At 41.8% G+C, this 72,089-nt stretch overlaps 2 protein-coding genes across 3 annotated transcripts; one reads left to right on the top strand and one right to left on the bottom strand.

The window, feature by feature from the left end:
• Window positions 1-31,073: 31,073 nt before the first annotated feature.
• LOC133141221 (oxalate decarboxylase OxdC-like) lies at window positions 31,074-40,051 on the bottom strand. The gene is made up of 9 exons (XM_061261697.1): window positions 39,893-40,051; window positions 39,404-39,607; window positions 38,359-38,565; window positions 37,759-37,992; window positions 36,380-36,533; window positions 34,859-34,968; window positions 33,348-33,461; window positions 32,865-33,005; window positions 31,074-32,441 (listed from the first exon to the last, which is right to left on the bottom strand). Exons 1-9 carry the CDS (start codon window positions 39,971-39,973, stop codon window positions 32,307-32,309), a joined length of 1,380 nt encoding a protein of 459 aa, XP_061117681.1. The 5' UTR covers window positions 39,974-40,051; the 3' UTR covers window positions 31,074-32,306.
• A 6,847-nt stretch (window positions 40,052-46,898) lies between these two features.
• On the top strand, window positions 46,899-57,552 carry LOC133141049 (vimentin-like). 2 transcript variants are annotated; one of them, XM_061261421.1, is made up of 4 exons: window positions 46,899-47,032; window positions 52,260-52,814; window positions 56,384-57,040; window positions 57,321-57,552. In XM_061261421.1, exons 2-4 carry the CDS (start codon window positions 52,358-52,360, stop codon window positions 57,368-57,370), a joined length of 1,164 nt encoding a protein of 387 aa, XP_061117405.1. In that variant the 5' UTR covers window positions 46,899-47,032; window positions 52,260-52,357; the 3' UTR covers window positions 57,371-57,552. The 2 variants fall into 2 exon arrangements, with proteins under 2 accessions (XP_061117405.1, XP_061117404.1); XM_061261420.1 differs by lacking the exon at window positions 46,899-47,032 and having other exon boundaries at window positions 51,212-52,814.
• The last annotated feature ends 14,537 nt before the right edge of the window (window positions 57,553-72,089 follow it).

The following is a 72,089-nucleotide window of genomic DNA, read 5'->3' as shown; positions in this document are numbered from 1 at the left end:
CGCGCTCTCTCTCCTTGCTGCTTGGCCCTGCCTCCCTCCTAAAGAGCGGAAAGGCCACGTTCAGCTGCCATCCCCCAAATCGCTCCTCTCGGCCGCGGTTCAGCGGGGAGAGAGAAAGGACGGCAGAATGCGCAGAGAGGAGCTCTTCTTCTGAGAGCTCGATCACTGAGCCCCACCGCCTCTCACCTGTTCAACACGGGAGAGAAAGTATCATCGCCCACTTCTCTGGAACGTTTCCAAACACGTGTGAAATGATCCCCACACACAGAGCTTTCAGTTCACAACGCACCCCACACACAGAACTTTCAGTTCACAACCCAGCAGCATTAAGAGCACTTTAATCCCCACACACAGAGCTTTCAGTTCACAACCCAGCAGCATTAAGAGCACTTTAATCCCCACACACAATTCTTATTTTGTCTCTTAAGTAGAAAATGAGCTTGTTTTAAGTTACCCTTTGCTTTAAATTATATTACCCCAAGGCAAATCTTGAAAGGAGTAAAATCTTTTGGGGCAGATTTAAAAACAAATGTACCTTATTTCTGCTCTTCTTCTTAATGGAATGAAGATGACTCACTCTGACTTATTCCACAAACTCCTGGTCAGAACAACTATCATGGTGTAATGTGCACACCCCCACACACAATAAGCAGAAGCATACCTATTTCACATATTTCATCATATTAATCTACGCATCATCTTACAGTATTACGAAAGTAGAGACTACATTTAGTCATCAATATTCCATCTATAGTCCAATATTCCACCTATATTAAATATAGCGGTGCTTTATAGGGGAGTAACGATTGAACTTAAACTTGAATGGCAAACTTGAATAAACGTTTGCCATAAAAATGAACAATTCATCATGATATGAATCCATTCATACGTCACATTTGTGCAGCAGTACTGTGACATTTACATTATGTGGCATTGATGGATCGATGTTTTAGTGCACCCCAGGGCTTTATACAGGGGTTACCTCATTGTGTTCTGTACACCCCAGGGCTTTATACAGGGGTTACCTCACTGTGTTCTGTACACCCCAGGGCTTTAACAGGGGTTACCTCATTGTGTTCTGTACACCCCAGGGCTTCATACAGGGGTTACCTCATTGTGTTCTGTACACCCCAGGGCTTCATACAGGGTGTAGGGACTACAACTTCCACATTCCCACAGGAAAATTCTGCGACGTCCACCACGAATGACGTCTAACTTGGTTCAGCCAATCCCGTAATGGCGGGAGCAATAAACGGTCCCATATAAGAGCAAGACACGTTCTTGGGATCTCTCTTCTGGCTCTTCTGCTTTTTCTGCCTCTTCTGCTTGTTCTCTTCGACGCACCCTTTTTGGCCAGTCACTTCAGCTCATCTGCTCCGAGACTCGGACAGAGGCTGAATGCTGCACAGCGCACTACCAGGCCTACGGACACACCCAGTTACCTCGCGGTAACTACGTGGCCTATAGTGAGTGGAAATTGTTGTACGCGGAACGCTACATCAGTTTACCCCAATAAAGCCCAACAACGAAACAGCAACGAACTTTTACACCTGGAAAAGGACCAGCGGATCAGACGACAACGCGCTGCTAAGACGGGAACACCCCAGCCTGCGCATCTCTCCCGGACACCATTCACAGCACCATCGCCGCTTCTACAAGGACAGCATGTCTTTTGGATCCAGCAATGCGTATGGACTCAGTAAGAAAACAAACATTCAGGCATAGCCAGTGTTTAGTTTAGTCTTAACTGTTTTTGTGAATCTGTGTTTCAATATTTACCATCCAACCATTGTAATGTGTTTGGTTAGCTACATATATATGTACGTGAATTGATTCGCCGTCTTTTGCGCATATATAGAGTAAAACTACGCAAGTAGTCCCTTCTCACAGCTAACTCTAACTCATTACCACACCCAGAACTCTAGCGACACGCGCGCTTGCGCGCGCCACACACACGCACACACACATACCAAACTAAATTTCCTTACTAACTTCCCGTTAGTTTATCTGTTATGTGTTTGTATGTTTGTTTAATAAATATATTTTATTAAACCCCGGTGTCCGTTTTGGAATCGCATAGACATGAGAGCCGAGTTAAAGCAGTCTTTCGAAGAACTTCCAACCTTCAGGTTATCGGTATGTTCAATCATTAATATTGGTTATTTTAATTAATTGAAATTCTATATTTGTGGTTGGATATTTCTGATAACAGTAATTTTATGAGACTGATTACTTTTCGCAGTTATACTGCAACACAACGTTTAACTGGCGCCCCGGTTTCGTAGAGAGTAAAATCCCTGCGTTATTTGGCGGCCCGTGCAAGGACCCTACATAATTTGGAGTCCCGTGCGAGGACCCCTACAAGGGGTTACCTCATTGTGTTCTGTACACCCCAGGGCTTTATACAGGGGTTACCTCATTGTGTTCTGTACACCCCAGGGCTTTATACAGGAGTTACCTCATTGTGTTCTGTACACCCCAGGGCTTTATACAGGGGTTACCTCATTGTATTCTGCATGGCACACTGTGTCTGTTTCTCTCTGACCTTTCTGTCCCTATTCTCTGCTTCTCTTTTCTTCAGGAGGCTTTTCACACAGGGGACGGAGCTGCAGTGGTGCTCACAACACTCTCAAAAATAATGTGTCAAAGTTACTACTTTTGTGTCACAAATGTACAATTTATGGCAATTTATACAACAGGGGACTTAACAGATACTGTGTTTAAAGTAACAAATGTGCAGTTCTTAGATACAGAACACATGGAGGCGGTAAAAATGACACGTTTTGGCTGTTTTTGAAATATAATAACATGTAGATCTTAACTAGATTTTGAACTAATCTTAAAATCAAATGTAAGCACTTGGGCTGTGGGGGTGTTCTTTATTTAACCATGTGCATTTAACTCGGTGGGGAAATGGCAGGATGAATGATGCCCTGGGCTTTAGTTATTAATAGGACTGGCAGCAGCTGTCCCATCCTGTAGTGTCTCACACTCAATGGGAGACGATGAGCAGCTCTGGGCTTGGATGAGAAATCTCTGTGAAAACTACAGTGCAGTTGGACATGCTGTTGGTTGATACCAGGTTCTGAGAACAAGCACTACAATGAGAAGGTTCAACTGAACTGAAGGTTTTTGCGCTGGTAACACAATGCTTCTCTCAGCAAACTATCTCATAGTCCCCTGTTAGCGACTCTGGCATTAAACCTCACTTAAGTCCAGCAAATCCACTGACCTTCACTGAAAGTCCAACAGGGTACAAGAACAGTGTCAGATACGAGATCATAGCGCTCATCTATGCACTGGAACAGTGTCTTAACAGATACGAGATCATAGCGCTCATCTATGCACTGGAACAGTGTCTTAACAGATACGAGATCATAGCGCTCATCTATGCACTGGAACAGTGTCTTAACAGATACGAGATCATAGCGCTCATCTATGCACTGGAACAGTGTCTTAACAGATACAAGATCATAGGGCTCATCTATGCACTGGAACAGTGTCTTAACAGATATGAGATCATAACGCTCATCTATGCACTGGAACAGTGTCTTAACAGATACGAGATCATAGGGCTCATCTATGCACTGGAACAATGTCTTAACAGATGTGTGGGGCCTGACTGTACTTGTCTAGTGGACACAGCTGATGATGTAAGCAGAGCCAGGGTGTCTCGGGTGGAAAGCTTTACGCACTGTCCCTCCAGGACCCCCCCCTCCTGCTGCCCACCATTACGGCTCCCACCGCCCTCCTGCTGCCCACTATTACGGCTCCCACCGGCCTCCTGCTGCCCACCATTACGGCTCCCACCGCCCTCCTGCTGCCCACCATTACGGCTCCCACCGCCCTCCTGCTGCCCACCATTACGGCTCCCACCGCCCTTCTGCTGCCCACCATTACGGCTCCCACCGCCCTCCTGCTGCCCACCATTACGGCTCCCACCGCCCTCCTGCTGCCCACCATTACGGCTCCCACCCCCTCCTGCTGCCCACCATTACGGCTCCCACCGGCCTCCTGCTGCCCACCATTACGGCTCCCACCGGCCTCCTGCTGCCCACCATTACGGCTCCCACCGCCCTCCTGCTGCCCACCATTACGGCTCCCACCGCCCTCCTGCTGCCCACCATTACGGCTCCCACCGCCCTCCTGCTGCCCACTATTACGGCTCCCACCGCCCTCCAGCAGAGAACCAGAGGGAGCCCCGCCCGCCGGCAGTCCACTGCCCCGTGTGGGCCTCAGACCTGGTTAAGCCCACACTGCCCCGTGTGTGGGGGTCAGACCTGGTTAAGCCCACACTGCCCAGTGTGGGCCTCAGACCTGGTTAAGCCCACACTGCCCCGTGTGTGGGGGTCAGACCTGGTTAAGCCCACACTGACCCGTGTGTGGGCCTCAGACCTGGTTAAGCCCACACTGCCCCGTGTGTGGGGGTCAGACCTGGTTAAGCCCACACTGCCCCGTGTGTGGGGGTCAGACCTGGTTAAGCCCACACTGCCCCGTGTGTGGGGGTCAGACCTGGTTAAGCCCACACTGCCCAGTGTGGGCCTCAGACTTGGTTAAGCCCACACTGACAGAGTCAACTCATTATTTGTCTTTCAGTCACCAGAACACACACCAGCGGTTTTTGCCAAAACGGAGCATCACCTGCTTCATGCTTACACTCACAATCACTCAGAGTCCCATCTCAGAGCTTGGCATCTCGCATCAACGCCATTCCCCTCACACTGCAGGATTTGGGGTAATTCCATCTGAAGTGGGGAGGATGCCAAGCCGACGGTGAGGCTCTGTGAACTCTTCACATGACAACATGATCAGGGCTGATCATCAGCTCAGAGCAGCGTGGAGAACAAGACGGGCTCCATTCCCCCTGCACGGCAGGCCCTGCCCACTCTGGGAGCATCAGGCAGCTGAACTCCACGCCTGGGCCCATGAGCCTTCTTCACACGCAGATGAAGCGCTTAGCGTTAGCATTCAGAGCATATCTAGCCATGCAAAAAAAAAAACATTCAATTACACCACAGCGGATCCACAGCTGGGAAACACTGTCGTGCGCCCGGACCCCGTGCCGAGCACAGACCTCACGTTCCCACGAGCAGTACCCCACTTAAGGGTTCCTTTAAGTATCTTCGAACGCCCTGGAGAACTGATAAGTTCTACTGAACTTCCAGCCCAGTCTCGAAGTGAAGTGTGGTGACGCAACGCTGTTATATGATCTCCTGTATTCACTGTATTCCTCTAAAAAACCCTTTCTTTATTGATTCACCCTCACTCAGATATGATTATAGTCAGATATACTTTATTATAATCAAAAGAATAGAATTATACAGCTCACGGGTTAAATATCATCTTTCAGTTTGCTAGTCACATTCATTGCTTTATATTCTTTCAACTGTATACCGGTGCCTTTACGTGATTCACATAAGGTTCATATAACCCCTTTGTTTTTATAATTCACCTTTCCACCAGATGTTAATATCAAGATACACCCTTGAAATATCCATCCTCTTTGGCCTTTACCTTATCCTTATTTCTATCGTGAAAATACTTTTACCAGAAAATAGAATTATATGAAACAGAAAGGAAACTTATAACTTTAAATCACCTAACAATGCTACCTTCTACCTTATAAGTAATATAAAATATAATTACCACCCATGCCCCAAATATAGCCGTCTCGCACCGTCTTGCGTTGCTCTCTCCTCAACAGCCAGTAGATATCTCTTTCTGCCTCTAAGATCCTACCCCTTATATACTCTAACTCTTGTACAGAAATGTACCTGATAAGAAACTGGTACCCTTGCCACTTCTACGGACAAGAGATTTGTACCGGTTGTGTGTCCGTTGTACCGGATGGCACAACACTAACTCTCGCGACCCCTCTAATGGGCCTATTCATCATCACTGTTATCGGTCTCACTGTCGTAAACCCCCTTCAGCTCCCTCCACACTTTGACCTCATACTTATTTATCTCATCCCTTCTTTCTAACCAGGCCTCATGCTCCTCCCCTGTAGGGTTCGGGTATTCCCCGACTGCTCGCTCAGCATGTTGAACCTCCTCCAAGGTCATGCTGGAACACATTCTACACATAGCCTCAGTCAGGCCCATTGCCTTGTGAAAACTATAAAAAAAATATAAAACCCTATATCTGAGTCCTCTGACCTCAGACTCCTCAGTGTACATAAACGGTTGTACATTTGCTCTGAATCACATATTCCTCCTCTTACAGGCGTTTTTACTACCACCCCAATGGCGTGTGCGAGGGGTTAATAACGCATTTCTGCCTAACCCCTCTTCTGTCAATCTCTCATCAGGCGGGCCTAGGGCTGGGTCCTCGACAGTCTCAACCTGTTTTCATTCATTTTCCCTGCTTTACAGGTGTTCCAACAATTTGAATAATCAATTGGCATGTAAACAAGCTGTCTTTTATGCATCACGTCAGGGAGATTAAATACATTTTCAAACGAAAAACGGCACTACCACATCAGCGATCAGCACAACATGTACTAAAGGTCATTGTTGTGAATTTATTGTTGTATTGTTCAAGGAAAATTGCCGAAAACTGTTTCTGACCAGGGGCAGCACGGATGGTGCAGTGGGTAGCACTGCCGCCTCACAGCAAGGAGGTCCTGGGTTCAAATCCCCATTGGCCGGGGCCTCTCTGTGCGGAGTTTGCATGTTCTCCCTGTGTCTGCGTGGGTTTCCTCTGGATACTCCGGTTGCCTCCCACAGTCCAAAGACATGCAGGTTAGGCTGATTGGAGAGTCTAAATTGCCTGTAGGTATGAGTGTGTGAGTGAATGGTGTGTGTGCCCTGCGATGGACTGGCGACCTGTCCAGGGTGTATTCCTGCCTTTTGCCCAATGTATGCTGGGATAGGCTCCAGCCCCCTGCGACCCTGTTCAGGATAAGCAGGTTAGGATAATGAATGAATGAATGAATGAGTTTCTAACCAAGATGCACTTTGAGGGAGTTTTCTGGCCCGTTTTCAGCTTAGCAGCCATTGATGGTTTAATAATAGATTACATTAAAAATACAGGAGACTGAAGCCTCTGGTGATGTGTGCAGGGTTTTTTTATTTATCTTTTTTTCCTTCAAAGTGCTTGTTATTTTATTGATGCGCTAAACTCTCCTATTATGCTTGGGATCAGTTTGACCCCATTCAGTGTTTGACACCTCTTAAAAACCTTTTTTTCATCTTGATACTGTATGATTTTTAGAATTTTCTTTTTTGTGGGGATTAAATGATAAACATGCAATAAAAATGCTATGTTTTCAGAAGTCCTGTATCAACTTTGCATGTGTTATAAGGGTAGATTTTGACTTTGTCGATGTAGAAAATATACAACCATTTTTAACTCAGATGTGGATGATTCAGGTGCCAACCTTTCACTTCCTCCACCTTAGGCACTAAAATGAAATGTTTCTCACCGATTTGTCATATTTATGGATAAAAGGCAAGTCATTTGGGAGACAATAAGATTGTTTTTATATTCAACACAAACAACAAACAACAAACAACATAGTTCCACATAAAGACTACCACTGAGTTAAGATATGGCTGTTTGATTCGACAAGAAAGAAACCATCAAATAAGATCCAAATTATGAAGTCCTGTATCAACTTTGCATTTCAGATGTGGAGGCATTTTCCCATACTGGTGCCAAACTTTCACTTCCTGTACCTCAGGCTCTAAAATGAGATTTTTCATATTCATGGATAAAAGGCCAGTCATTTGGGAGAAAATAAGATTGTTTTTAATAATAATAATTGTTTTTATAATTTTTCATATTTATCATATTCAACACACACACAGCAAACAACATAGTTCCACATATAAAGCACCACTGAGTGAAGAAATGTCTGCTCTATTTGACAAGAAAGAAAGGAGGAAAAAACTGTATCCATCAAATAAGACAAAGGGATTTAAGCCTTATCGATCTCCATTAATCCACTCGCATTTACAAGCTATGTGTAAATTTATATGAACATTTTGATGTATAATAGCCTATATGTATGTTGTGTAAAAATTGGGAGAGAATTTTAGAAATCAAAAGTGAAACTGAACATTCCTCCATTCATTCCTATTCTTCCCTGGAAAACCGTATAAGCTATGAATGATGGAGTTTGATGTCGTTAGCTTGAAGACTGTAGGATAACTAGGCGGATCATACTAACTTTTTGCACCGCAGATGTAACAAAGTTATAAATAACACCACAAGTTAATGACTTTCTCTAAAATATTGTACCAGTCAAGTATATTGTAAAACATACATTCCTATAAGATGATTTTATCAAGGGTATGTTCAGTTGTATGTAAGTGGTTATATAGCGCCCCCTGCTGGCTTTATGTGACAGATGATCTGTGCGTAGACTACCAGACTACTGCTAGTATATGAAACGGTGAATACAATGCTATAGGCTAATCTATGCCAGTTCACGTTATGTATAATAAAATTTTGTACTTTAAAGGACAACATGTTGCATAGACGTTGCATGGAAACCACTGTTTTTCTCTGTCAGATTCGGCGTTGCACAACATAACGTTATTGCATCCATATCGATTGCTTTTTTGGCAATTTAGCGAACACATGCGTCATTTGGTGTTGCAGCAGAAAATGTCTTATATACAATTCATGTAACTTATGGAATATGTTTTACATTATGTAATGTGTAGTGAGCATATTATTTAGGCTACTTAACAGAAACATTAATAAAGAGTTAAATTAATTCATCAGTGACTATGAATTGGGAAATATGCTCTAAATTAGATTGCAGCTTAACAGAGATTTTACCAAAAGGGTATTTTATTCTTTCAAAATAACTGAGTGATTCCAATTGTGTGCTAAATTAATATAAAGAACAATTTTAAACACTAAAAGATTAAATTGTATGTGATGTTGGCATATTTGAATGTAAACTTAACAAAATGCTTAAGAATAAACGCATGTTTAGGGATTAATTTAACATATTAAAATACACCAGAAGCCTCCAAATTGCATCAGAAAAAAGAGGCCAGGGGACATCATCTGAACCCCCCTGGCCGGCTACTTTTTCTCTTTGGCCTACTACTTTCATTTTTGGGGAACACTGCATTGGCCAACATGCGGTCCCTTTCTGGTGCTACACACCACCACTCCTGCTTCAGTGCGTCCTCAGTGAAAGCTACGGGCCGTTGGGCTTCTTACAATGTGAAATCCGTTGGCCGTTGAAATCATTTTCATTACAAAGCAATGATCTTGCTGTATAGAAGCATGGCTGCTTTGCTTTTCACTGGCAGGCTTCCAGAACAGAGACATGCTACCAAACAAAACTGTATTGCTTCTATGATTGTTCATAAAGATTTTAACTGTGACAACAGTGTTCCGACCATTTTAAATGTGAAAGTACCTATATGGACCATGGCACAGAATTGTCCATCTATCTTCATAAACAATGAATAAATTGCAAACTGGTAGGAAATTGTGAAAGGTGTTAGGTTTTGTGTTTTCCGTGTATTGCATTCTGTCTATTTTGTTACCTCTGTGCACACCGTAGCCACCCTGTCAGTTCGTTTCACTTCAATCATTTGTTTCACCTGTTTCACTTCCTGATTGTTTCCGCACCTGATTCCCATTCCCTCTCATTACCTGGGTTATTTAAAGCCATTTGTTTATTCCATTCTTTCCAGCGTTTTCTGATTGATACCCGTTACGACCTGTTTCATCCCCGACCTCCGAGTTTAGCTTATTCCTTCATTCAGTTCATTGAGACAGTGGAACAGATTGATGGTCCTCTCTGCTGAAGATACAGATTTGAGGTTTGTCTTAATGCACTGGACTGTTTTCTCAATGCTCTCTGATCTGCTTTCTGTCTGTGTGTGGTGGTCTGGTACAGGGGATCTGTTTCCTGTCTGTGTCCATAGTCTCGTAAAAAGTGTTATCATCCTCCATATTCCTCCATCAGATCTTCTTTCTGTCTCTGTATGGTGGTCTGGTACAGGGGAGCTGCTTCCTGTCTGTGTATGGTGGTCTGGTACAGGGGATCTGCTTCCTGTCTGTGCATGGTGATCTAGTACAGGGGATCTGTTTCTTGTCTGTGTCCGTCGTCTCTGAAAACGTTTTGTTATCTTCCTCCATCAGATCTTCTTTCTGTCTGTGTATGGTGGTCTGGTACAGGGGATCTGTTTCCTGTCTGTGTCAGTAGTCCTCCTAAGAGGGTCTGAATGGAGTCCAGAGAGAGGCCGAGAAGGAATCGGAGGAAAAGGTCCAGGTGTCCATTCTCACTCCGTAAGGCCTGATCCACTGCAGTCTCATGTAGCTCAGACAGCTGCACTCTGTCACTGTGAGGTTTTGATTCTTCTGCTCTGAGCACATTTCCGTTCTCATGTACACATGAATGAAACACAAACAAGGCAGCCAGTTACTCCTGAATGCTCAGATGCACAAAGCAGTAGACCTTCTCCTGACCCAACCCACGCTCCTCTTTAAAGATCTCTGTGCACACCCCAGAGTACACTGAAGCTTCACTGACATCAATGCCACTGTCTCTCAGGTCCTCTTCATAGAATATCAGATTGCCCTTTTCCAGCTGTAGAAAAGCCAGCGGCCCCAGTTTCAGGATGATTTCTGTGTCTGATGCTGACGTCTTTGGGTTTGTTTCATCAGAGCCACGATACTTCAGATTCTTCACATTAGTCTGAATGAGCAGGAAGTGTGTGTACATTTCAGTCAGAGTTTTGGGCAGATTTCCACTCTCTACTTTACCCAAAATTGTCTCCAGAACAGTAGCAGAAATCCAGCAGAAGACTGGTATGTGACACATGATGTAGAGACTCCTGGATGACTTGATGTGTGAGATGATTCTGCTGGCCTGGTTCTGATCTCTGATTCTCTTTCTGAAGTACTCCTCCTTCTGTGGGTCATTGAACCCTCGTACCTCTGTCACCTGGTGGATGCACTCAGGAGGGATCTGATTGGCTGTTGCAGGTCGGGAGGTGATCCAGAGGAGAGCAGAGGGAAGCAGATTCCCCTGAATGAGGTTGGTCAGCAGCACATCCACTGATGATGACTTTGTTATATCACAGCACATCTGATTGCTTTGGAAATGTAGAGGAAGTCGACACACATCCAGACCATCAAAGATAAACACTTTCAAAGTCAAAACAACTTTGACTTCATCACCTTCAACACTTTGGATCTCTTTCAGTTGTGGAAAGTAGTGTTGCAGAAGTTGCATCAGACTGAATGCTCTTTCCTTCTTCAGATTCAGATCTCGGAAAGGAAGAGTGAAGATGAAATCAACATCCTGATTGGCTTTTCCTTCTGCCCAGTCCAGAATGAACTTCTGCACAGAGACGGTTTTCCCAATGCCAGCGCTGCCCTTTGTAAGCACAGTTCTGATGTGTTTCTCTTGTCCAGGTAAAGGCTTAAAGATGTCATTGCAGAGGATTGATGATTCTCCTTCAGGATTTTTTGGTAGACAGCAGAATTCATGGTTCCATTTATCACAACAAGTCTTCCAGTTCCTGAAGCAGCAAAACAGCCCCAGACCATCACACTACCACCACCATATTTTACTGTTGGTATGATGTTCTTTTTCTGAAATGCAGTGTTACTTTTACGCCAGATGTAATGGGCCGCACAGGTTCAACTTTTGTCTCGTCAGACCACAGTATTCTCCCAAAAGTCTTGGGGATCATCAAGATGATTTCTGGCAAAATTGAGACGAGCCTTAATGTTCTTTTTGCTCAGCAGTGGTTTTCGTCTTGGGACTCTGCCATGCAGGCCATTTTTGCCCAGTCTCTTTCTTATGGTGGAGTCATGAACACTGACCTTAACTGAGGCAAGTGAGGCCTGCAGTTCTTTGGATGTTGTTGTGGGGTCTTTTGTGACCTCTTGTCGTCGCTGCGCTCTTGGGGTAATTTGGTCGGCCAGCCACTCCTGGGAAGGTTCACCACTGTTCCATGTTTTCGCCATTTGTGGATAATGGCTCTCACTGTGGTTCGCTGGAGTCCCAAAGCTTTAGAAATGGCTTTATAACCTTTTCCAAACTGATAGATCTCAATTACTTTCTTTCTCATTTGTTCCTGAATTTCTTTAGATCTCGGCATGATGTCTAGCTTTTGACGATCATTTGGTCTACTTCACTTTGTCAGGCAGGTCCTATTTAAGTGATTTCTTGATTGAGAACAGGTATGGCAGTAATCAGGCCTGGGTGTGGCTAGAGAAATTCAACTCAGGTTTGATAAACCACAGTTAAGTTATGTTTTAACAGGGGGGCAATCACTTTTTCACACAGGGCTATGTAGGTTTGGATTTTTTTTCTCCCTTAATAATAAAAACCTTCATTTAAAAACTGCATTTTATGTTTACTTGTGTAGTCTTTAAATTTGTTTGATCTGAAACATTTAATAAGTCTTAAGCATTCCCTTTTAAATCTTGCATACATTGATTAAATGTTGTTTGTTTAAGATTAATAAGACCAGCCACAGGTTTTAGGTGTATTATAAAGTTACAGTGTGGTTAAGCGGAGAACCATAAGATTCTTCAAGTGGAGTATTGTCTTCTTCTCTCCTGGGTCCTGCGTCAAAGGCGCTGGTTGCCAGCTCTTCACTTATCCGTTTCTGGCCAAGTTATTCTTTGGCAGAGTATGTATCATCAGATAACTATGAGTGCTTTAACTTTGTGAGTGTGAGATAACTATGTGTGCTTTAACTTTGTGAGTGTGAGATAACTGTGTGTGTTTTCATCTGTCATAGGCAAGGGAGCAATTGGCTCCTGAATATGAATCCCTGTCTTCATGTGAGTGTGCAGTCAGTGTGTTTCTTCGCCCCGGTGTTTTGCACACTGTAGAGGGTCGTCACTGTGGAGAGGGCACTAGCACATGCACAGTGAGGCGGGTCAATCTTCCCTCTGGCGCAGTCACCACCCTCACCTTACACAGAATTGTCTTCGTAATCCATCTGGGGGATGTGTTTGCAATAGCCCTCCCAGAAGCGAGGGTCTTTCTCCACCTTGGCAGCTTGTGGGTGAAAGTTCCAGCATTCCCAGCCAGCACCTCCTCTCACACCCCACTCTCAGAGGGGATTTCCAAAAGGACAATCAAGCAGGCCGCCTTTAGCGTTCACCAGGTTCCCATGTTCATCTGGATACTCATTTGGTCCGTTTGAACGAGCGAAGCATCCCACCCCCTTTTTCCCATAGTGAGGGTCAAACAATCCACCTGGTAAAAGTGGATTGAGACTAGAAGCATTTACATTTAGAACAGGAAAAAGCTGTTCCAACAGGAAAAAGCTGATACAATACGTTGATGATGTGTTAGCCTGTTCTCCAGATCAGGAAACATGCGAAGCAGCCACTGTTAGCCTATTAAAATATCTTGTGGAGACAGAGAACAAAGTAAAACCAAACAAAGTCATAATATCTCTGCAGAAGGAAAAACATTAGGTAATGATAGAATACTTCTCGGTCACGACTGCTGTCTGTTCTGGCCCCACGGTGGTGGAATGACCTCCCTGTGGATGTCAGAACGGCAGAGTCTCTGACCACTTTCAAACGCCGACTGAAGACTCATCTCTTCAGGCTGCACCTTTCCGTCCCTACCTCACCACCATGATTAGCCTTATATATGCCAGACTATAATGGCACTTATATATTCATCAAGGGTTCCGAGTGTATCTATATGGTCACGCTCAGAACTGTACTGTCCTCTAGGGTCCTCTTCACACTTGTTCCTGTGTTCAATCTGCACTTCATTGTATGTCGCTCTGGATAAGAGCGTCTGCTAAATGCCTTGTAATTTCATGTAATGTAACGTAATGCAATGTAATACAAGCAATTGCTCAAACCCCTATAACTAAAAAGCAGGTCATGTCTTTTCTAGGAATGACTGGCTACTGTAGGCAGTGGATCCCAGACTATGCTGAACTCACTCAACCCCTACAAAACATGACAAATGGCCATAACCTGACTGCTGACGGACATGTGGCTCGGGCAGAGGAAGCTGAATGCTCCTGAAAATAAAAAGGCACCTGACATGTAAAAACCATTTATGCTGACAGTAACCGCCATGAAACCTAATTGGGGACCCATTACATTACATTACATTACATTAATGGCATTTGGCAGACACTCTTATCCAGAGCAACGTACAACAAAGTGCAAAGTGCATACCCCTAATCTAGGATAAGTGCGCTGAAAGACCCGAGAAGGAAGTACAATTTCAACTGCTACCTGCACAACAAAGATAAGGACCAGGGCCTATTTGATTTTTTAGTTTTTTTTAAATACCAAAACACGCAAATGTATGAACAAACCACTTACCTAGCCAAACTAAACTAAACATCCTGATACACAAGTAAATCTCAGAAAAGACAACAATTACAGGGTTTACAGGGAGGTAGGGCGGGACAGGGAGAGGTGCTGCTTGAAGAGGTGCTTCAGTTTGCGCTTGAAGGTGGGAAGAGCTTCTACTGTTCTGACCTCAACGGGGGACCCCTGGTCTACCTGTTAGCATTTCATGTGGGGTTAGGTGTGTGATTCTGTTAGTTTGCGTTCCCATGGTCATTAGTGCCAGCAGTGCTTCTATCCAGTTGATTTGACCATCTGTGCATAATTTGGCAATTTTTCCTTTTAAGCTGCCATTTGCCCTTTCCACCACTCCTTGTGACTGTGGATATACACACCAAAATCTTTGCCTCACCCCCAACATCTCAGCCCAGTCATGGGGAGTAACGTCTGTAGGTAAAACTAGTCCGGGTTAACGGTTGTGCATCGCTGGATGTTCCTAGCTTGGGTTAAGACAAAGCGTGTACTAGTTTAACAGCACATGTAGTTGGACATGTATAGCGTTACCGGATGCCCCATTGTCAAAGTGGAGGCTCTTTGATAGGCGAATACAGCTGCTGCTAGTCCTTGGTAGCATGGTGGCAACCCTCGCTCCACAGCGTCTAGTTTGATGTTATAGTAAGCCAATGGTTGTTTGCCTATTGGCGTGTCTTGCATCAGAATTGCACAGGCAAAAGCTGATCGCTCTGCAACATAAAGAGGGAATGGTTTATATAGTCTGGGTTTCTGACGGCAGGGGCCGTTTGCAGCTGATGCTTTAGGGCTTGGAAGGCCCTTCTGCCTCCTCGGTCCTTGTTTATTGGGCTGTACTGTTGTTTTGCCCTGTCGCTCTAATCATTGCATCACAGTCGCAAATGCACAATCTACGGTAACCTGCTGTTCCCAAGAAAGAAGGCATCTGCCCGACTGTTTGTGGCTTGGGTGCCTTAGTGACAGCTTTCACATGTGACGGTGCAATACATCTCTTGTCACCACTCAGCTGCCTACCCAGGTACTCAACCGTTTGTTGACAAAATAGTTTATACAATATAATAATACAATAATTTGTCTCTGCTAACCTAACCTTATGACTTCCCGTTGCCAGAGCTGTCAATACAGCGATTGAGTCTGTCTCACGCTGCTCTTTAGTGTCGCTAGAAATTAGCAAATCATCCACATCCTGAATCAGAGTGCTGGATAGGTCTAAATGTTGCACATCCTGTGCCAACACTCTATTGAACTCTGAGGGACTTTCACAATGTCCTTGTGCCAGCCTAGTGTATGTGTATTGCTGACCTTGGTATGTGAATGCAAAGAGATTCAGTGATTGTGGATGTAGTGATATGCTGAAAAAAGCAGAACACAAATCGATCACTGTATACCATCCTGTGTTTGGTGGTATGTTGGAAAGTAATGTATGTGGATCTTGGATTACAGGTCCTTCTGCGTCGACAATGCAATTGTCGGCTCTGAAGTCATGAACCAAACGTAATCATTGGAATGTGCGTTTTTGATTGGAAAAAAATGTCTTTCTAGTTTTTACCAGCACTCCAGCTGGGATTAAGCCATGAACCGGAGGCTTAATCCCAGCTATGGACTGTTGCCTGAGAGGGTACTGCTTTTGGTACGGTAAACTGATCCCTTGTTTTTATGTAATACGCACTGGCTGCGCTGATGGAATATAGTCCGTATCCGTCTTGTGTTTTGACCACACATTTTCTGGCACGTGCTGCAGCAATGTTTCATGTTCTAGTACGAGGGACATTTGTGCTAAAGGACTATCTTCTAGTCAAAATCGTTCTGTTAGTCCGTCATCATACGCCTTTACCGAGATTCTAGTAAACTGTTTATCTGAAGAGACATTAATGTTTTTGTTAGCAGTTGGTGTCCATTCTGGTACTTGTAAAGCTGTGACTGCCAGCCTTCTACCCTCATCGTACATGAGGGTGCAGTGTAACAGTAATCGAGGCTGTATGTAGAGCATTTTCGCACCCTGGGCTCCCAAGTTTTCCACTGATGTTCAAACATCGATTCTCTAGGGGTTAACCGTAGCCCTTTAGCCCAAACCGTGGCCCGAACCGTGGCCCTTTGCCATGGGTCGCAAGAACCCATTTTGTTGAGTTGGGGTGCAATGAATAATCGGCGTAGTCAATTAAAATCAATGACCAAATTAGTTACCAAATTAGTTGGTGCCGTGATCGCATCATGTCAAAACAATACAGAAACTAATCTATAAATCAATACAGAAACGAATCTATGAATCAATACAGCAACTAATCTATAAATTGATACAGCAACTAATCTATAAATCAATACAGCAACTGATCTATAAATCAATACAGCAACTAATCTATAAATCAATACAGCAACTAATCTATAACTCAATCAAGCAACTAATCTATAAATCAATTCAGCGACTGATCTATAAATCAATACAGCAACTGATCTATAAATCGATACAGCAACTAATCTATAAATCGATACAGCAACTAATCTATAAATTGATACAGCAACTAATCTTTAAATCATTACAGCAACTGATCTATGAACCAATACAGCACCTAATCTATAAATCGATACAGCACTGTAATTCACTTGATCTGTTCAATTAATTCTAGAGAGCCTTCAGCTCCTGCCATTAATGTCAACCTCGAGTTCTGTCTCTTGCAATAGGGCCACAAGGCCACCAGATGGCAGAACCACGTTGTGGTTCCAGTATTCCAGCACGACCCACAGATCGATAGTGGTACTTTTGCCATTTCCAATTTCTGGTATGGTGCATGGTTCAGTTTTTTAATCTATTTAGCATGAGAATGGAGGTGTCATTTCACAGAAATACTCTGGGAGATGCACTGAAGATGCTCATGATTTTTGCACACACAGCACACACACACTCATACATACATACACACACACACACACACACTCACATATACAAACGCACACCCAGTACTTCAGTGTGTAGCAGGATGCTGGCTCTGGGGAGGCTAAGGGCAAATGGGCATGTGGACACTGCAAAACTTATACTTAATATAAAATATGAAATAAGTACTACTGTAGCACAGGAGTCATGCAGCAATAAATAACAGCAAGATGTTCAATGTTTTTATAATTCAAGTTTAATCACATACAGATTTTACAGGAACAGCAATCAAACAAAGCAATCATGACACAGTAAATAAGGAGACTCAATCCATTACTGTTCACATTAATGAAAGGCAATAAGTACACTGTAGTGATCATTCTGCATTCTCCCTTTAAGCTGCATTCACCCACACAACTTTGCACACTGGAACTCTTGTGAAAATCAATGAAATCAGCTGTAAAAACTAGTAAAATGCAGTTAACTTGAGAAGTTTGCCACTGGCTTCTTTTATACAAAGATGCAGATACAGGAGACAGAATTATTACTTCAAAAGCCTTTTACCATCTTTCACCAGGATCACACTCTCAATGTTATACTCGTGTTTTAATCATCTAATGTATACAAATAGACCACGACTATATACATTTGTGTTCAAATAAATAGCAGCATGTTACAAAAAGTGAATAAAGTGCAAATATTTGTTTAATAGCTTCAAATGTAGAGGTAGAATTACACATTCAATTCCAAATCAAAGCATATGCAGATTTTTTCAAGTCAGCGTTATTCTTTTGCAGGAAGCAAAAAAAAGGAATATTAATCTGTAAAAAGAAGTGGCATTTTTCTCTTCAAACTGTATAAACGGAAGACATTTTTCAAGATTTAACTTCACTTTAAATTGCTGAACTAATATTTAGTTGCATAACCACTGTTTTTGATAACTGCTGCGCATCTGTGTTGGATCGAGTCAACCAACTTCTGGCAGCTAGAAACCGGTATTTCAGCCCAGGATAACCCAACTACATTCCACAGTTCCTGTGAATTTTTGGGTTTTTCCTTTTAGTTTTTTTCTGAAACCCCACAAGTTTTCAATGGGGTTGAGGTCGAGGGATTGAGCTGGCCACTCCATTACCTCAATCCTTTTTGTCAAGATGTTGCTCGCTTACTTGTGTGTTAGGGGACGTTGAAACACTAATTTCAGGGACATTTCCTCTTTGGCATATGGCAGGATAATCTCTTCATGTATTTTGATGTATTCAAACTGATCCATGATCACTGGTATACGAACCCAACACCGTAGTATGAAAAACATGCCCATACCATGATTTTTGTGCCACCATGCTTCACTGTCTTCACAGTGTACTGACTTCAGTACCCGGGGGTCGTCTGACGTACTGTCGATGACCACAAGACCCGAAAATAACAATTTTACTCTCATCAGTCCACAGAATGTTACGCCATTTCTCTTTGGGCCAATCGATGTGTTCCTTTGCAAATTTTTAACCAAATTTGCGCATGCCCTTTTTTCAACAATGGTGCTTTATGGGGGCTTCTTGCTGATAGCTTAGCTTCGATCAAACATATTCTGACTGTAACAGTACTTACAGGTAATTGTAGATCATCTTTGATCTTTCTGGAGGTGATGAATGGCTGAATCTGAGACGGGTGCGTGGGGGTTGGACCCAAAATGCACGACTCAATAGTAGAAACAATAGTAATATAAAGTCCCGTCAGGGCTTTATTCGGGACGAATCCCAGGAGCGTAGTCAAAACAAGCAAGGTCCATACACGTAGATCCAGCCAATAAAACAATAAATAATCCGAAAACACGGTGCTGAGGGAAGAGGCAAACTTGTAGTCGATAGACGGCAGTACAGGTGGGCGGCAGGCAGGGTCATAGTCGAAGGCGATGCGGAAGTCGGAACTGTAAACAAAGCAGCGAGGCAAAAGGTACAATAGCAGTAGGCGAGGACGTAGTCAAAAACAGGCGATGGTCAACGAAACAGAAATCAATAACGATGGTCGAAAAACAGGCTTGGATCTTAACGTGAAATCAATGGTAAATAATGCTCAAGTGTTGCTTTGACGGACAAGAGGCAGACAAAAGAACAGAAGTGCGACTGGGCTATAAATGCGGGTGCAGACAGTTGTAGACAATTAGTTAGAGAGCAGCAAGGGAATGGAAAACAGGTGCAATGGATGACAAGTTTAACAAGGTAATTAGTAATCGTTAGTAATAAACCTATCCTGCCCTAGCATTAGTAAATTAGTAAATGACTTGCACGAGAAACGTAAGGTAACACGAACACATGATTAGTATGCTAGTATTACCCAATCCTGATCTAGCATTAGTAGATTTTAGTATATAGACAATAGAAACAATTAGGGTGTGAGTGACAGAAAGGGAGAGAGAGAAAGCCAGAATGCAAGGTTTGCAGAAAGACATGTAAAAGTGTATGTTTAAACAACGACCAGTTTATGTAACAATAAACATAAATCAAAACATAACACTAAACAAACTAAGACGATAACCACTCAACATAACAAGGTAAAATAATCGTAACGAAAACATAACTAGACACGACAAGACAATTAATCGTAAAAAGAAATAAACTAAACAACATGACGAACCTAGACTAACATAATACATGATAAGACAATACGTGACTAAGACAAATGATTAAACATAAAAACAAGGCATGACAGACCTGAAACGTGACAGAATCTTTCCCATTCTGACTATCCGATCCGTTTTAACAGTAGCTGTTCGTTTTCTACTGCTTGTTTTGGGTTTCTGTTGCCATTTTAAAGCATTTGAGATCATTTTAGCTGAACATCCTATAATTTGCTGCACTTATTTATATGTTTTCCCCTCTCCAATCAACTTTTTATTCAAATGATGTTGTTCCTCCGAAACAATGTTTGGAACGGCCCCTTTTACTTTGCAATTCAGAAGGAAAGATATTTTGTAACAATGTGTGAAACATTTGCTTCCATTCTTCCTTAATAAAGGGCAATTAATGACACCTGTTTTTTCACAGAATTAATTAATTCTCTAATTAAACTCCACACTGCTATTATTTTGAACACGCCCCTTTCAATGAATGAGTCAATTACTCAGAACAAGTTGTGTGCATGTCATAACACTTGGGTTTGTTGTTTTTCTATTACACTACTACATCTACAAGTAGTGATATTTGCCATGCAGAAATATCACTACTACTAATAACAGTGGTTCATCAGGTTACTGATGTTGTACTGCTATTTTCTTGAACACAACTCTACAATATGATTTTATTTAAAAAATAATATGTATGTGTGTGTCTACTCCAGTTGGCAGAGGGACACTGAGTGCCAGCTGGACAGTGCACACACTCCTACCCTGTACACACACACACTCCTGTACCAGCATCATCATCACACACTCCTGCTCTGCGGTGGGGGTGGGGGGAGGGCAGGTACAATCTGGGGAAGGGGCAGGTACAATCTGGGGAAGGGTACAGAAAAATTTCTGCTGCTTTGAAGGTCCCAATGAGCACAGTGGCCTCCATTATCCGTAAATGGAAGAAGTTCGGGAGAAGGGCCTTAGTCAGGGAGGTGACCAAGAACCCGATGGTCACTCTGTCAGAGCTCCAGTGTTCCTCTGTGGAGAGAGGAGAACCTTCCAGAAGGACAACCATCTCTGCAGCAATCCACCAATCAGGCCTGTATGGTAGAGTAGCCAGATGGAAGCCACTTCTTAGTAAAAGGCACATGGCAGCCTGTCTGGAGTTTGCCAAAAAGGCACCTGAAGGACTCTCAGACCATGAGAAACAAAATGCTCTGGTCTGATGAGACAAAGATTGAACTCTTTGGCGTGAATGCCAGGCATCATGTTTGGAGGAAACCAGGCACCGCTCATCACCTGGCCAATACCATCCCTACAGTGAAGCATGGTGGTGGCAGCATCATGCTGTGGGGATGTTTTTCAGCGGCAGGAACTGGGAGACTGAGGGATTGAGGGAAAGATGAATGCAGCAATGTACAGAGACATCCTGGATGAAAACCTGCTCCAGAGCGCTCTTGACCTCAGACTGGGGCGACGGTTCATCTTTCAACAGGACAACGACCCTAAGCACACAGCCAAGATATCAAAGGAGTGGCTTCAGGACAACTCTGTGAATGTCCTTGGGTGGCCCAGCCAGAGCCCAGACTTGAATCCGATTGAACATCTCTGGAGAGATCTGAAAATAGCTGTGCACCGACGCTCCCCAGGAACATGCAAACTCCACACAGAGAGGCCCAGGCCGACGGGGATTGGAACCCAGGACCTCCTCTAAAATGAACATGGCTCTGCTTTCCTCATCAGCAACAACATCTGGAGTATTAGCAGACACATTGTGAAGTAAATTAGTATTATTGCATTGAAGTTGAAGTGATGTAGATGGGTATGATGGTAAACGATCCTTTACAGTTCCACAATTCTATCGTGCCTTGCTATGTACATTCCCTTGTATGCATGGCAGCCGTTTAGAATGTGGGATAGAGATTCTGTGATGTTGTCTTGACCATGGTGCAAACAGTGAGAGTTTGGGAACCAGATTGAGAGATTAAGTGTTGATGATAGGACCTGTAATCTTGCTTTAAATGTGTAAATGACAATATCCTCATCAACTGCACTATTATTAAAAACAGCGGACGGAAGACATGCTAGTTTCCCCTGTAAATGTAAACTGTTGTCGTTGTTTGAGTTGTTTCATGTCCATCAGGAGCCTCTGAGCATTAGCAGATGTTAACTGATGCACAGGGTCTCTGTACCCAACAGTGGCTCTTACACTTATGAGTTTGCCAGTGATAATATCCTCTTTCTTTTGGGAACGGTTAGAACAGGGCTGCCCAAACCTGTTCCTGGAGATCTACCGTCCTGTAGGTTTTCACTTCAACCCTAATTTGGCACACCTGATACTACTACTAATACCTACTAAGTAGCTCAATGAGATCTGTAGCTGTTGAGTGAGGTGTGCTTTGTTAGGGTTGGATTGAAAACCTACAGGACGGTAGATCTCCAGGAACAGGGTTGGGCAGCCCTGGGTTAGAAGGTCAGTACCTGAGGACCAGAGGCTGATACAAAGTTAGGAAGTCAGAAATGTATGTGGGTGCCGTGCAATTTAGAGCTTTGTAGGTGAAAAGTACCATGAAATCAATTCTAGAGGAAAGAGGGAGCCAGTGTAAGGTGATTAGGACAGGAGTAATAGGTTAGTCTAGCAGCTGAATTCTCCATTGAATTTTTGGGCAACCCAGTGAAGAGGGCATTGCAGTAGTCTAGTCTGCTGGTAATAAAAGTGTGAACTCATTATTAGTGTACATACTGCTTAACAGATTGAGATGTAACTAAGAGCAACAGCTTATTTCAGAGGCTTGCGATCGTAACAGTGGTGCCACTAGCCGAGTGAGCTGACAACATCATTAAGGTATAGCTAAGAGTGGTCCAGACCAATCTTATGAAAGTACGACTTACAGAAGGTATACTTACCTAAGAACGTTTTGGGAAACACACTGAAACATTAAGGTAGAGCTTAAGGTATAATTGACGAACGACATAGCATTAAGAAGGCTTCGGGAAATGCAGCCCTGAATACTTCCACCTCTGGTTCCTGTTTATACACTCACTGTTTATACATTTGACTTTATAACAGGTCTTTATTTAAGCAGTTACTCTTAAAATGAAGATTTTACATAATGGATAATATAAGAAGCTTTTAAAGTACAATACATTGTTAATAGTTACTGTAACCAGGTGGCATTTCGGAATATTAAGATCCAGTACAATGGGTATTAAAAGGTGAATAAGTTGATTTAATATAAAAGGCCTACATTGTCATTTTGTTGCTGTGTTGATTTCATGTAATGTCAAGTGCACAGCGACGAGGTTCAGTTAACTGTTTACCCAGAAGGAGGCGATAGTCACTGTACCTGTTCTAGAGTGTATACTTACTCGTGTGATTTATTAGTTTACCGTGCTCATGGGAAATCTGTCTTTTTCGTTTGATATCTTCATGTGAGAAGTAAGCAGAAGGGTGCATGGTCCAAGGATTGAATAATTATCTGGTAATAAGATTTCCACACATGATATTCCTTTATTGTCAAATTACTTGTAATGTACTAGTTAAAAACATGAGTTGATCACTGTATCGTAGATCGACGATATTAAGATGTTTGAAGATTGATGTTTGGTCATCGTCCACGTTTACTTGGCGGTTAGCCTGAGATTGTTTTGGATGTGAGTTAATGAACTGAAAGGGGGTTCTTATACTTTTTATGCGGTGGTCGTTACCATGATATTGATATGTATTATTTTGTTTGGTATTGGTTTTAGGCAAGCCCACTGCCGTATTGTATGGATATAAAACGCTTTTAGCAAACAAGCTACAATACGTCTTCATACTGCTAGCCCTCATTGGCAGTCAAATGTAACGATGGGAAAATAAAGACAAAGAACCCCGATACGTTTTGTGTCCTGTGTGGTGGTAGTGATTCCCTCAGGTTACACATTTTGGTACCAGGAGTGGGGTCTCAATTCTCCGATTTATGCATTGCGATAAGCTATCCTAACAATATATACGGCAGTGGTGAAGATTTTGCTGGACGTTCCATTTCACGAGAGGATTCCAGGGCTGCGTGAGAGAGCGTGTTGCGTACAGAGGAGGCGGTCTTCGTGCTCGGGAAGCTATAGCGCAGGAGGTGCCGTGCGGAGAGGAGAAGACTAGACGCCAGTTCTTGCACAGACGTCCACGCCTTGGAGCCGGTCATCGAGTGGATCCCTGTGCAGCAGACGCCACAGAACTTTGCCTCAGGCTATATCCTTAAATATTTGGGACATTTTATTTTAATTTAAGGACTGAGTATTTTTTTTAATTATTATTTTTGATTGGTAAGAGTTTAAGCATAACCATGTCTGACAACGATAGTGAAAATGGATGTGGCCGGAGTCCACCAGGTAGTGGAGCAGGTGCTGGATCTGGTACAGGGGATGCAAGGCCAAATAGGCAGTCTTTCATATACATTCCACGAGAGCGCCAAATTCAGAATTTTAGTGGTGATTACAGCAAAGATGGGAGGGCTGTTGAACAGTTCATTGAGGAGGTGGAAAGGGTTTTACGAGCCCGAGGCCAAACAGTTGATGAGGAATTTGACTTCATTATGTCTGTTAAGAGGCCCAGCACTTGAAGAGGTCAGAATGTGTGTAGGGAATGAGTCTAAACAACCTGACACAGTGTTTTCATGTCTTCGGGAGGGCTTCGGGGAGAAACGTAGTGCCACCCAACTCTTGCAGTCTTTTTACAACCGCAAACAGGCGGAAGGTGAAAGACTTAGTGATTATTCCCATGCTCTATCCAGCCTTCTGCATGCTGCTGTTAAACAGTCACGAGATCTAGTTCCTAATGAGAAGATTCTGCTGAGAGACCAGTTTGTAGAGGGCTTGTATGATTCAACACTAAAGCGTGAACTCAGAAAGTTGGCAAGAGAGAAGCCTGAGTCAGATATCAGGGATGTCCGCAGAGAAGCAGAGTTATGGGCAATGGAGGAGAATACTGCCACTCCCAGAGTGACTAAGTCCAGAGCATCTGAGGTCACTAGCCAGCCTTTATGTTCTGCAGTTGGGGCTAGTAAGGGCCCCGTCTTCTACCTTGGAGGAGGTTTTGGAAGTAGTATCTAGACAAGAGAAGAAGCTAATGGACCAAGATGCTGCTATATCTGAACTCACTAAAGCCATTAGAGAACTGACCATGTCTAGGACACAGCAGGTATACAGAAGACCTCAGAGCAGGCCCAGAATGCAGCCACGCTTTACAGAGGATGGACAGCCTATCTGTTTTAGGTGTAATGGGGTGGGACACATGGCCAAGACATGTGTCCGCGGGCCTAGCGAGCAACCCACTAACGCTAGCATTCAGGGAAACTGACTCCCTCGGTTGCTATGAGTCAGGCAATGCGAGGGGTGACAAATGGCTCATTGAACACAAATAGCCGGAGCAAACTATTAGAACGTGCAGTGGGAAAATGTCCGGTGGTTGAATTAAAAATCAAAGGGGTAACGACACCATGCCTTCTAGACACTGGTAGCCAGGTTAGCACTATCACTGAAAGCTACTTTAAGCATACTCTGTCAGGGGAAGATCAGCACATGCTGACTACTTCTGGGTGGTTAAAACTTACTGCAGCCAATGGTTTGAACATTCCTTACTTAGGCTATCTCGAACTAGATGTGGAAGCTATGGGAATGACTTTACCCGATTGTGACAGATGACATACCTGTGACCCAGCCGTACCGTAGAATTCCACCGACGCAGTACAGTGAAGTTAGAGAACACATCACAAAACTGCTTAAAAAGGGTGTGATTCAAGAAAGCACGAGTGCTTATGCTTCTCCTATTGTGGTCGTCCGCAAATCTGATGGTACTTTAAGGTTATGTGTTGATTACAGAAAGCTGAATTTAAAGACTAGGCGAGATGCTTTTCCATTGCCCAGGATTGACGAAAGCTTTGATGCTTTACGAGGGGCACGGTTTTTCACAACCATTGATCTGGCCAGTGGGTACCACCAGGTGGCGGTGAGTGAACGAGATCGGCACAAGACAGCTTTCACCACACCTTTCGGTTTATTTGAATTTCGTAGGATGCCGTTTGGGGTGTGTAATGGGCCTGCTGTATTTCAACGTTTAATGCAGGCTACCATGAGCGATCTCATTTTTCAAGTCATTCTGGTTTACCTTGATGACATCTTGCTGTTTTCACAGACCTTTGAACAGCACCTGGAGAGAATAGAGACTGTCTTATCAAGGTTAGCCGCAGCAGGTTTGAAGGTTAAGATACAAAAATGTAACTTTTTGCAGGACAAGGTCCAGTTCTTAGGACACCAGGTCTCTGCTGACAGCATTGGCACTGATCCGACCAAAGTAGCTGCAGTAAGAAATTGGCCTGCACCCACATCTGTTAAACATCTTCGGTCCTTCTTAGGATTCTGCAGCTACTATAGGAAATTTATTCAGGGGTTTTCTAAAATTGCTGGCCCTCTGCATGATCTGGTGAACAACTGTCACCAGGATGGCAGGCAAAGGTCGTCACCTCAGTTTAGTGCTTTGTGGACCAATGACTGTCAAAAGTCTTTTGATGACCTGAAAGAAAAACTGACCTCTGCTCCCATATTGGGTTTTGCTGATTTCACACTGCCGTTTATATTAGGGACTGATGCAAGTTAGCAGGGATTAGGGGCAGTGCTATATCAGCAGCAGGATGGTCGTAAGCGTGTCATAGCCTATGCTAGTAGGCGGTTGCGTAATGCAGAAAGGAATGACCGCAACTACAGCAGTATGAAGTTGGAGTTGCTCGCCTTAAAATGGGCCGTAGTTTAGGAGTTACTTACTGGGGGCGAAGTTTGTGATCCTCACGGATAACAACCCTCTCTGTTATCTTAAAACAGCTAGACTAGGTGCAGTAGAGCAAAGGTGGGTAGGACAGCTGTCCATTTTTGATTTTGAAGTGAAATATAGGCCTGGTTCTAGTAATGCTGCCGCAGATGCCCTGTCTAGGCAGGAGTTTGCAGGGGAGCCTGACACCGAGGGGGATGTGGAGTTTGATAATTGTGTGGCAGTTTGTAATATGATGGACAGAGGAACGGTGTTGGAACCAGATCTTGTGGTGGCAGGTTTACACAGTTGCAGGGTGAGACAAATCCGTGCATTGGAATCGGGAGAGGCTGTAAATACAGATATGCAAGGCAATACCCATACTCTCCCAGGCTACACCCAGAGCCAATTCATAGAGTTTCCATCCGGTGACACAACACTCCAAGAGTTTAAGAGGTGTTGGGATCGTCAAAGAAAACCTAGCTACAAAGAAAGACTACTTTTAACAGCCCCTGTAAAGCGTCTTCTCAAACAGTGGAATCTGATTCAAGTGAGAGATGGGTTGTTGTATCGAGTAGTCGATGATCCCAGAAATGGTCAGTGTTGGCAGTTACTCTTACCTTGTTGTCTCCGGGAACAAATATTGGACAGTGTTCATGATAGAATGGGACATCAGGGAATTGAGCGCACCATTAGTCTGCTGAAGCAAAGGTGTTTCTGGGTTGGTATGCATAGGGATGCAGAGGACTGGATAAAGAAATGTCAACGTTGCATATTAACCAAGATGCCGCAGCCGAAAATACATCCCCCTGTTAGGGCCTTTATGGCTTCTAGACCTCTTGAGGTGGTAGCAGTAGATTTCACCTTATTAGAACCATCAGCTAGTGGGTGTGAGAATGTACTGGTGGTTACCGATGTGTTCACAAAGTTTACACAGGCCTACCCCACCAAGGACCAGAAAGCGGACACCACGGCTAAGGTTTTATTGAAGGAATGGTTCATGAAATATGGGGTACCTGAGAGATTACATTCAGACCAAGGCAGAAATTTTGAAAGTGAAGTCGTTGCAGAGTTGTGCAAACTTTATGGCGTTAAAAAGACTCGAACCACACCTTATAGGCCCCAGGGCAATGCTCAATGTGAGAGGTACAATAGGACCCTCCATGAACTTTTACGCACACTCCCTCCTGAAAAGAAGAGGAAGTGGACTGAACACCTCCCTGAATTGGTTTATGCATATAATGTCACCCCTCATTCCACTACAGGATATTCACCACACTTCCTACTCTTTGGGGTTCAGCCAAGGCTACCTGTTGATGCCTTGTTAGGTCAAGACACTGCCCCAAATGACAGAAGAGTAGATTGGTTGTCCGTTCATCAGGAAAGGCTTAGACAAGCACACGCACGAGCAAAAGAGTATTCAGAGCAAAAGGCTTCTGAAAGGATCTCAAGGCTGAACGAAAAGGTTTTCTGTCCTAAGGTCAACATAGGGCAGACAGTGTACTTGCGCCATAGGCCTCTAGGAAGGAACAAGATTCAGGATGCCTGGAGCCCAGTAGTGTACAGGGTGGTTGATATTCAAGGAACTACACATACAGTTGAGCCGTTCGAGGGCGGACCTATCAAAAGGGTACACCGGACTGAATTGCGGCCTTGTACACCTCCTATAGCAAAACCATGTGTGAGGAGGGAACATTGTCCAGAGGGTAGTAATCCTAAGGTGACGGAGACACACATCTCTGATGAAATGTATGAACCTGATTTTGTTGTACTCGAGGATGTTTCCGAGAACTGTATCGATGATGTGTTAAGTAGGCCAGAAGAAACAGACAAAACAGATAATCGGGAATTTGAGCCTATACACATAAATGAACCTTCATTTGTTATAGGAACTGAGGAGAGGGATGGGGTCGAGGCATTGGCAACAGAGGACCCAATGGTTGTAGATGTTGAAATCAGTGCCCCTCATTCTGTGCGGCGGAGCTCAAGAGCCACTGCAGGACTGCACACAAATCCCTACAACTTGCCCAAATCTGTATGTAGTGTAGTTACTGTTAACACAGGTTTGGACTCTCAGGTTTCATGAACTTTGGTATAGTCTCTTTTGGGACAGTTCTCAAATTAGTCACCGAGGACGGTGACTTATGCAGGGGAGAATGTAACCAGGTGGCATTTCAGAATATTAAGATCCAGTACAATGGGTATTAAAAGGTGAATAAGTTGATTTAATATAAAAGGCCTACATTGTCATTTTGTTGCTGTGTTGATTTCATGTAATGTCAAGTGCACAGCGACGAGGTTCAGTTAACTGTTTACCCAGAAGGAGGCGATAGTCACTGTACCTGTTCTAGAGTGTATACTTACTCGTGTGATTTATTAGTTTACCGTGCTCATGGGAAATCTGTCTTTTTCGTTTGATATCTTCATGTGAGAAGTAAGCAGAAGGGTGCATGGTCCAAGGATTGAATAATTATCTGGTAATAAGATTTCCACACATGATATTCCTTTATTGTCAAATTACTTGTAATGTACTAGTTAAAAACATGAGTTGATCACTGTATCGTAGATCGACTAAATTAAGATGTTTGAAGATTGATGTTCGGTCATCGTCCACGTTTACTTGGCGGTTAGCCTGAGATTGTTTTGGATGTGAGTTAATGAACTGAAAGGGGGTTCTTATACTTTTTATGCGGTGGTCGTTACCATGATATTGATATGTATTATTTTGTTTGGTATTGGTTTTAGGCAAGCCCACTGCCGTATTGTATGGATATAAAACGCTTTTAGCAAACAAGCTACAATACGTCTTCATACTGCTAGCCCTCATTGGCAGTCAAATGTAACGATGGGAAAATAAAGACAAAGAACCCCGATACGTTTTGTGTCCTGTGTGGTGGTAGTGATTCCCTCAGGTTACATTACTTTTACAATGATTTTACAAAATGGATAATATAAGCTTTTAAAATACAATATGTTGTTAAAGATAAAACCAGTGGTTTCCAACCTTCTTGGCTACTTAAAAAAGCAGTGTGTAATCGGGGTCGCATTTCAGATTTCTACAAGTTAGCAGTTCCACCAAATAGTGTTTTTCCTTCTAAACTTCTCACATGGTGTAATTTAAATACATTTGTCAAATGACCAAATTTACTGATCAAGTCGGCCAAGACACACTATGTTGTTCTGCCATGGCACAATTCCATGGGGTGGTTGAATGAAGACCATCAGGTAATTTATTGACAGTTTAGAAAGGCACACACCTGTGTATATAAGGTCCCACAATTCACACTGCATATCAGGATAAAAACCAAGCCATTAAGTCTCAGAAACTCTCTGTAGACCTCTTCAAAACAATTGTGGTGAAGCATAGATCAGGGCAAGGATATAAAACCCTTTCTAAAGTGTTGAGTGTTCCCAGGAGCACAATGGCCTCAATAATTGTGAAATGGAACACATTTAGAACCAAATTTCTTTCTAGAGTTGGCCATCTGGACAAATTGAGTAACTGAGCAAGAAGGGCCTTGGTCAGGGAGGTGAACAAGAACCCAACGGTCACTCTAACAGCGTTTTCGAAGTCCTCTGCAGAGATGGAAGAACCTGCTGGAAGGACGACCATCTCAGCACTCCATCAATCAGGCCTTCATGGGACAGTGGCTAGACAGAAGCCACTCTTGCGCAAAAGACTTACAGCCCGCTTGGCGTTTGCTAAACAGCATTTAAACCTATCCATTTTACCCCTTATGGTGGAGTCATCGACGGCTCAAACTATTGCTGCGTTCATATTTATATCATACAAAAAACTGTGATGTAATGAAACTGCAAAACCGCCAGATTGTTAAAAAGACTCCACTAGCGAGAACAGCAGTTTAGATGTTTAGATCAGCCTCTTACTTGCAAAGCAGGGCGATAAAACTCCAGCCTCCCTCATGCCACAATAAAAGGCATATTCTAACAATCCTTGCTACAATTTCTCTCTGTCCAGGCAGACGGGTTATAATCTAGCTATGAAGGCAAGCGAAACGGTGTCGCCCTCTTCTGGAGTAGCGCGTAGTCCAGCCATTTCATGGTGACTAAACAAAATAAATATTTAAACATGAAATAAATTACCTGGCTTACTGGTTGGTCAAACCAAACTGTGGAAAGTTTCATCATTCCATGCTGGATTATTTTTCTGTCATCTTTTACTGAAATATATTGTGAAACCGGTAACCATCCCATCCCTAGAGACATATTTTGGACTGATAGTGCTGTTTTCTCTCACATTGCCTATGTTAGATATCTATTCAGCCTGAGCAACCAAATAAGATACATTTTTGTGATGTAAATATCCAAATTAAGCATTTTGTTATGTGCATGTGTGTGCATGGCATGGCTTTCAAGCAATGATACTATGGTTGAGATTTTAAACAGTCAGATATGAAATACATTATATTTATTACATTATGTTTTTTAACAAAAATGCAAAATGCCAGTCATGTTTCTTAATGCTGAGGAAGAATAAGTGAAATAGCTCTTGGTATGTATGCTTTGTTTATACTCTGTTTTATTATGAAATGACATGCGCATTTGTAAGCATCAACTAGAAAGAAGTTAACTATAGCAAAAATTGTCAACTACATAAAATAATACATTAATACCTACATGTTAATCGCAAAGTGTAATTTCAACAATAACAAGGACAGTGAGCTCCATAATTTTTGGGACAAAGATATATACATGAAACATTTGCTTGAACATGAGCAGATACAATGTTTCTGTACAGACTGTCAGAATTCATTCTGCTGCTTCTGTCAGCAGTTATGTCATCAGTGAAGACAAGTGAACCAGTGGCAGCCATACATGCCCACACTATAACACCCCCACCACCATGTTTCATAGATGAGGGGGGTGCTTTGCATCTTGGGAAGTTATTTTTGTACACTACTCTTGCCATCACTCTGATACAAGTCAATCTTGGTCTTCACAATACCTTTTGGCAGAACTCTGCAGGCTTTTAGGTACTTCTTAACAAACAGTAACCTGCCTATCCTATCCCATATTTGCATCTACCTAGTGGTTTGCAACTTGCAGCATAATCTCTGTAGTTCTGTTTATGAAGTGTTCTGCGAACAGTAGTAACTTCTCATATCCATCAAATTCAAATCAACATTGTTTTTGGCCAACCAGGCCCTTTGTGATTACTGAGCTCACCAAGTGAGCTCTCTTTCTTCTTACTGATGTTCCAAACAGTTTTTCCTTATTTATCAGCCTCATAATGGTTTCCCTGACCACATTAGCAGAACTCATGTTGACAAATGCCAATAACAGACTCCAAAGGCCAGCCAAAGACTAGATAGGGAAAACTCTCTTATACATGCCCTAAGGAAGCAATAGAACACAACTGAATAAAAATACCCTTTAATAAAAGCTGACAATCAGCACATAAACCACATGTGACTTCTACATGACAAAGCTCAAATTGTATGGAGCCACATAAAACAATGTCTTAATCCCCAACATTATGGAGCTCAATGTATCGATGCATATAATAGATGTATGTTGTGAGCTGGTCATAGAAGCTTTTAAAAGGCACATTGCCTGGTGAGTAAACCAACCATCTCTGATTTCACATACCTTATAATACATTTGGGATTTCTTACATTTCATTATAAAATAAACAATAAAAGATTATTCTGACATGCTGTATGACATTACTGACTCAGCCGTTCTTAATGAAAGAGTGTAAGCATGATTTGTGGCAGATGGCTGGTTCTGCTAGTTTAAGGCAAGTTGATGTCTTGGTCACGCCTGAAGGTTGGAATTTTGTGGAATTCATCCTGTTTCTTCAGGAAAAGCTGAGCCAGGATGAAGTCTGGGGTGTTCTGGAAATAAACATTCATGTCCAATGTTTGAAGCTGGGATGAAGGAAATAAACAAACACTGTTAAGAGTCACAGATTTATACCAACATTTCAGCTATTTTCACAACCATAAATAAATGTAAGAAAATACAATTCAGGGGAGGTGATATTCTCATGATTGTAATAAAAACAAAATGTGTTCCAAGTGCATGAGATTACATTACATGTAATTTGGCTGACACTTTTATCAAAAGCAACTTACAGTTTATTAGACTAAGCAGCAGACAGTCCTCCCCTGGAGCAATCAGGGTTAAGGGCCTTGCTGAAGGGCCCAACGGCTGTGCGTATCTTATTGTAGCGACACCAGGGATCGAACCGACCTTGAGGGTCCCAGTCATGTACTTTAACCACTACACTACAGGCCCACCCATAAGATTGAGTCCAAATTTCGGGAACAGGATTTCCGTGTGTCACTCACCTCATCGTGAGTGCTAAAGGCGATGACCATGGTCAATTCTCCCTGCCCCACATTCATAATGTAGTGCTGGACACCGCGGGGGACGAAAAACACATCGCCGCTGCTCATCGTGAACTCGGTTGCATTCCTGTCAACACCAACCTATAATGGAGAAAAAGGGCTGCTTTTCATTTGTGTAGGACATTACATGTCATGTTGGCTGACACTTTTATCCAAAGTGACTTACAGTTGATCAGACTAAGCAGGAGACAATCCTCCCCTGGAGCAATGCAGGGTTAAGGGCCTTGCTCAAGGGCCCAACGGCTGTGCAGATCTTATTGTGGCTACACCGGGGATCAAACCACCAACCTTGCGGGTTCCCCAGTGGTCATGTACTTTAACCACTACGCTACAGGGCCATTACAGCAAGAATCAAGTTGTGAAATGTTCCACGTTTGCAAAATGTCAATGACAGTTGGAAAAGTGGGAGGCAGAGTTCCTCACCCTTGCACAGCCTCTTAGCACATAGCCCATGGTGTGGGCGTTGAAGTGGTAGTGAGGCTGTCGCATGCCTCTTCTAAAGATCCTCATGGTTGCCAAGGTCAAAGTGTCTTCATGCTGAGGGAGGGGTCGCAAGTAAATATTTAAATAAAGATAGTGAAATTCAAAGTGTTAAACCAACTACAGTTTTGTAGGAGTTGAGCAGGGACTACATGTATTGTATTCGAGTTAAAAGTACTTCATTTGATGTTAACCTGAACATTTTCAACAGGATTTATTTTTTATTTTTTTATGTAAGCAAACACAGAAGTGATGCAATAAACATGTGCAAAATAACCACAAACAGCTTCTGAAGAAAGATATTCTTTGCAGCCCTTTATAAGAGCCCAACAAGTCATAGTAGTATTGTGTCTCATAATTGTGTGTCTTTGTGCAAGGACACATTTGTTAGCTTGGGGCTCATTTCACGAAAATTGCATAGAGCAAGCTAAGATTTCTCCTGCTATTTTTGGAGCGTTTCACAAAGAAATCCCAATTAGAAGCCACGAACGCAGGCCACAAGTGCGATCCTGTAGGCAATCAGTAAATGGGCTATCATTCTCATCCACCTGGCTCCTTTTGGTTTTGTATTGTACTTTTGTTAACAGCATTATAGCACTCCTCAGCTGAGCTGGCCATCTGTGTCTGAAGGGTGGAAAAATAAATCTTGCAGTCACATTCAATTTGAATTATTTGCTGAATGAAATCAGTTTTTACAATACATTATCGCTTTATCTGGCGCTACCCGACTCCACGTCCTGCGAGCCGCAGTGTCTACAGCCATTTGCTTCAACCGTGTGCTACACCATTTCACTAATTAGCTTATTATCTGAACTAAGCAGGTAAAATAATGAGTCAAATCAGGTGGCGTAGCACACAGTAGGAGCAAATACCTGCCGCCACTGCGGCCTGCAGGACGTGGAGTCGAGTCGGCGTCTTACACAGAGCTGTCAACCCTTACAAAAAAGTTAAAACCTCTTCAAGGCAGACTTTAGAATACATGGCATATGTATACCATTAAATACTTTACAGTAGGAAGCCAATACTTAAAATGGGATGAATTGGTTTTGTGAATTAGCCTACTTAAACAAGTGAAAATGTGGGCTATAGCCCCACTTTAAGAATAAACTTGATAAAGGCATAAGTAGCACATAATAAAAAACATTTATGTAGCCTACTCGAAGGGGACACTTGCATTTTATGGAAGTCATGCTCCTGTTAGTGACTGACCTAAAATTTCTGTCATGTTGTTACAATTATTTAATTAACTGTAATTATCTAAAGGGTGGGCGTGATCACGGTTGTCTGTAGTCATTGCAGTTTTATTTGCGATTCGCAAGTGACACATTTTCATGAAACACGTTTTGTTAATAAAGATACATACTTTCGTGAAATGAACCCCTGGTCGTTAGCAACCCCGTGGTCGTTCGCTGTCTTCTCATAATTTTAAACCAATAATAAAATTCAGAAAATACCTCATTGAGAGACTTGGCAAAAATCCTTTCAACTAATGGCAGCCCAGTCTTTCTCTTGGTGTATCGAGCCCACTGTATTATCCCTCCTGGGTATCTGTACCTCTTGGTGGCTGGAGTGCAGAGAATAAATGATTAGATTGACATTTTACAGTTCGTCAGACATTTACTGTCATGAATGAGGGGGAAAAACATGTTTGTACTGATCTTTTAGTTCAAATAGTTTTATAGGGCGGTTTACAGTCAAGGCCCAATTGTCACTAGAGGTAAGTCAAGGCGCTGGTGAATCAGCCCATATCTAACTCATTGAATCATCATATTGTCCTTTTTCTTTGGTTTAAAAACCGCATGTTAGCGCCACAGCCAACTGTTAATTTAATCATGGCCAAAGAGAAAGTATACAATGGAAGGCTTCTAGGTACATCTCGACAAATCATTACTCATGATATCAAATTTAATAAATTAATAAAAACTCATTATTTATTCACCCCCTCAAACAAAATCTATGTTCAATTTATATGCCAATGCTTAGTAGATGGTTCCTGTGAACAGCTCTACAGGGTGAGTGTTCTTGGACTGAGTAAGAGTCAGCTGGCACAGGCGATTCCAAAGCCCTGAACTAAAGGGTCCTCAAAACAAATCAGAGTGATTTAAATGAAATCAAATTGTACCATTTAAAATACTTTGTTTAGTTTACTTTCATAACCGCCTTAGTAGTATTGTATGTACCTGGCTGGAAGGCTATAAAAGGACACCCTGGAAAAGAGCCAATCGCATAAAAAAACAAGACAAAATAGGTCTACCAAATTGAACGGATAATGTTAACTTTGCATTGGTCATTTAAATGCATGAATTGAAGGCTATACATACTATAAACCACACAATATTTTCCATTTAATTCACTAGGGATATCTATAGTTGTCATACAAGCACTTACCTCTGCATTATGAATTGATTAAAACAGTTAATGCACACTATTTATAATATACACTCAGTGAGCACTTTATTAGGTATGTATTAGACTTATTTTTTAGACTTCTACTGCTGTAGCCTATCCACTGCGTTGTGTGTTCAGAGATGCTCTTCTGCATACCACTGTTGCAACGCATGGTTATTTGCGTTACTGTCATCTTCCCATCAGCTTTGACCAACCAATCTGGATGTCTCTTATTAACAAGGCGTTTCTGTCTGCAGAACTGCTGCTCAATAGTTATTTTTTTAGTTTTTTGCACCATTCTTTGCAAACTCTACAGGCTAGTGTGTGTGAAAATCCAAGGATATCAGCAGTTTCTGAGATACTCAAACCACCCTGTCTGCCACCAACAATCATTCCATGGTCAAAGTCACTTGGATCACATTTTTTCCCCATTCTGATGGTTGATGTGAACATTAACTGAATCTCCTGACCCGTATATACACGCATGTGTGCATTGCACTGCTGCCACACAATTTTCTGATTAGATAATTGCCTGAATAAGTAGGTGTAATACAGTAAAAACGTTCCTAATAAAGTTTTTTAATTACCTCTCATATTGAAGAAGTACTTGGACACTTGGAAAATCCTGGATCTGGTGTAGCTGGCTTTACGCACCAGTTCATTGAGATTCGGTGGGAGGTTCACAGCCTGGTTTTCCTTTGGCTGCTTGAAGGTGTTGATGAAGCTAATGCCACCCTTTGGCTGGATAAAAAGTTTTTACACATGACATCACGCACTAGATAAACGGTAGCAATATCACACTGAATGACTTGACACAGATCAAGATCAAGCACATTTTAGGTTTCAATGAATGGGTCGCCAATACTCCTGTTATTGGATGTGCCCATTTGATTTTATATGAAAAAAAAAAAAACATTATTGGTTGCTGTTTTTGATGGGATTTAAAATTTGTATTATTATTGTTGCTGTCATTAATTTCCATTCATGCATTTTGTCAAAATATATTCTGTTAAAAACTAGGTGTCAAACTGTAAAACAGCTTTTCTCTCTATGAGTACCTCATCAAAAGGCTTCTCCACAGCCCTGCTGGGGAAGCACAGTGTGTGTATAATATCTATACAATCAATCTTTTGATCAATTAACTTGTTGACCCCAAAGGTGATTTTGCCACTATTCTGTTTTTTTACAGAACCCCAAATGCAGCCCCTCATTCTAATCACAAGACTTCCCTAGCAACACAGTTACATAGGGCCGATTTAGGTTTTGTCGATGTTTGTGGGAGGTAGTCGCATTTAGGTAGTTTGGCCATTACTATCATTTTATGAGGACGTTGGCAGCTCGTTGGCAACTCCACGGTAAGAAAAGAAAACATCATAATTTTATCATTTAGACTTATACACGGGCAACTATTTACAGTATGATCCCAGAATCATATTAAAATACTTTTGTAATAATAGTGATTAGGTTGTGATAAAAGAAGTTGACAGATAAACTGTTTCCTAAGAATGACTGGATTTCTGAGAGCAAAGGCAAGAACACTGAGGCTAATTAATGCTGATAGTCATAAAACATGAGTATATTTCAGAAGAACATTGTAGAACAATCTGTCTGCACACTGACACAATGATACCCACACAGCTATTTCCAACATGAATTAATATTAATCAGATAGTTGCCAAAAATACACACTTTTTGTTGGCTAAACAGCACTTTGTAAAAAAGAAAAAGAAAAAGTGACTATTCAGGATAGTGTCCTTGTGTCCCATTTGTTCTGAAATATTCTTTGGTGAAACCCTTATACTGGTGTTGTGATATGTTACGGTATATGCTTAACCTTAACTGGACGTCATGCCTGGGTGGACGTTGCGGAATTGTCCTGTGGGATTGTGGGAAATGTACTTTTGTGGCGCCTACATATGAGAGCGAGGCTATGGGGGGGGGGGGGGGGGAGGGCGACGGGGAATACCTTGAGGGAACGCGCAGCAATGTCCTTGGGCGTGGCATAAAACACATCGTCCACATCGCGAGTGACAAGCTCGTCGCTGGTGGTGAAGAAGAGGATGAAGAGGCAGTTCTCCCGTCCCACGCACTTCATCCAGTGCAGGGTGGCCCGGGGCAGGAAGACCACCTGCCCCGCCGACACATTGTACGAGGTCACAGAGAACGGGGCAGAGTCCAGGATCCCGATCCATACTTTTCCCTGCAGATTTGCACTTAATTTCATACAAAAATAAAGCTTTCCTTGCCATTGATTTTTAAATTATTTGAAGCATTGGTAGGAACATTGAAAGTACTTGTAGCATTACATTACATTAAGGCCATTTGTCAGACGCTCTTATCCAGAGTGACGTACAGTTGACTAAGTAGGAGACAATCGTCCCCTGGAGGAATGCAGGGTTAAGGGCCCGGCTCAAGGGCCCAACAGCTGTGCGGATGTTATTGTGGCTACACTGGGGATCGAACCACTGACCTTGCGGGTCCCAGTCATTTACCTTAACCACTACGCTACAGGCTGCCCTGCTGGCCATACAGCCACAGTGTGTGTTTACGGAATGTTTGGTTTTACCTTGATGAGGTAGCCATGCTCGTTAGCGTTGAAATGCCAGTGGGGTACTCTGCAGCCATTGGGTTTGATCTCCAGTGTGGAAGCAGTCATGCGAGCACCGTTGGCGTGAATGCTTTCACCGAATGCTCTCTCGTTCTGGGTGTCGTAGTGGGTGGGGTCTGCCCGGTACCTGGCCCACTGGACCACTCCTCCCTGCAGGACAAATCTCTAATGCGCAAGAAGAAGTGAGTGGGGATGTTTCTTCTACTTCTATTTTTGCCATAACACAACTCACCGTAATGACACAAATGTATTTCTTTCATAGTTTTATTGTAACACTTTGGGGTCTGGGCTCGGTTTGCAGGAAGGAAGCGGGTCGATCCCCTTTTTTTGCCACACAGGCTAATAATGCAAAAAATGTTTTAATTTACTCACGTGGAGCAAGATAGGTGGAGCATGACATGATTTTTTAAAATTTGAACTTCACATTCAAATTAAGAAAATAAGCGACACAGAAAGATGATTATCTCAAAGAAACAGGTGTAATTATTTTTTGTGGTTCTTTTTTGTGGTTCGAGCCTTTGCTTAAACTTAAAAAAATAAATCCTCCTGCATTAATTCGGCTATTGGACAAAAAGCTGATGAAAAATGTCCCATGATTAATATACTGGTCTCCAGAATTATCAGCACCCTTAATAAATATGATAATTAACTATATTTTATGTTCAAACATATGGGAAAACTATATAATTTTATTTAAATACATTTGGTCTCATGTTTCAGCCATCCATCCATCCAATATCTGAACCTGCTTATCCTGAACAGGGTTGCAGGGGGGCTGGAGCCTATCCCAGCATACATTGGGCGAAAGGCAGGAATACACCCTGGACAGGTCGCCAGTCCATCGCAGGGCTCATGTTTCATTGTTTTTTTAAATTTGGTAATCTAATTTGTTCTGAAACAAGCCCACTGTATTTATTACAAACGGCATACACTGCTCATTCTGCAAGGTTGAATTTCACCAATGTTTTGCCATTTATTGCAAATATTACCTCAAGTGTCATACCTTTGATTTTTGCATGTGGTTCAGGTACTTGTATTTGGACTGCGGCAGATTGCTAATGTGCTGAATATCTTCAACTGCCTCCATGTGTCCCCTCTCTTTTATGGCTTTTAATTTTGGGGAGAGAGTCACCACAGCCAACCCCATACAGAAGGTGACAACCACCATGAGTAGACACAAACAGAAGGTCTTCATGATTGCAAATTTCTGAGAGGAAAAAGATATCAGTTGTAAGAGTGATAAAAAAATTATTCTGCTACTATAACCTGTATTATCCTATCCTATTACCCTGAGCAACACTGCTAGAACACATAGAATAAAAGACTTCATTTTATTCTGAATTTGTATAGGGCAACACAGGTATTACATGTAAAATAAAGTTTAGATTATCAATACATATATGAATTAAGTTATGTACTAATATCAGTCAATTCATAAATTACATTTAATCTCTTATGCCCTTGTTCATCAATACTGAACAGGCTAACATACTTGCATTTTCCCTGTCGGATCTGCTGGATAATTCTTGCTGTTAAACTTTTCACTGCTTGCATCGTAGCTGATAGTATCCATTTCTGAACAGGATTCTCATCTGCTATGACACTGTGCTGATTTTCTGTTTTATAGGTATTGCAAGAGCTAACTGTTGTCTTTTTCCTTGGTAACTGTTTTTCTTTTTCCTTTTTCGCAAGTGTTTCGAAGCCTGTTGACCAACTTCCCTAATAATTTTATTGTGAAACCATCTTTGCCTTTCATGCTATTGAAAAGTGTGAATACAACTTCACTTTCAGCACTTAAATAAACCAAATGTTAGCTGATCCTGTCAGTGTCACAATAAGGGAATGTTCTGCAAGACTCTGCACTGCAGAGAAACCATATTCATACTTATCCTTACAAAATACTAGGGTAACTGTCATCTATGAGCTAATTCTTTGGTCACACTTTACAATAAGGTCTATAATTGGCATTAACTAATGTAGTTGTTAACACAAATTAATGATGGACAAATACATTAATTACACATCAAATTAACTTAGTTTATTATCATAAGCTTATTTTTTAGACTTCTACTGCTGTTGCCTATCCACTTACAGTTATGATATGTTTTGTGTTCAGAGATGCTCTTCTGCATACCACTGTTGTAATGTGGGGTTATTTGCATTACTGTCACCTTCCTGTCAGCTTTGGCCAGTCTGGCCATTCTCCTCTGACGTCTCTGATTGAAAAGGTGTTTCTGTCGGCAGAACTGCTGCTCACTGGATTATTATTATTTTTTTGCACCATTCTTTGCAAACTCTAGAGCAGGGGTCTCCAACCCTGGTCCTGGAGAGCTACTGGGTCTGCTGGTTTTTGTTTTCACCTTAAAATCAGCACCTGTTGAGACCCAGGTAACCAGGTGAGGTGAGTTAATTAATTAAATTAGAGCAGTTGATTATAGTTAATTGCAGGGTAAGAACGAAAACCAGCAGACCCAGTAGCTCTCCAATCATATCATTAATTATCATTATCATTAATACACCTCACTGAGTGCTGCACAGAACACAACAGAATTGAAAGCAATCATTGCAATTATCCAACACCAAAGGGGCCTGTGATTACTTTTATCGAAATATCACGGCAAATCACTGCCTCAAATTAAAAGTACAATAGGTCATTTCGGTCAAGATAGGAATAGCAGCAACAAACACCTCCAAACCACAACACTGTTTATCCCTCCCCCTTCTCTGTTAACGGGCTGACGTTGAAACGCCATTGGCTGTGGTGATTAGAACCAATTTTCAACCAATAAGCTTGAATTATTGTATAGTTATACAATGCTGTCGGGCCGTCAACTGTATATATTTTGAAACCAGAATTTAAGGACTACAAACACAGGCAGATGGTGAGTCAACATCTCAGTACCTATTGCACCTTTAGATGCAGTCAACTGTCCAATCATACTTGGGGGGCGGACAGGGCGTGGCCAGTTGTGGTGGGGACGTGAGGGGAGAAGTAATTCCGCTTCACGTTTGTCCCTGCAGCAATTACATTAAGCCACTGACAATCTTCCATAAGGAATAACAAAAACAGTGAGGGACATCATTAAGAAGAAAGAGTGAGCTGGTGAGCTCAGTTACAACAAAGGGACTGGTATGCCAAGGAACACCTCTCAGGTTGAGTTACTGAATGCTCACCATGATGGAAAACACACACCTGTCTGACAGACCAGACACTCTTCAGGAGGCATGTGTGGACGTGTCAGTGATGACTGTCTGCAGAAGATTATACTGGTTTAAAATAGATATAAACGGTGCAATAATTTCTGCATGGTGAAATCAAAGTGTATAGGAATATGCTCAAATAGAAGCATGTGAGAATGTGCACTTTAACCGCGTGCGACTTGATTAGCTTGATTTCACCGCTACAATTGTATGAGTACAGAGCCAAATCAAGAAACAATATGCATTTGTCCCAGACATTATGGAGCGCACTGTGCATTTGTTTAGAAAAGCACATTGTACACAATGAAAATAAATCAGAAACCAAGTACTATTCAAGTATTTATTTCATGTAATATTGGTTCATCTAGATGAAAATTAGTAAACAGAGAGCAATCATGCCAGTGATTCACATCACAGTAACACTGTGACACTGCTCAAAGTTTGTGTCACCACAACAACTGACCATCAGAAGTAATTTTGCAGAATAATGTTGCTTCAAACCAGTTTAAACAAATTGTTTAGCATCAACAACCATTCAAACATGCATTCATGCTATGCAAAAGCCAAAAAAGACAAAAAATAAAAAATTGTGACACCTTTCAATTACAAAAAAAGATGTTTTCAGTGTTTCTATTTATTAGCCATACCTGTACCCCAATGTAATTGTGGGAATGATTTTTTTTGAATTTTTTGTTGTCATTGCCTACAATAGTATTGTTCAATACATGTTTACCAAAAATTCTAAAATTAAATTAAACTTTAATTTTGAAATAAATAATTTATTAGGATCCCTTTTAGACAAACGTGGTGGTGTATAATCATCACTGCACACTACTGTATATTTTTTTAAAATTTGGAATCAAACATGTTTAATTAAATTGCACCGGTGAAACTGATGTACTGTTCCAATGTTCTGATGTGCTGTTCTGATGTACTGTTCTGATGTTCTGATGTACTGTTCTGATGTTCTGATGTACTGTTCGGATGTTCTCATGTACTGTTCTGATGTTCTCATGTTCTGATGTACTGTTCGGATGTTCTCATGTACTGTTCTGATGTACTGTTCGGATGTTCTCATGTACTGTTCTGATGTTCTCATGTTCTGATGTACTGTTCTCATGTTCTGATGTACTGTTCAATGAAGCTGCCAGCTGAGGACCTGTGAGTAGTCTGTTTCTCAAACTCCTGCAGTTGTGCTCCTGGGCCTTCCACTTCTCTTTCTATTCTGGTTAGATCCAGTTTGCTCTCTTCTTTCAAGACAGTAGTGCACACATTGTATGAAACCTTCAGTTTCTTGGCAATATCATGCATGGAATAGCCTTTATCTCTCAAAACAACAATTATTTCTGGAGAAAGATCTTTTGTTTTGGCCCATTTTAAACCAAAAGAAAAAAAATTTCACTTCTGAAATTGCAGTGAACGACGTGTATGAATGAGAAGCATCAATTGTACAGCGCTTTGGATAAAGGCACTGTAAAAATGTCATCCATTTACCATTTAATGCTGAAGAGGTGATGACTGCATCTGTATAAGCTACAGAACAAGGCTGTAAACCTTGTGTAAACATTGCTTTTCTGTTATTTCTCAGCCTGGACTGCACTGTATACTCTGCAGAACATGACCAAAACAGTTGTTATTTCTGTCTATAATCATCTTATTTCGTTTTTCAAATTATGTTTAGTTTTGATGTTTAAACAAAAAAAGGTTGTCACTTGTAATAAGACAGGCCGTTGGCTGGAGTTTTGTAATCCTACACCAGAAAAACCAAACTATTACATTAGTTTTTCGCAACTTCTGACCAAGCTATTGGTGCACACATTCTCAGTAAATTGCTTGTTTTGTAATCATAGTTTATGAGTTCAAGATAGCACCCAAATATATTTGTACTATATAAAATGCATGATCTTATGTATTTTTATGCATTTTTATAAAACAAAATATATTAATTAATGGACACATTACTTTTGACAATATTTTATTATTTTCATAATTAGGGCTTGGTGCATGTGACCATCGGGACCATCTGGGCCATGAAGTTGAATTTCAGCATTAAGCACAAAATATCACATATTAATCAGTGTAAAACAATTGATGTCATGCATGATGGATTTAATAAATTAAATTTAATGAATTTATTTAATGAACTTTTCTACTACTCTTTAGACAATAGAACATGGATTTACACTGGAACTGTTTTTTTACCATTCAAAAGACATTATGTTTTTATCTAAAGTTATGAACATTCCATGCAGTACCATTGCATTGAGAGACCTTAGGACATTGTTGCAATACAGTATAACGCTTTGGAGAAGCCACTCTGATTGCACAACATGGCAAGTGTGGTTTGAAAGTGGGGAAGTCTTTATTCATAAAATAAATATTAAACTTCAGCAGCTAATGAAGGCAAATCAAACACTGGCACAACAGGTTCGGAGTAATGAACAATGAATGTAATAGAAACCTCCAACAATGCTAAATAAGCTCAAAACCAAAGGCATTTTCTTTTTTAATTATCATTAGTGGACATTTTCATATATTGTAGCAGTACACTGTCTTGGGCACTACACTGCATCTAACAGGGGACAAGTGTCAATGTCATAAACATTGTGTTTTTGTTCTTAGGTATCTCATTAAATGGCAGCTGAACGATGATATTATTCATGCATTTAATTTAATGATGAGTGGAGGCTCCAGAGACCCATTTGGTGTTAGAAGAGTGAAATGCATGGAGAATAACCAACTACCACCTTGGTCATGTACCATAATTCCTAAAGTTACATATTCATTTATAAGGCTCTATAAGAAGCATAATCCTCAACCAACATGATTAATCCAGCCATGAAATAAACTCACACAAACTGTTCCTGTTACTGACGGTTAAGGTTGACACCACAGATTTTGCAAGTTGTTAATGTTCCTCCTTCTTCACTCATGTTCAGTTTAGAGGTCTAATGGCTCAGAGAAAACAATCCAAACTACATACATACTGTATATATATATATATATATATATATATATATATATATATATATATATATATACATACTGTATATATATATATATATATATATATATATATATATATATATATATATATATATATATATACATACGGTACTGTGCAAATGTTTTAGGCAGGTGTGAAAGAATGCTGCAAAATAAGAATGCTTTCAGAAATCTTAATAGTTTCTTTTTATCAATTAACAAAATGCATGAACAGAAGAAGTGAATGAACAGAAGAAAAATCTAAATCAAATCAATATTTGGTATGACCACCCTTTGCCTTCAAAACAGCATCAATTCTTCTTGGTATACTTGCACACAGTTTTTGAAGGAACTCGGCAGGTAGGTTGTTCCAAACATGTTGGAGAATTAGGCACAGATCTTCTGTGGATTTAGGTAGCCTCAAATGCTTCTGTCTCTTCATGTAATCCCAGATAGACTCGATGATGTTGAGATCAGGGCTCTGTGGAGGCCATACATCACTTCCAAGACTTCCAGGAGGAAGATAGTTCTTAATGACATTGGCTGTATGTTTGGGGTCATTGTCCTGCTGCAGAATAAATTTGAGGCCAATCAGAAGCCTCCCTGATGGTATTGCATTAATCCCCAAATCCATTTGTAGAAATGCAGCCCCAAACTTGCAAGGAACCTCCACCATGCTTCACTGTTGCCTGCAGACGCTCATTCTTGTACAGCTCTCCAGCCCTTCGGCAAACAAACTGCCTTCTGCTAGAGCCAAATATTTCACATTTTGACTCAGTCCAGAGAACCTGCTGCCATTTTTCTGCACCCCAGTTCCTGTGTTTTGTGTGCATAGTTGAGTCACTTGGCCTTGTTTCCACATCGGAGGTATGGCTTTTTGGCTGCAATTCTTCCATGAAGACCACTTCTGACCAGACTTCTCCACACAGTAGATGGGTGTACCTGGGTCCCACTGGCTTCTGCCAATTCTGAACTGAAAATCCTTGACTTTGTGCAAGTGTACCTAGAAGAACACTGTGACACTGCTCAAAGTTTGTGTTACTGTAAATACTGGAACTGACCATCAGAGGTCATTTTGCAGAATAATGTTGCTTCAAACCAGTTTAAACAAATTGTTTAGCATCAACAATCATTCAAACATGCATTCATGCTATGCAAAAGCCAAAAAAGAAAAATTGTGACACCTTTCAATAAAATAAAAAAATGTTTTCAGTGTTTCTGTTTATTAGCCATAATTTTACCCCAATGTAATTGTGGGAATGATTTTTTTTGTTCTCATTGCCTACAACAGTATTGTTCAAAAATCTTTAAACTTAAATTTTAAAAGAAGTAATATATTAGGACCCCTTTTAGACAGATTTGGTGGTGTATAATCATCACTGCACTGTATATTTTTGTTATCAAACATTTTTAATTAAATTGCACCGGTGAAACTGATGTACTGTTCTGATGTTCTGATGTACTGTTCTAATGTACTGATGTACTGTTCTGATGTTTTGATGCTGCGATGAATTGATGCTGGTTTGAAGGCAAAGGGTGGTCACACCAAATATTGATTTGATTTAGATTTTTCCTCTGTTCACTTTGCTAATTGATGAAAATACACGATTAACATTTCTATTTCTGAAAGCATTCTTACTTTATTATTTATAATAGCTTACTTCTTTTTTCGCACGTGCCTAAAACATTTGCACAGTACTATATGTCTAGGCAGTTTTCTAAAAAGGACATTTGGAGACTCCAAAAGGACACATAGAAACTAAATGATAATATGAGGCGTAAAATTCTTCATTTTGCTTACTAAACAACACAACACTTTATATCATGGGAAAAAGTGCTTGGACTTCCTCCCACCTGTCACCCTCCCCTACTTCTCTGTCCCAAACTCCCTCTCCTTGCAGCTAGCCTAAGACAGCAACAGGTACAAGTACAATAATCACCATATTCTATAATAATATATCAATGTCAAATACCCAGCTCCCATCAACAAGTCAAACACATTCCATAATTTCACATGCTATTTATTATACAAAAGCAGGTTGACTCCTTATTTATAAGCAAACTGAACAATAATACAATTTTGACATATGCATCCTCCATGTTAGCACATTTTTAGAATGAGAAACTATTATGCATTTGGTCCGTTGTATACTTGTCATGAAAAGGACACTGACAGTACCTTATTTCTTGTAGTGTGTGGATTTCCGCCCACATGTTACAAAATAAGGAACTGTTGTTGCTAAAGCAATAGCATGTTAAAATAGGTTATATATGGAGCCGTGGTGGCGCAACAGGCTAAGATGCAGCGGACTTGCGTTTGCAGTTTGCTGTGGTTGCACACCGGGGACTGGGGTTTGATTCTCGGTCCTGCCAAAAGCCAAGTTTGGCCAGCTCTTGTGGGGCAGCAAAAACTGGCTCGCTGCTCCAGAGGGAGGGACTTGGCAGGGTTAGTAGATCGCCGCACAACAAGCACCTCGGGTGCCTCGGAATCACGGCAACGGGCACGAGACGAGACGGCTTGAAGAAGGCGTGTCGTTCTCCTTCGGGCCGCCGAGGGACGGGGTACGGGTGGTGTATCTAATACTACTACCTCCAATTGAATCAGACGAGGTTTTTAAGAAAACATTTTTAAGAAAAAAAAAGTGATTGAAGATTGCTGGCTGAAAACCCCCGGGCTGGGGTGGTGAGACTTAAGAGACTAAGCGACTTAACTTTACAGAGTTTTAACTTTTCAATATTTAACAGTATTCCTTCAGTGTTGCTTGTTTGCTAAATGACAGCATCATACATGCATGCACTCACACACATGGAAATGTCTTGAGGTATTGTCATTCTACATTTCCTTATTTATTTAGAGCAGGGGTTTGCAACCCCCGGGCCCTGAAGCATCTGCTGCCGGTCCGCGGCTTGACTCCTAAAATTAATAAATAAATAATTGAAATACTAAATATTTGTTAATTCACTCAATATAGGTTTTAATTCATTCAGAATACATAATTTACTCATCATACATGTACTCATTTATTTAATTCAAACCATTCAGTTTTAATAATTTGAAATAATATCTGCAGCATACTTGTAGTGACACCCACAACGTGCGGATTGGCTGCGTTGATGAATCCTAATGGTTAGCACGCTTCTTTTGTTTCGCTTTGATCCAAGCTGTGGGCCTACTTCAGAGAAAAAGATGAGTGGCCTTCATCAAACGTCCTGCGTCTGCCCCAAGACCCGTCTCTGGCCCCCGCTCCAAGTCTGCCCCAAGACCCGTCTCTGGCCCCCGCTCCAAGTCTGCCCCAAGACCTGTCTCCGGCCCCTGCGTCTGCCCCAAGACCCGTCTCTGGCCCCCGCTCCAAGTCTGCCCCAAGACCTGTCTCTGGCCCCCGCTCCAAGTCTGCCCCAAGACCTGTCTCTGGCCCCCGCTCCGGGTCTGCCCCAAGACCCGTCTCTGGCCCCCGCTCCAAGTCTGCCCCAAGACCTGTCTCCGGCCCCTGCGTCTGCCCCAAGACCCGTCTCTGGCCCCCGCTCCAAGTCTGCCCCAAGACCTGTCTCCGGCCCCTGCTCCAAGTCTGCACCAAGACCTGTCTCTGGCCCCCGATCCGAGTCTGCCCCAAGACCTGTCTCTGGCCCCCACTCCGAGTCTGCCCCAAGACCCGTCTCTGGCCCCTGCTCCAAGTCTGCACCAAGACCTGTCTCTGGCCCCTGCTCCAAGTCTGCACCAAGACCTGTCTCTGGCCCCTGCTCCGGGTCTGCCCCATGACCCGTCTTCCTGGCTCACTGTTGATTTCCTCATTTCTACTCACATAGTCCATAGATCATCACAGTCTTTCACTGCCAAAACACACTGGGCACGGTTTTAAAATTATGCTTAGTTATCACTATGATATATATATTTTTTGGACACTGGGCTGCCTGTTTTATGGGTGGGGGTTTTATGATTTCCTTTTCTTTCTTTTGGTTAATTCTCAGGTGATATGCTGGCGGGGGCGAGGGCGTGGTCAGCAGTTGGAAGCACCTGCTTCCAGAGGGACTCAGGTTGCCCCAGCAGAGGCTGCTCTCTTCATACTTGGTTGAAATATCAGGCTGACATTTATTTGTTGTTGGTTATTCCCCCCCTATGTTTCTGTAAGCCCTTTTCCTTTGTTCCTAAATTCATTTTTATAAAAGTCCTTGTGTTGTGTGGTGGTGAAAGTCCCACTGTGACATAATGGTGGCAGCGGAAGGATGGCAATAAAAAAGTCATCCAATCAATTAAGGCTAGGTTGATTCCTTGGTGGTTGGAGCTGTGCAAGGGTTTGATATAATAGGTATAATAGATGGTATATGGTATAGATTCCACCAAGTAACAGGCAATTATGACTGGCAATCTGGTTGCCACAAGTCTGAGAATTGGCTATAGGTGGACTTGCCAGCAGGACAATGGCCCAAACCATACCTCGAAATCCACAAAAATGGTTCCCTGACAACAAGAATGTGAAGCATGGGATCTGCATAAAGAAATGGTCCAAAATCCTACCAAATGCATTCCTTAACCTTAAACTCCATGCTGTTATCCTTGCTAGAGGTGGATACATCAAGTAATAAATCAGGGGTGCCAATCATTCTGTAATTCAGGGGTGCCTTTAATATATCCATCCATCCATCCATTATCTGAACCCACTTATCCTGAACAGGGTCGCAGGGGGGCTGGAGCCTATCCCAGCATACATTGGGCGAAAGGTAGGAATGCACCCTGGACAGGTCGCCAGTCCATCACAGGGCACACACACCATTCACTCACAGGGATTCGAACCCAGGACCTCCTTGCTGTGAGGCGGCAGTGCTACCCACTGCACCATCCGTGCCTCCGCCTATAATATATTTTTGATTAAATTAATGCTGGATTTTGTTTGGTTCCATTGAAACGTTAGTAAAGTCCAGTATTTTTCCACATGTTCAGCATGTTCATTTTATCTCGGTAATCATATTACTGGTGGGATGCATCATGAATTGGGCCTGCTTTGCTGCCTTGGGGCCTGGACAGCTTGCCATCATTGAGGGGAAAATGAATTCAGAAGTTTATCGAGGTGTCCTGCTGGATAATGTTAGGGTGGCTATCCACCAGCTGGAGCTCAGTAGAAGTTGGGTGACGCAGCAGGAAAATGACCTTAACCATCAAAGTAAATATACTACAGAATGGCTTAAAAAAGAAAATGCGGCTTTTGGAATGGCCCAGTTAGAACACAAACCTTAACCCAATAGATTCTGTGGAATGACCTCCAGAGCTGTTCACACTAGACATCCTAAGAATATGGCTGAGCTGAAGCAGTTCTGTATGGAAGAATGGTCCACAGTTACTCTTGACCATTGTGCAAGTCTGATCCACAGCTGCAGGAAGCACTTGTTTGTGGTTACTGTTGCCAGAGGAGGTTCAACCACTTATATTCAAAACATTGGTGCTAGCCTTCCAAGCAGTTAAGGGGTCTTCCCCACTTACCTACAAATCATCAGACCCTACACCCCTGCCAGACCTCTTCGTTCAGCCTCCACAGGCCGCTTGGCACCTCCCCCTCTCCGAACCTCCACCTCACGCTCACGACTACTGTCTGTTCTGGCTCCACGGTGGTGGAACAAACTCACCGTTGAGGTCAGAACTGTAGAATCTCTCCTCACCTTCAAGCGCAAGCTGAAGACACACCTCTTCAAGCAGCACCTCTCCCCATCCCTCCCTACCTCCCTGTGAACCTTAATTGTTGTCTTTGTGATTTACGTTGTGTTTCGGTATTTTTAGTTGGCTAGGTAAGCAGTATTTGGATAGTTAAGTTTGGTCATTTTTGCTTTGTTGTGTGTTTGTTTTTTTGTTGTTTAAAAATAAATAATAAATAAAAATTAGGCCCTGGTCCTTATCTTTGTTGTATGGGTAGCAATTGAAATTGTACTTCCCTCTAGGGTCTTTCAGTGCACTTATCCCTGGTTATGGGTATGCACTTTGTTGTACGTCACTCTGGATAAGAGCGTCTGCCAAATGCCAATAATGTAATGTAATGTTATTAAATCCAAGGGAATGTTTAATGGGTGTGTTCAATGAACATATGAACATTTAGAATTGTTTGTGTGTTATTAGCTTACACACATTGTGTTTGTCTATACTTGTAATAGACACTTGTAATTCCAAAGGGTTCACATACTTTTCCTTGCCTGGGTAACTTCCCCTTCAGAAGCCTGCACGCCTGCACCACTGTGTGCCACTCTTTCTCAAATGGGCAGATTGTGACTGTGTCATGGAACATATTTTTCCATAATTTCTTTCATCTTTTTGTGGCATATATTGCTCTTTGTTGAATAGCTTATGGATTTAATAAGCATAAAAATAGATTTTAGATTGGGGCGACATTGGCTCAGGCAGTAAGAACAGTCGTCTGGCAGTTGGAGGCCTGTCAGTTCGATCCCACCCTGGGTGTGTCAAAGTGTCCCTGAGCAAAATGCCTAACCCCCAGTCGCTCCTGATGAGCTGGTTGGTACCTTGCATGGCAGCCAGTTGCCGTTGGTGTGTGTGTGTGTGTGTGTGTGTGTGTGTGTGTGTGTGTGTGTGTGTGTGTGTGTGTGTGTGTGTGTGTGTGTGTGTGTGTGTGTGTGTGTGTGTGTGTGTGTGTGTGAATGGGTGAATGACAAGCATCAATTTTACAGTGCTTTGGATAAAGGAGCTATATAAATGCAGACATTTACCATTTATAGCCTTCAAAGTTTTTCACTTGACTAATGCATTATTACAGCTCGAATATTAAACTGTTAGGACCTTTGCCTCGTGGTGTAATGCATGTAATATGTAATATTTATCAAAATACATCGATATATTGTAAACTGCTTAGGGAAAGGTGTGAGCTGCCAGTGAGGGTGGTAGGATGTCCCACAGTTTCTGACAGACACATGTAATGATGGTCTGAGAAAGATAATAGAACTACCATGCATGTGAAGGCCCCTGTGTGAATTAACATACACTCTAAAAATTTTAACAGTTCAGCAGTGAGGACATTTGCTGCTCTGGGCAGATTTTCACTCTACGTACCCTGCCAATGATGCTACAATAATTTAAGTTGCCTATTCATGATATTCACAATAAAGATGGGCACGTCCTGGAGATTTCAAGTCCTTTTTCCCCAGTTTGTGTTAGATTAAAAACAAACCATAGCCACTTTGAATAAGGTATGAGTCTGTGGAATATTACAACATCATTTTAAAATCTACTGTAATTTCCCCTGAGGTGAGCCTCAGAGTTTGAATATATTGTACTATAATGAGGGGCATGGATTTAATTAAAGCATAACATAATTTTATGATCTTTAATTTATGGGAATTTGATTATGATTTTGCTAAACATATAATTGTTTACATTTTAATTTAGGTTTCCTAAATGTACAGTATAGTTTTTTATTGGATTTTCTCTGATATGTGAAACAGGTTTAACAGTATAACAGAGTGCCCTTCCCAATACCCAGAAATGGCCCCATATATCATGCTGCCAAAGCTATGTGACACTTAGGCATGAATGCTGGTCTAGGCATCTTAACTTCATGCACCTCATAACAATGTCATGTCATCTACTGAGGTCTGAACTCCACATCTTGTGAATCAGCCCATATTTAAAACCTGTGAGTTTCATGAGTGTCTGCAACATTCTTTGTATCCCTATAAAATAGCCAGACCATTCTCTGGGAGAATCAGATCTGTCTGCATTACTGGGAGAAGATACGACTTCCACCAGACAATTCTTTGGAGAGAAGTATACTTTTCAACCATGAGAAGTGCATCCTACTCCCAGTCAACTTTGACCGTCAGCGGAAGCAGCAAGATGCGAGCCCAGAGTCCCTCACCCTCTCGCTGCAGGACACCTGCTCAGAGCCGAGGGCGCTCAGGGTTCCTGGGCGCGGCCGTGGAGCTCGGAACTGACCTGCACCAGGCCCTGCCTAATGAGAAGGAGCAGATGAAAGAGCTGAACGTTCACTTTGCAGGCTATATCGACAAAGTTCACGCTCTAGAAGATCGTAACGCAGTCCTGAAGGCCACACTGGCTGATCTACAGACTCGCTACCAAGGGGGACCTGGCCTGGAGTATGAGCTCCAGTTCAAAGAACTTAAAGCCTTCATTGAGACAATGACCAATGAGAAGGGAGCAGCTGATATTGAAAGGGGCTATATCGAGGAGGACATGGAAATGTGGAGGCTAAAACTGGAGGAAGAACTGACACTGAAAGGTAATATGGTATCTGATATTAAGAGTATATAGAGATACTTTCTTGTTTTTAATTAAAGGTACTTCATCTGTTGAAGCATTGTTGTAAACATGTTTGTTCTCCAGTTTCAGCCACAATGTCTCCTAGTTTTTATGTGTTTCAGCACTTTGTTGATTAATCGCTGACTAGCAAAGGAGTCCACACACCATGGGCCAGTTGTCGTTTGAATTAATCCAACATGCTAGATTTAGCATGCTAGATTGCTATGAGTTTGACTATTCAATTATGAATCATTGATAGAATCAGAACATTGTGTGGGAGGTTCCGTGACATATTTTATTCATCCTAGAAGCGCAAAATGCACTGCAAAAAAAAGAAGTCAGTCTTAACAAGTATGTTATAAGTCTCTGATGTAGTGCCGTCATTCTCATTCCTTCTGGATCACAAAATAGACAGTTTATGGGAAATCTATATTGTTTTCCCATTATCTCCAAAATAAATGGTGACATGTAAATGTTTGTTTCTTAACTGTCATTGTCTGAAGGCATTTCTGGATGTTTGTTTCTTAACATCATTGTCTGAAGGCATTTCTGGATGTTTGTTTCTTAACGTCATTGTCTGAAGGCATTTCTGGATGTTTGTTTCTTAACGTCATTGTCTGAAGGCATTTCTGGATGTTTGTTTCTTAACCTTCATTGTCTGAAGGCATTTCTGGATGTTTGTTTCTTAGCCGTCATTGTCTGAAGGTATTTCTGACAGCGGTTTAGTACCCCAGAATGCAGGAAATAACTTTTAAGGTGGTATATACGAGGCTCTACATACTACAGCAAATGACTGTCACTAGTCCAGTTGTGCCAGAATGAGGTGGAACACACAAATTGTACATGCTCTCTGATGCAGATGCACTGGGGAAAACAGCTTCTTTACATAGAGGGAGACGGGATAATGTTCATTGACTTCTGAATATTAGATGAGATGTAGTTAGTTCTCAGCTGTGATACAGTTTGGAATCATTGATGCTTTTAATGATAGATGTAATGCTTTTAGATTTAAGATACCTCCAACTCGACCTCAGAGTTTATGTTCATTGGATTAATGTGTTCCAAAAGAAGTGTTCCATGACAGAGAAAATCCTTTGGACACTTTAACTGATGAACAATTATATGATTATAATTTTGACAGACAGTCAATATATAATTTAGCTGACCGTCTAGCACTGGACCATCAAATCAAACAGAGTTTTGCTCTCCCGGCAGTGATCCGGTTTATGATTTCTTTGAGGTTTTTTGCCACTGGATCATTTCAACCTGTAATAAGTGATGTGTTTCGAGTCCACAAGTCAACCGTGTGCCAGGTGGTTCACCGTGTTGGGTCTATTTGTTCTATATTGACCATTGCATATTCTAAATGCATTCGATTTTTTATAGTTATAGTTTACTAGCTAGCCAACTGCAAAACGTTTTGCTTTTTTATTACCTTTGTTGCTGGTCCGTTTTCTCTAGATATCAATATTTTTCAGGCATCTAGCTTAACTTCCCCTCAAACATCTGTGCAGATTGCACAGCCAATCATAGCCGGATTAACGACTGGGCATGCTGGGCACATACCCTGGGGCCCTGCCCCCTACAGTACAGTTTATGAGGGCTCTAATGATACCAAGGTGTTCTACAGTCCACCTTTCTCAATGTGTTCGCTGCTTTTCAACTGTTCTTGCCTCTGCCCGTGGCCAATTTTGAAGCAAGAGCAGCAGGCATTCAAATTCCACAAGCTTTCCAAAGACTGCACCCTGATGTCCTCATGGGTCCCCAAATCTCTCCAAATACAAAACATCTGCATATCTTGTCCAGAAAAGCTTATTGTTATATTAAATGATATATATTTGATACAAAATGTAAAGAAAATGAACCTTCACGTGGGTTTTATTTACATATATGAGAGTATGTTTTTATAAAGTATGCCAAAAGTGTCCAAAAATCTCTCCAAAAAAAAAAATTACTTACCCTAATGCTTTCTCACCAACCTGCATCACATTTAAAATGGAACTTTATTTAAAAATGAGGTTAACCAGAGCCCCGTTAGCCAGTACTATTAAAGATACATGTTTATCTATAACAAGTTGCATGTTTACGCATGCCACACTGATACCCAAATCTAGGCCTGCGTCTATGGGCCTGACCTCCTGTACAATTTGTCACTGAAGAGATGCCCGAATCAGGGCAGGGCCCTGTCAGAATTTCCTTTTCCCTCACTTTAAATTTGACTGCAATCTGTAATATTCAAATGAAATCATAAATTGAGCGTCTATATAGATAATGATTGTTGAAACTGGACCGTTGAAATCTTCATTACTGTTAGAAGCAGTTCCGGATTCAAGCAGAAACCAACATGGCGCAATTTGCTGTCATTATACAGAATATGTTGATGGAGATTGTGACTTCCCAGATTTAACAATTATTTGTCTACACATGTGACCTCTGTTGTTGGAAACAGAAGGAAAATGCAATAGCTAAGCAGGATTACCTCCTTAGCTCCTCCCCCTTCCTTCCACACCTTACCTCAGCACCACCCAATCAGGGGCAAGCATCCTTGGGTAGTCTGGCTAAGGTATTTAAGATGGCTGCAGGAACACGTTTGGGTGTTAGAATTTGGATCTTTGGAGGAGAAGGATTTTCCTTTTTCTTTTGGTGCTGGTTCCTGGGGTAATACTCTGGCATGCAATACTCTGCCTTATCTGTATCTCTCTCTCTCTTTTCTGGTATCTGCAGATTAATGTCTCATTATTATTATTTATGTCTCCTGTTTTGTAAATTAGAAGTAGTGAGCCTTTCATTCCTTCTATATAAAATTTTGATATTCAATATTTGTTTTGACTTGTTGGTTGATTCCACCAGTTTACTGTAGACTTACCTAACCTGGAATTTTGGCAATTTAATTGATTATTTTAATTCTTCATAATAATTATTAATTTAAATCACATAAAATATATTTACTATGTAGGTTCAGTGAGGGTCCCAGCACGCCATACGACTAGTATTCAGAGTGCTGAACATCTTAACAAGGATATTGTTTTTTGGAACGGCTGGATTCAGAATATAAACGTATAATACTTAATCCTCGCGTCCCGACACATAATTCATAATAACTGAATTGTATATTTTTGTTCTTATATCGGAACATGATTTTTTGATGTAGAGAAATGGTTTTTCTAGGATTGTTAGAATTAGGCATCACAGTTTTGCAGTTTTATTACATCAGTTTTTTGTATTCTATAAATATGAACGCAACAATAAGAGACGTTTACGATTCAACCACAATGGGGCAAAGTGGATAGGGTTAAGCTGGTCCAGCTGGTTTGAATCTGGCTTGGAGATGGTCAAGCTGGTTGAGATGACCATGTACAACTGGTGGACAACAGACCACCATCAAATTCCAAAAGGTATACAGCTGCAGCAGATAGATTCGATTCGATTTTAGGCTTGTAGCTGGAATTTCCGCCAGGGCTGACAAAAAATACTTAGTTTGAACACTGCATGCGATGGCAATAATGCTTTCATTCAGTTTATCCTCTTTCTTTGCTTTCTGAATTTCAGAGGAGGCAGAAATGATCCTGCGAGACTTCCACCAGGATGTGGACAACGCTACGCTCCAGAAGGCAGAACTGGAGATGCGTGCAGGACAGCTGGTAGCTGAAATTGAGTTAATGAAGAAGCTTCACAATGAAGCAGTGGCTGATCTTCTGAAGCAGATTGAGGAAGCCAAGGTGAGGGCTGAGCTGGAGGCGGACCGGCCAGATGTGGCTGGTTACCTGCGCAGCATGCGGGTGGAGATCGAACTGGTAGCAGCTCGCAATGTGCAGGAAGCTGAAAAGTGGTACAAGGGCAAGTTTCAGACACTAAAGGAACAGGCTGGTAAACATGAAAGCCAAATTAAAACCATGCAGGAAGAGGTTACAATCTTCCAAAACCAGATCACTGACCTACAGAACCTGATTGAGGGTCTCCGTTCCCGCAATGACCTCCTGGAGCTCCAGCTTCAGGACATGGAGATAAATCATCTGGACAAGGTGGCCAGCATGCAACAACTCATCGCCCAACTGAACTGCCAACTCTCCGAGACCAAGACTGAAATGAGCAAATACCTGCAGGACTACAAAGAACTGCTGCACATCAAACTGAAGCTGGATACTGAGATTGCCACCTACAGGATGCTGTTGGAAGGAGAAGAGAAAAGATTGGGAGTCACATCAGGTGAATGGTCTTTTAATGTGGTCTCAAGTGATATGCAATAGCAAATTATGTCAATTATGGCTTAATGAAAACCAAAAATCAGTGATATTTCATATATATATTTTAATGTGCCAATGTTAATGTTTATCTGCTGCAACTGAAAGACCAGTTAGCCATAATTCTCTTAAAGTTGAAGCTTCACATTCAGGTCAAAATGCTGCCTTATTGCTACTTAGTTAAATGAGAATATTTCCCTTTCATACGTTTTAATTATACATATATCTGTTTCTTGTTCTTTCAGTAAGGAAGGAATTGGCTGAAAAGGAATTCAATGGGCAACACGTCATATGAAGACAGAATCTTTCTGAACGATTGCTTTATATTTCAGAATACAGTCAGTATCTAATTTGAGCATGTGCATTGCAGTAAAGTAAACTGTGAATCGGTGTGTTGCCAACTGTTTTGACATGCTGCACGTTCCTTAACCACATAGTAATAAACTAATAATAAACTGTGCTCAGTTGAATGCAAAACTACTGGGACATTGACATATTTTTTGTTGTTTTGGCTCTGTATGACAGCTATTGTAGCCTGATCTCCTGAGCCTCTGGAATGTAAAGTTTTGCACTGGCCTAAGAAACATGCAAAGCATGTGTATGTGTATTTCTGTAGGCAGTCCAGAGATGTCTTAATAATAAGTAATAATAAATGTATTTTTTGGGCATACCAGGCCTCGGGACAGAGGAACCAAGAGCAGACTCAGGGGTTACGTGAAAGGCAGGTTTTATCAACAGGGGGCAGATCCAAAACACAATCTAAAAACAAGCAATGGTTGAAATCAAGGCAGATGGTACAAACGGGATAATCCATAGAGTAATCAAAAATACAGGCAGAGTTAAAAAACCAGGAGAAAGTCCAAACAAGCAAAGACAAAGATACAAATCCAAAACAGAGTCCAAAAACTGGCAGAGAATCCAGAAAAGAGCAGAGGAGAATGGCAGAACAGAAAACGCTACGGACAGAAATCAGGAAACAGAAACGCAGACAGCCAAAGGGCACAGATGTGGCAGAGCAACTTTCTAGCAATTAGAATAAAGTGCTGAACAAAGAAACAATAAGATAACAGAAGGTAAGCAAGGTATAAGAATAACTGCAAATATATCAAATAAAATAAATAAATAAAAACAATACAAAAAATCATACATTGGGGAAAAGCCAGCCCTAAAAAAGCTGAAACTGATTTAGCAGATCTAATATACAGTCAGGTCCATAAATATTGGGACATCGACACAATTCTCATCTTTTTGGCTCTATACACCACCACAATGGATTTGAAATGAAAGGAACAAGATGTGCTTCAACTGCAGACTTTCAGCTTTAATTTGAGGGTATTTACATCTAAATCAGGTGAACGGTGTAGGAATTACAACAGTTTGTATATGTGCCTCCCACTTTTTAAGGGATGGGACAAACTACCAATCATAAATCAAACTTTCACTTTTTAATACTTGGTTGCAAATCCTTTGCAGTCAATTACAGCCTGAAGTCTGGAACGCATAGAAATCACCAGACGCTGGGTTTCATCCCTGGTGATGCTCTACCAGGCCTCTACTGCAACTGTCTTCAGTTCCTGCTTGTTCTTGGGCCATTTTCCTTTCAGTTTTGTCTTCAGCAAGTGAAATGCTTGTTCAATCGGATTCAGGTCAGGTGATTGACTTGGCCATTGCATAACATTCCACTTCTTTGCCTTAAAAAACTCTTTGGTTGCTTTCGCAGTATGCTTCGGGTCATTGTCCATCTGCACTGTGAAGCGCCGTCCAATGAGTTCTGAAGCATTTGGCTGAATATGAGCAGATAATATTGCCCGAAACACTCACTTCAGAATTCATCCTGCTGCTTTTGTCAGCAGTCACATCATCAATAAATACACGGGAACCAGTTCCATTGGCAGCCATACATGCCCACACCATGACACTACCACCACCATGCTTCACTGATGAGGTGGTATGTTTTGATCTTTGTCTCATCTGTCCATAGGATGTTGTTCCAGAACTGTAAAGGCTTTTTTAGATGTTGTTTGGCAAACTCTGGTCTTCCTGTTTTTGAGGCTCACCAATGGTTTACATCTTGTGGTGAACCCTCTATATTCACTCTGGTGAAGTCTTCTCTTGATTGTTGACTTTGACACACATATACCTACCTCTTGGAGAGTGTTCTTGATCTGGCCAACTGTTGTGAAGGGGTTTTTCTTCACCAGGGAAATAATTATTCTGTCATCCACCACAGTTGTTTTCCGTGGTCTTCCGGGTCTTTTGGTGTTGCTGAGCTCACCGGTGCGTTCTTTCCTTTTAAGAATGTTCCAAACAGTTGATTTGGCCACACCTAATGTTTTTGCTATCTCTCTGATGGGTTTGTTTTGATTTTTCAGCCTAATGATGGCTTGCTTCACTGATAGTGACAGCTCTTTGGATCTCATATTGAGAGTTCACAGCAACAGATTCCAAATGCAAATAGCACACTTGAAATGAACTCTAGACCTTTTATCTGCTCCTTGTAAATGAGATAATGAGGGAATAACACACACCTGGCCATGGAACAGCTGAGCAGCCAATTGTCCCATTAATTTAGGTAAATACCCTCAAATTAAAGCTGAAAGTCTGCAGTTAAAGCATATCAAAAAGATGAGAATTGTGTCGATGTCCCAATATTTATGGACCTGACTGTATGACCTCCTTTATCAGTTAGATTAACCAAAGCATTTTGAGTTGAGTAGAAACTGCTCGAAAGAGGTGAAGTAAGCTTTCTAACGATACTAAAGATATCACTCTACTCCAAATATCAAGGGAGTTGCCATCAAACCATGTTTTTGAGAAGGCTGGCAGACGACTGACACTGGGCTAACGAGACTATACCTTGCCATCTTATGTATAAACCCTTTAAAACTATATCTTTACTCTGAACATTTACTCTTGACATTACGACATATAGACCATGAAAGCAAATACATCAACATAAATCCCCATGAATGCTGCTGACGTGGTTGTTTATAGCTGGCTAGCCTCCAAACAATGTTACTTTCACATTGACACCTTGCTTTTAAAAGCTTAAAAACTATATTTTACTGTGAATTTGGCATTAAGACATGCACATTATGAAAGCCAAGATATTGTGCTATAAAATTAAGATGAAAGCCTAAAACAGCCAAAAATGTTGAAATAAATATCGATTTATGAGAAATTGGCCATGGCGATTGGCCGGGCTATGACAACAAAAGCATGGTCACTGTGACGACCTGAGCAGCCTTCCAGTTGTCTATGGGACCAAGACATCCGCGATATAAACTAGCTCATGCAATGCTTAATATGTAAACAGTAAAGTTTAAAAATCTATTCTGAATTTTTAACCAATGTAGGGAGGCCAGCACTGTGGTCCTATGAGACATGCGATTTGTTTTTGTTAAGAGCCCAGTAGCAGAAATTTTAACGGTCTGAAAGCGAACCAGAGACTTTTGGTTTTTCCTGAAAATAGAGATGAGACAAAGACATGTATTATTCTCTCAGCTTCCTCAGATGAACCTAAGAACAATGCAGTCCCTGAGATACCAACACAGCTTCTCAGTCAATCAATTAATATAAATAAATAGTACGATCAATTGTGTTGAATGCTGCAGTTAAATCAAGTGGTACCAGTACAGACGTGGCCGCCACCCTCAGTATTGCCAGTATTGCCATGGCAATACTACTTCTCCGCAGATGATACGGTGTTTATTTCATTTAGAAGACTTGAGTAACCTGAAATGAAAAGCTAATTTTATGTAGTGAATATATAAATGAAAACATTCGACTTTATCAATGAGCTCGACACGTTGTGCTATTTGAGTGCCTGGACTACCGCGACAGGGCGCCTGCACGGTGCTTTGGTAGACAGCTGGAACGTCTACACCAGACGACCATGACCAGAGACCACGGGAAACTGCTCAGAGGAAAGAGGTGTGTCGAATGATCGGATCAAATGTCATCTAGCTAGACTTCAAACCGCAGGTGAGATGTGTACATAAAAACAAGCATTTGGCATCATCATCAGTATTGTATAACAGTTGGTCGTATTTCTGACTGAAGCACTGTTGCATGTGTTCCTCAATTTCTAATGTTAAGTGGTCAACTTCAGCCGCTAACAATAGCTAGGTAGCTACATCGAGGTACTGGGCAGCAAATGTAGCTAACAAGCTAGCTAGATAATGTCAGTTGGCTTATTCAGTAATTCTGATCCATTTAAATTTCAGAGAGTCGAAATGTAATGTTAGATGCATATTGAGCCGAAATGCATTAGCGTTAGCTAGTTTTTATTAGCGTCGTAGCTTCTAGCTATTTTACTAACTAGCTAAATAGAAATTGCTGAAGTGAATGGATAACACTAGCTAGCTAGCTACATTATCTAATGTCACAGTCCACACCATCATCATGTATTTCGATGGACGATGCGTGAATTCAAGGTGACAGAAGGTTGACAGGACAGGATGATCATGGAGGTACAGAAGAGAGCTCAGATCAACCCACTGCAGCACTTGAGCAGGTTAGTAGGCATGTAGCGTAAAGACGGACAGGAAGGAATAGCTGTGAGTCCACAAGGACAGGGTTTGGAACCAGGGTTTGGGTTGTGTTGTAAAAAAACGAGGATATGAAGTGAAGATATTACACTGTATATTTGTGATGAGTAGCACAACTGACAGAATGCTTTGCAATAAGTGATTATACAGAACTGTGCAAAAGTTTTAGGCCGGTGTGAAAAAATGCTGTAAAGTAAGAATGCTTTCAAAAGTGGAAATATTAATAGTGTATTTTTAATCAATGAACAAAATGCAAGATGAGTGAATCGAAGAAAAATCTGAATCAAATCAATATTTGGTGTGACCACCCTTTGCCTTCAAACCTGCATCAATTTTTCTAGGTACACTTGCACAAAGTCAGGGATTTTGTAGGCAGACAGTCAGATGTGTGATGAACCAATTATACCAAACAGGAGCTAATGATCATCAATTTAATACATACATAATACATTTATGAAACATAATCATTAACTGAAACAGAAGCAGCTGTGTTGGAGGGTTAAAACTGGGTGAGGAACAGCCAAACTCTGCTTCCAAGGTGAGGTTGCAGAAGACAGTTTAATGTCAGAAATCATACACCATGGCTGAGCACAGGTAAGTTATACTGCATCAGCAAGGTCTCTCCCAGGCAAGAATTTCAAGGCAGACAGGGGTTTCCAGATGTGCTGTCCAAGCTCTGTTGAAGCAAAAAAAATGGGCAACATTGAGGACCGTAGACACAATGGTCAGACAAGGAAACTTGCTGCAGCAGATGAAAGACATCATGCTTACTTCCCTTCACAATTGGAAGATGTCCAGCAGTGCCATATTTTATTCTGCAGCAGGACAACCCCAAACATACAGCCAATGTCATTAAGAGCCATCTCCCTCCTGGAAGTCCTGAAAGTGATGGTATGGCCCCCTCTCAACATCATCGAGTCTGTCTTGGATTACATGAAGAGACAGAAGCATTTGAGGCTGCCTAAATCCACAGAACTGTGGCTAGTTCTCCAAGATTGAGACGGGTGCGTGGGGGGTTGGACCCAAAATGAACGACAGGGGTGTAATAAAGTCCTGTCAGGACTTTATTCAGGGAATGTCCAGAGAGCGTAGTCAAAAAACAAGCAAAGTTCATACATGTAAAATCCAGCCAAAACCAAAGTACAGTACCGAGGGAGAAGGCAGTCTCGTAATCGGTACACCATGCAAAAAGTCCAGTAGCCAGGAAAGCTGTCAGCGGGGCAGAAGTACAGGCAGACGGTAGGCAGGCTCAGGGTCGATGACGGCGCAAGAGTCAAGACCGAAGTCTGCTCCGCAGGGCAAAAGCACAAAGACAGCAGGCAAAGTCGTGGTACAGGCAGGCAATGGTCAACAAAACAGAAGTCAATAATCTTTGGTCAAAACAGGCTTGGATCATAACAGGTAGACAGTGGCTTGACAAACCCACTAAAGCAGTGCACTGAAGAACAGGAGGCAACAATTTTGCAAAGACACGATATGAAACAGAGCTTTATATGCAGGTGTAGACAGGTGTAGACAATTAGCTTGAGAGCAGCAAGAGAATGGAAATCAGGTGTGGAGGATTGACAAGTTAACAAGGTAATTAGTAATCGTTAGTAATAAACCTATCCTGCCCTAGCGTTAGTAAATTAGTAAGTGACATGCACAAGAAACATAAGGTAACATGAACACATGGTTAGAATGTTAGTATTACCCAATCCTGATCTAAAGTTAGTAGATTAGTAAGAAGACAAGGGAAATAGAAACAATTAGGGTGTGAGTGACAGAAAGGGAGAGAGAGAGAAAGCAGGAATGCAAGATTTGCAGAAAGACACGAAAAAGTGTATGCTAAACAATGAACAGAACCACATAACATGAAACAAACATAAATCATGCCATAACAAGTTCGCAACTGTGACATGAATAAACTAAATAATGTGACATGACAAGACTAACAATAAAATCGTAACAACTAAACATGAAACATAACATGACATGAAAATTAAATGTAACAACAAATAAAGCATAACAACATGGCGAGACTAGACTAACATAATATGTGACATTGTCACGTTTCAGGTCGGTCTCGCCATGTTTTATGTTGATTTATGTTTATTTATGTTATCTTAGTCACGTAGTGTCTTATCATGTATTATGTTGTCTAGGTTCGTCATGTTGTTTAGTTATGTCTCGTTACGATTTATTTTCTTGTCATGTCTAGTTACGTTTTCGTACGATTATATTCCTGGTTATGTTTAGTGGTTATCGTCTTAGTTTCGCGTTGTGTCATGTTTTGATTTATGTTTAGTGTTACGTTAACTGGTCACGGTTTATGCATACACTTTAACATGTTTTTCCGCAAACCTTGCGTTCCGCCTTTTCTCTCTCTCTCCTTCTGTCATTCACTTCCTAATTGTTTCTATTTGTCTATTTACTAAAACTACTAACGCTAGATCAGGATTGGGTAGAGACTAACAAACTAATCATGTGTTCATGTTACCTTACGTTTCTCGTGCATGTCATTTACTAATTTACTAATGCTAGGGCAGGATAGGTTTATTACTAACGATTACTAATCTCCTTGTTAAACTTGTCATCCATCGCACCTGTTTTCCATTTCCTTGCTACGCTCTAACTAATTGTCTACACCTGTCTACACCTGCATTTATAGCCCAGTCGCGCAACTGTTCACTGCGAAATTGTCTGCCTCTGTTTTCCACGGAACTCTTGAGCATTTACTGTTTTGATTACACGTTACGAGCCAAGCCTGTTTACCGACCATAGTTTATTGATTTCTGTTTTGTGACCATCGTTTGTTTTTTGACTACGGCCTCGCCTACCGTTTTTGTACTTTTGCCCCGCTGATTGTTTCATGGTTTCGACTCCCGCTTCGCCCACGACTACGCCTCTGCCTGCCGTTCGCCTGTTCATCTGCCCCGCTGACAGCTCTCCTGCTACTGGACCTCCCTGCACGTCTACCGACTACGAGATTGCCTCTTCCCTCGGCACCGTGCTTTTTGTTTGTTTTATATTTGTTTGGCTGGATCTTCGTGTATGGACTTTGCTTGTGTTTACTACGCTCCTGGGACTCGTCCCGAATAAAGCCCTAACGGGACTTTATTTAACTATTGTTTCTGAGTCGTGCATTTTGGGTCCAACCCCCACGCACCCGTCTCAGACATGACAATAATGTAACTAGGACAATGACTAAACATGAAACATGACGTGACAAACATGAAACGTGACAAAGATGTTTGGAACAACCTACCTGCCGAGTTCCTTCAGAAACTGTGTGCTAGTATACCTAGAAGAATTAATGCTGTTTTGAAGGCAAAGGGTGGTCACACCAAATATTGATTTGATTTGGATTTTTCTTCTGTTTATTCACTTTTTCTGTTCATGTATTTTGTTAACTGATAAAAAATAAACTATTGACATTTTTACTTTTGAAAGCATTCTTATTTTACAACACTTTTTCACACCTGCCTAAAACCTTTGCGCAGTACTCTATATCCAAGTAAACAGTTTGGTTCATTTGATTGCAGACAGACAATTGCGAGGATGCCTGTGAGCTCCCACAAAACAGCAGAGATGAGCGATGTTTCCAGGTTGCATAGTTCAAGAAATGAGAGTGGTTGGATTGGTGTCGTGCGACAAATTTGCGGTTTTTTGCCATACATGTAGAACTCCCAGGCAGCTTAACTTGCTCACATTTTATTTTAAGGATGCATTCATTTTGAAAGGTTATAATACATGGTGCAATGGACCCTTCCTTTTTCAAAAACATGAGTGCTCCACATGCCACAGAAGCCACAATGAAATTGTTTCACTATTCAGAGCAGGGTTTGCCTTTTCGACAGAGTTTAGACGTACAGAGCACATTCCACAAGATATTACAACTGACAGTCAATCGCTAGCATCTTGGTCGAGCGATTCATTCTGCTCTCATGTCATCCAAAATGAGCTGTTGAGCATTATGTCAAATGGTGTACTTAGGAAGCTCACAGACGAGGTTAGAACTGACCAATTTTTCAGGAAAGATGCAAACACTTAGAGCTAATGAAGTAGGGAACATTTTTGTCCTTACAAATAGCAAATAGAGGGACACATTTGGAAATTTCAAAGAATAATCTCTAGTTGTATTGTTGCTGTATTGTATTAACACACACAAGTAATTGTTAAAATAAATGATGTTGGAAATAGATTTTAAGGTAATTGTAAATCACTTGTATGTAATAGAGGCCTACTCATGTATAACTGTATCCACCTAATTATTCATAACTGTAAAGAACTTGTAAATGTACATAGTATTTGTGAATTTCAACAGTTATACATGATTATTATTATACAATACAATACATTTGTACATAAATGGAGTTTGCATGTGTGACAGGTTACTAAACACCCTAACTAGCAAATAGGCTATGTTAATGTGCATTCCGGTATCTGGTTTGCTGACACGCATATTAATAATTTCTGGGGGCCTATAAATAGCCTGCAACAACCGGGTACAAGGAAATGCCTTACCTGTTGGGGTTCTTGTTCTTCCCTGCTTGTTAGCAGATTCCTGTCTGGCTTCAAGGTTGCCATAGACGAAGTGGTGGAGCTTGAGGCTCTGCACGCGCATAGCCTCTTGAGGACATTGCTAGCTGCTGTTTTGCCGACATTAATAATTCGCGTTTATCGCGTAGGCTCATTAAAGAGCAAAGGAACATGCATAGCGGGGCGACAGTTCTATTAACACACCAGTAACTGGCTACGTGGAGCATTGGTGTTTTTAAACTGTGTTGCACCCACCTTTCCCTGGGGCTCTGTATTTATTTGTATTTTTAATGTATCCTTATTATTGACAAACCAACTGTCGATCGAGTTGGGGCTTTGGGGCGGCCTGTAGCATAGTGGTTAAGGTAAATGACTGGGACACACAAGCTCAGTGGTTTTAATTCTGGTGTAGCCACAATAAGATCTGCGCAGCCGTTGGGCCCTTGAGCAAGGCCCTTAACCCTGCATTGCTACAGGGGAGGATTGTCTCCTGCTTAGTCTAATCAACTGTACGTCGCTCTGGATAAGAGCGTCTGCCAAATTCCAATAATGTAATGTAATGGGGCGGCTTACTGTCTATGTTGCAGTGCGTGGTTTTGGATCTGGTTTGGTGTGGAGGTCGCTACGGCGCCGTCGGAAGTGGTGCCGTTCTTTTCACTACATGTCATAACGTGTGTGTAGAAGTAGAATATTTGATTCACCGTGTCCGTATCTCACCGATTTACAGTGTGTGTATGTCTGCTGGCACCTTCACGAGTGAGTGACCTTTCCGTTCCACTTTTGGTAAGTTCTCCACCCTCCACGGATCCGTACCCGCACGCACTCAGTAGCGCCCCTAGCGGCGGGGGAAGACCTACCGGCTAACTTTGTATTTTTGGGGATCCTGTGGGTTTTCCTATTGTGTTTTTATGATTGTAACAAATAAACTCTGTTTTTATTATTGAATCCACGTCTCTGCTTGTTCATTTAGTTGAACCTACCTATGTGGGGATTGATCACCAATCCTAGATTCTTATAAACTCCTATATATTTCCTGGGGCGTAATTCCCAAGGTGGCGTAATCGAGTGGTGTTACGCCAGGTCACATGTGGTGAATAGAGGGACAACTGGGACAACTGGTAAAGTGGGACACTTACATTTCACCATCTTTATCTCTATGTGTATATACTTCCATTACTAAAAATCAACTTCAAGTTTTTAATTGGTTTCTGTAGCCCTGACATTTAAGCCATTTGGATAATTTAAAACGATTAAAAGTGTAAATGAGCAGAAAGTGTCCCACTTTACCTGTATTCACCCTATTTCGATTTTATAATTGTGCTAATTATCTTAATGGGGGTTCATGCTTCTTGACCACACTATATGATTTTGGGTTCACCAACCATAGGTAATATCTGTGGGAAGCTATTACATTGCAGTGATATGATCCAAAATGACATTGTTCACATATTTCACATTTAAACATGCAATAACCACACAGTACTAAAACAGGTAGCTTTATGAGTCCTTTGTCTAATGCGTACACACTGGTGATGGCATCTGGTTCCTATCTTCTTATATTATTCTGAAAAGAAAAATAACTTTCATGTTGAAGCAGATGTTAGTTAAGCATCAATCCAACCCCCTGCCCCCAGCCCTCCCACCCCACAGTCAGCTACCACTGCATATAGATTGTTAATCTGTGGGAAACACTGATTTGTGTTATGACACAGCCAAAACATAACTATTTTGGAATCATACAGGAGACGATTGTTGGTATTAAAAACAAGGATACATCTTATATACGTCTTTTGTCTTGGTATGTGCTCCCACGGTGTTTGATACTCAATTGTTTCACAGGTTGACTAAACTCGTAAGAAACTAAACTAGAACTGTAAGGGAGTGGGGTCGGAGGACCAAATGCAACCTATACGGGGGTCCTACAAGTTACCCACCAGATGTGGGACAACCACTAATATTTTCTTGGGATATCCCTCGAGACGAGGGATACACCCTGGAGGAGGAAGGGGAAAATTCATTAATTCATTATCCTAACCCGCTTATCCTGAACAGCGTCGCAGGGGGGCTGGAGCCTATCCCAGCATACATTGGGGCGAAAGGCAGGAATACACCCTGGACAGGTCGCCAGTCCATCGCAGGGCACATACACCATTCACTCACACACTCATACCTACGGGCAATTTAGACTCTCCAATCAGCCTAACCTGCATGTCTTTGGACTGTGGGAGGAAACCGGAGTACCCGGAGGAAACCCATGCAAACACGGGGAGAACATGCAAACTCCACACAGAGAGGCCCCGGCCGACGGGGATTCGAACCCAGGACCTCCTTGCTGTAAGGCACCATCCGTGCCGCCCGGAAGGGGAAAATAAGAAAGGGAATAAATAACTCCCTGGCACTCAGCCAACCAAAAGAGCGATCTGTAAAAAACGATTGCGAGTCTAATTTGACTTGGAAATCATAAGCGGCAGGGAAACTCTAATGACACGGTGATAGTAAAATAAGGTGAGGAGGACGTGGGTATGCAAATAGAGCACGGGAGAGAACTATGCATTCTTCCACCTACAGCATAGCCTACCTAGGACTGTAAACAGCAAAGACATCCCGTCCCTAATTTTAGTGACACGGCATTGAGGTAATTCCAGTTAAATTGAAAAATTGCTTGTCAGGTTAATCTTGGATTCTACTTACGAAATACATCACATCTGAGATCACCCAGTCACTAATTACTGTCAAATTACTGTAGGGCACAGATACAACACAATTACTGTACTACACTTCATGAACTACAGTACTACACTTTCTGACCATGGAGAAATCTGGTCAGGCAATATTGTAAATCTTTCTGCTATTTCAGTTTACAGTAAATGCATGTTTGAATTTTTTTATGGTATACATTAACTATGCTGTGATGTATTGGTGATTTCCGGCTGATTCCCATGCATGTGTTTCCTGATTATAGTATTGCACTGTTGAGTGCGCGCTGATGCATCTTGCTGCTCTTCGGTCTAACAATGTGGCAAGTGTAGCTATAACCACTTTAGCTGTCTGCATGCTGCACTGACCCAACAACAGAAATATACCAGTAACATTACTTGTTAACTGTGCGTCTAGCTCTAGTAGCTGATGGTTGGCTATATTTCTGAAAGTTTTCACATGATATTTGGTATTTTTTTACATTTGTGCAGCAAGTATAACTTCCGAAGTTAATTTGCCCTGACCAGCTAACTAATATCAACGGTGCGAAAAACTAAAAACATCCAGTGAGTGGCAGTTCTGCGCACGGAAACGCCAGACTGGTTTGAGCTGACAGAATGGTAACTAAGCACTTATGGTGAGCAGAAAAACGTCCGGTTCCACTTGTGTCAGCCGAGAGCACAAGGCTGAGGCTGCAGTGGGCACAGGCTCACCAAAACTGAATCTCAATTCTGCTGAGGAATACATTACATTACATTACATTATTGGCATTTGGCAGACACTCTTATCCAGAGCGACGTACAGTTGATTAGACTAAGCAGGAGACAATTCTCCCCTGGAGCAATGCAGGCTTAAGGGCCTTGCTCAAGGGCCCAACAGCTGTGCGGATCTTATTGTGGCTACACCGGGATTAGAACCACCAACCTTGGGTGTCCCAGTCACTTACCTTAACCACTACGCTACAGGCCGCCGATACAGATGGTAGGGTCATAATTAGGCAGCAACAGTATGAATCCATGGACTCAACCTGCTTTGTGTCAACAGTCCAGGCGGGTGTCAGTGGTCTTGCCACACTTTGGGCTTGAATGCCACAGCCTATTGGAGTATTGTTGCTGACCATGTGCTTCCCATCATGGCCACAATGCACCATCTTCTAATGGCTGCTTCCAGTATAATAATGCGGCATGTCTTAGAGCAAAATTCATCTCAGAATTCAGTGTTCTTCAGTGAGTGGGCTTCCCAGTCCCCGGATCTGAAACCAATAGAACAGCTTTGGGATGTGGTAGAATGGGAGATTTACAGCATGAATGTGCTGCTGACAAATCTGCAGAAATTGTGTTATGCAATCATGTCACAGAATCTCAAAGGCTGTTTTTAGAGCAAAAAAATTTTTCTCTGTCCTAGTCTCATTGGGTAAATCATTTTCTCTGAGTTCTTTAGATGAAAACATCAATCGCTTGGATTCATGGAGCTAACCATACAACAATTGATGCCCGGCTGCAGCTTGACTGTAATTGGCAATTATCAATATTAATATTCATTGAAAATATTCATTCATTTTCAATGAATGGTGATCAGCGAGTCTGCAGAATGTGTCTCTGCAAATAGTATCTCAATCAAGTGTTTGAAAAAGACTTAGAGAGCAGCAATATAGAGGCCCTACCACAAGATGCAAACCACTCATCAGTAGTAAGAATCGGAAGGGGATATTACAATTGGCAAAGAAGTACAGAGATGAGCCACAAAAGTTCTAGAAGTTTTATGGGCTGCTAAGACCAAGATAAATGTCTACCAAAGTGATCGAAAGGCCAAAGTGCGGAGAAAGAAGGAATCTGTTCATGATCCAAAACATCTATGAAGCACGGTGGAGGAAGTATCATGGTTTGGGCTTGCATGGCTGCTTCTGGAATGGGCTCACTAATCTTTATTGTTGATATAACCCATGATGGTAGCAGCAGGATAAATTCAGAAGTCAACAAACATTGTAGGTCTGCCAACATAAGAAGAAATGTGTTCCAAACTAATTGTGTGGAACTTCATCATGCAGCAAGACAATGACCCAAAACACATTGCCAATGGGTCGCAGGTTTGATGCAGTTATTACAAGCAAGCAATATGCTACCAAATACTATTTTGGTGCAACATAGCTCAGGCAGTAAGAGAAGTCATCTGGCAGTCGGAGGGTTGCCGGTTCGATCCCCCGCCCGGGCTGTGTCGAAGTGTCCCTGAGCAAGACTCCTAACCCCCGAATGCTCCTGATGAGCTGGTCGGCACCTTGCATGGCAGCCAATCGCCGTCAGTGTGTGAGTGTGTATGAATGGGTGAATGAGAAGCATCAATTGCACAGCGCTTTGGATAAAGGCGCTATATAAATGCCAACCATTTTACCAAATGTTATTTACAATTGTCCCGCCCAAGAGTTGTGGCAACAGGACTAATAGCGAAGAGGTGTTCATGCGCATCCCTCATCGTACAGAAAAGCTGGTGACGACATGCTTGGAGCCATGAACTGCACCTGGCGGCCTACAGACGGGACGCGGGGTCCCTCCACGCTACAGAACACCTTCCTGCTGGACCCACGCAAGAACCTGAAGCCTCCCCCCCCTAACCTCAGTGTCAGTGAGGAGAGGCACATGCTGCGGCTGCACTGCAACCCCCCGACGTGTTCGAAGACATACCAGTGCACATCCCATACAACTGGCACTCGCGGTACGAAGTGCAGGTGAAGGCTGTCTCCAAGGACATCTGCGGCATTGGAGCCAGTGACTGGAGCAAAGTCACGTCTTTCGAAAGTCTGGGTCCTGATCCTGCCCCAGATTCCCAAACCAATGCAGCTGTTCAAAGAGCTCATCAACAGCAAGGAGGAGGGATCAAATCCTGCGGAAAACGAGATGGCTATATTGAGGGCATGGGTGGTAATTATAATCTATATTACTTGTAAAAGTAGGAAAAGTAGTACATAGAAGTTCAACATTATAAGTCTTTTATTTTTCAGTAAGATACTATAGAAGGTAGCATTGTTAGGTGATTTAAAGTTATAAGTTTCCTTTCATTTTTATGGCTTTTATTTTTCAGTAAGATACTATATAAGGTAGGAATAAAGTAAAAAAGTTTAGGGGTGTTCGTGCCCACAATATTCTAGGAGTAGCTTTTATCTACGTGAAGGGGGAGTCATAGGATAAGGTAAGAGGATGGATATTTGAAGGGTGTATCTTGATATTAACATCTGGTGGAAAGGTGAATTAG

The sequence above is a fragment of the Conger conger genome, chromosome 11 (genome assembly GCF_963514075.1).
Source record: "Conger conger chromosome 11, fConCon1.1, whole genome shotgun sequence".
NCBI classification, from domain to species: domain Eukaryota; kingdom Metazoa; phylum Chordata; class Actinopteri; order Anguilliformes; family Congridae; genus Conger; species Conger conger.
This window is presented reverse-complemented; position numbering and strand designations above follow the sequence as displayed.

What these genes read in the sequence shown, in the direction of transcription:
- LOC133141221 (XM_061261697.1), bottom strand. Translation starts at nt 39,973, where the DNA reads ATGGATACTATCAGCTACGATGCAAGCAGTGAAAAGTTTAACAGCAAG. An exon ending in AGCATGGCTACCTCATCAAG is followed by an intron (nt 37,993 to 38,358) that starts GTAAAACCAAAC and finishes GCAAATCTGCAG; the next exon opens with GGAAAAGTATGGATCGGGAT. An exon ending in CCTTTAGCACTCACGATGAG is followed by an intron (nt 32,442 to 32,864) that starts GTGAGTGACACA and finishes CCTTCATCCCAG; the next exon opens with CTTCAAACATTGGACATGAA.
- LOC133141049 (XM_061261421.1), top strand. Translation starts at nt 52,358, where the DNA reads ATGAGAAGTGCATCCTACTCCCAGTCAACTTTGACCGTCAGCGGAAGC. An exon ending in GGAAGAACTGACACTGAAAG is followed by an intron (nt 52,815 to 56,383) that starts GTAATATGGTAT and finishes TCTGAATTTCAG; the next exon opens with AGGAGGCAGAAATGATCCTG. An exon ending in AAGATTGGGAGTCACATCAG is followed by an intron (nt 57,041 to 57,320) that starts GTGAATGGTCTT and finishes TTGTTCTTTCAG; the next exon opens with TAAGGAAGGAATTGGCTGAA.